Source organism: Beta vulgaris, chromosome 6 (genome assembly GCF_026745355.1).
Source record: "Beta vulgaris subsp. vulgaris cultivar EL10 chromosome 6, EL10.2, whole genome shotgun sequence".
Taxonomy (NCBI): Eukaryota; Viridiplantae; Streptophyta; class Magnoliopsida; order Caryophyllales; family Amaranthaceae; genus Beta; species Beta vulgaris.
Window position 1 is genome coordinate 2,980,642 of NC_079207.1, and position 72,089 is coordinate 3,052,730.

Genomic DNA, 72,089 nt, shown 5'->3' on the forward strand with positions numbered 1-72,089 from the left:
TGTTAGTTGTTGCAGTAGCGTTTAGCTGTTGAGGTAGCTATCAATCGTGTTGTGACTCTAAGTTAATGTTATTTTGATTCTATAATATGAATGTGTATGGCATATGGTTGAGAAAGGATTAAATAAATGAAGACTTTGAAGAAATGAAGAATCAAGATTGAAGTCCAAGTTTATATTCCTAAGTTTAGTTACTTTATGCAAAGTGTAATGTACTTGAACTAGGTGATATATTATGTGCCAAATATAGAAATATAAAATTAGTAAATTATTATTTTCTTAGAGTTAAGGAAATAAATAATTTTGTTAATTTTGTATTTCTATATAAAAGGAAATTGAAATTCGAAAAGCAAGTTTATTAAAAATGATAAAGTATTAATAAAAACATCTAATAAAAGAATTTTCATTAAAAAGTGTTTTTAGTAAAAAAAACCGAGTTAAAAAAATGTTTTTATAAATATAAGATTTTTCGAGGGAAAAAATTAAATGTTTTTATAAAATATAAGATTTTCGAAAATTGTTTTTAAGAAAAAATAATTTGAGATAATAAAAGAGTATGAGATAAAAAGAAAATCTATTGGTTGTTAAAGATATAGATAAACATGAATTTAAGGAAAACTTATCTTTTTAGAATCAAAGATAAAGATGAAAAAGGATAAAATTTATTTTCTAAAAAGAAAAGGTTTATCCCTTAAATTAGGGAGTAAAAGATAAATATATTTTGAAACGATTTTCGACCAGGCCATGTACTATAAAAGGGTTTTAGAATTCACTTTCATAACTCACGTTTTCAGAGAGAAAAATCGAAAATATTAAGAGCTGAAAACAATTTCCTAAGGCACGGAGTATAACACTGTTCGAGTCAATTTAAGTAACTACTCAACGATTGTAATTGTCCTCGAAATTGCTTGAATAAGAAGCACATAGTTGAGGATCTATTTCTTTCTGTAATCTTACAATCATAGAGAGTGTCAACACTTAGAGTTAAGTGTTGGGGGTCACTACTAGGTTAGTAGTGAGGGAATTCTTATTGTATCAAGAGGTTGATATTTTAGGATTTAAAGAAATAAAAGAGTTTTTGTTTCTTGTGGACGTAGATCTCAGAGGTGAGATTAAACCACGTTATATCTTGAGTATGAGTATTGATTTAATATAGTTTTAGTTTTAATTTTCGCAAAAACTCAAAACAGAAATTTACGAGCGTTTCACACAGTGTCTGGCACTGTGCCATAACCTAGGTTTTGCGAAAATCGATTAGATTTCGTCACTCAATTCAACCTCCCCCTTCTTGAGTGTCACCTTGTGTTTCAACAAATAGTCAACTAGTAGCTGTCAACGATTAACGTTCAGAGTAGCTGTTTGAAATATAAGTGTTTGACAAAAGTACCTATCAGAATTGCAAAAACCAAAAAGGACATGCATTTACTTATAGAATTAAATATAAAAATTTGATTAATTAGTTTAATAATGAAACTCAATGATTAATTTTCAATGAAACTTACATATAAGGAGTATACAACTTTTACTACTCAAACAAACGTACAAGTTTAAGATAGTCTTTCACCCTTGCAAAATGGTCATCATTTACAAAACATACTTCCTCCGTTTTTTTTAGTTGTTATGTATTGACTTTTTACACTATTCATCTTATGTATTTTGACTGTCTTTGGTTATTATTTCATAATAAAGAACATAGTCAAGTGGGATCTTGTTGGATTCGTCTCAATATATACTTTCTAAATATCAACATTTTATAATTTTTAATTTATGTACAATTAGAGATATTAAAGGTATACATGGTGCGTTGATAAACATGTTGAGGAGAAATAAAACAATTAAAAAATCAGGAGAAGTATATATACATAGTCGAATGTATGTATGATGTCATATTTGAACCATTAGTATATTTCATACACTTCTATAAAAAAAAGAGTATATATAATATTCTATGTATATTTTGTAATAGTATACTTATTTTGTACGCCTAAATATTCTCTATCAAAAAGCACAACATAAATCAATTTTTGAAATATATATGTAAACTGAACATTTTAATAACACTAATAATCATAGAAAAAGGCATATAACTTGTTCATAATAGCTAGATTAACTTAGATACTTGTGAAATCTGGATCATAAAATATTATTAAACTTTAGCTAGCTTTTTTGTAAAATAAAACAATTAACAAAAAACTTCCAAGTATAAAAGCATTTTAGACAATACTATTATAGATTTATTGATTAAAAAAGAAAAAGAGTTGATCAAAAGCATTATGAATGCAATAGCAGCAAACGTCAGCTTATGTGCTTCAAACATTAGCTATCGTAACGTTTCACAAAACCTACCCATAATCCACCCTAATCTCTACCCGCTACCATAATAGCTACCTTGATAACGCTCCTAATTTTCCTTAAGTAGCTTTTTGACTTGTCCAACTTCTACCAGCTACCTAAAATACTAATGCCAAACAGGGCCTGACCTAGAACTTTTTTGACCTAAGAATTAACATTTCGAATATAATTTATACTCCTTCCGTCTAGTTTTGTTTTCCCCATTGAGACGATGATTTCATATTTTTTATTTTGTTTGGGAGGAGTTAATAAGAGAGTAATGTGATGGGACCAAATGCAATGACTGATGGGTGTGAGAATTATGTTGGAGTCTATGACTATGTAGTATAGAGCAGACCCAATAGGATATACTAGAAAAGAAATCGGAACAAATATTTAAGAATGGAGGAAGTATTTATCGCCGAACATCCTTTATAATAAAATTCATGAATGATAGGTGTGACAATTGAGTAGTATGAATATGGATACGACACTGGCCGAGCTTATCCATATGACTATATCTATCTAAAATTTATATACTCACAACATACTTAACCAGGCCATCACTTACGGTATGTATAAATTTAAATGAGCAAACTTTCGATCCACCACCTAAATAGATATCCATCACCCACTAAATCTATTCATCAATCCTCTGTAACCTGCAGGCTGCACTATAGTAGCCCATTAAAAGTTGCCACAACTCCAATAAAAACAAAATTATCTATATTGCAAGTAAGAACATGTCAATCGTACAAGTTAAAACCTATATCATAGCAACAATATAGATACAAAATGCCAAAAAAATATTCTATAATGAAAATTCAAAATACAAGATATAGTTCAACTAAAGACTTTAATAGTATATTGGTTCAAAAAAAAACTTTAATAGTATATTTTTAGTTGTTCGCTTGAAGCATAACGAATTTTGTTGATAAGTATTCCTTTTTCCAAAAGTTATTGGTATTTTGTAGACACTCGCTCGTGCCTTGCACGGGGCATGAAATGCCATACGAATGTCGTTTAGAGCCTAGCTAGTGAAGTGCCAAACGAGCCAAGGGAAGACAAAAGTGGGAAACGAAGGAAAGTCTAAGGCACCCCGCAACTGCTATGAAGGTTCGGGACGAAAAAAGTCACCGATCCCAGGGAAGTCGAAAATGGCTCAGAAATGATAGAAAGTATGGATTATATTAGTCCATGACTCCAGGCGCCCACGGGGAGTGGGCACCGACTCCCATGGGGTGCACCTCAAGGCCGTGGGAGACCATTGGAAGGCACAGTCGTACCTTGGTAGGGGCTTGAAATGTCATCCGAAACATATCTTCGTTTCCTCCATGGAGAAAACGGAAATTCACTTTGTTACCATGGTAACGAAGTGCTTCGTTTCCACGAAGGAGGAAACCAAAAAAAGTTTGTTTCCTCAACCGAGGAAACGGAACAGATCTCTGTTTCCTTGGTGGAGGAAACGAAAAAAATAAATGTGGTCGTTCATTGGTGGTGGGAAAAAGAAATTTAAAGACCAACCACATTACGTTCTGATGATGCTGGCGACGTTGACGGTTCTTTGCCGGACATTGTCACAGTGGTGGTTGGCGATTCTTCGCCGGACGTTGTCACAGTGGTGGTTGACCGCCGGTGGTAGGGCAAGTAAGAAATGGGTTAGAAAGTAAGAGTGAGTGAAAGTGGATGAGAAGTGAGAGAGTAAGAGTGGAGTGAAAGGGGAGGGGTATGGTAGGGATTTAAAGAGAAAAATACGGGAGATTTTTAGTAAATACGGGTGGCAAATAGTACTAGAGGTATCTTTTTAATATTTACTCTTTAACTTTTTACACTTGCCAATATAAATGTTTACACATTAATATCTTTAAATTTCCATTTGTAAAAATTATCAAAAAAAGGTTGATATTTCAGAAGTACATATTAAGAGAAATAAAAAAAGATCTCACATGACTATATTTTTTCTTACCTATTAATCACAAATGAAATTGAACGTAAAATTGTCAATAGTGTCAAAACTAAAAAATGTAACTATTTTTTTTAAAAAATGTAGGTAGTAAAAACTATATCTCTTGCAAGGAGGGAAAAAAATTGGGTATTCCTCCTTATAAATGGTGAGACTCGATTCTAGAATTTTTATAATAAGAGGTTATGCCAAGACCACTAGGCCATCACTTGCTGCTCAAGATAAGTGTAGTATACAAACTTGAGATTGAATCGTATACATCATTACACTCTTCCCTTTTTTTGAAATGTGTTATAAAGCCCACTACACACCAAACGGGGGAAAGGCCCAATTTTACTCCATAGTCCGTTTAAATCATGGGAGCCCTAAAATAAACACAGCTCATTAATCATTAGCTTAACTTACAACACTATCCCTCTTATTCTCGTCAAAAAAAAAAAAAAAAAAAAAAAAAAAAAAATCACTATCCCTCTTATTTTCAAAATTGGCGGTTCTTACTTCTCAGTCACAAGTTCAAAACTAGGTATTCGCCTTCTCCCTCTCAATCTCGTTAATTTTCGTCTTTCAATTTCTGCAAAATTCGATCATCATATCTGCAATTTTGTTCGTAATTATCAGATAAGTAATTTTCCAGTTTCTAAAAATTTGTTTTTAAATTCTTTTTGTTGTATATGTGTTAGCATAGTTTGATGAATGTTATGTTGAAATCTGCATAGATTGATGAATGTTAGTTTGATTGTTGACGGTCATCAATCTTTTAATCGATATAATCTTACAGAATTACCTAATTTGATATCTGAAAAAGCAAAAATCAAATGTCAAAATTCAATTGATGATGCAATTCATGCGAAATTATCGTATATTGATGAGTGATGAATTGATGAGTGATATTATCAAGAATTATTAATTCTGCAAAATTGAGAAATTCGTTGAAATTCATTTTAGTTTAAACTTGAAGTTTCTTGATGAATTCCTTGTCTACATTGTTCAATTCCATACTTATCCATTTTTTCCATTGATTTTTTTGTTAACATTTCTAATTATGTCTATTTATCATACTATAGGGATTGCTTATTTATGATATTTCGGACTCGGGAGGTTGAAGCAGTATGTTGCGCCGAAGTCTGTATTTGCTAAGGAAATATAGTTGGATCCGAAGGTACTACTTGCTATTTTCTTTTCATAAGTAATTGCGGAAATTATATTCAGTATTTCGAATAGGAAGAACAGAAAGAAATTGAACAACTCTTCAGTAATTACTATTTACAGTTCTAAATGTGTGATACTTTTTAACACTAAGATCATATGGTTGTGAAAAACAGAAGTTGTTCGAGTTTATATTCCATCACATCAGTAGATTTTTTTGACATAATTCTGTAGAAATTTATACTCTACACTCTACAGCTTAACTCCCCAAATATTTATTGAACTGACTTTATGTTGTAGACAAAGCTCACCTATCTAGGCAAATTATCAGCAAAAATGTAAACCATACAGAGATTTCTTGGTCTAGATTTTGAACTGAACTGAGTGTGTAATTCTTATATTCTTCCTTGTACCAATTCTGTCGAGTTCCACAAAAACAAAGGAAACATCCTAAGAAGATGTGTTTGTGTAATTTTTCACATACACTTTGTGAAGAGAGGAGATACGTAACCTCGAAATACTCGAAATTTGTGTCTTTAGGTCATGAAAGGGGTAGACCCTGTATATAGATTTAGTGTATCTAGTTGTGAATTGGTTCGTGGTATATGCTATATTAATAGATGATTCTCATTTTTGGAGTAACAAAACTAGACAAGTACATTATCAGTCATACCAGAACATACCCCACTCCAAGCCTCTATCTATATTTGTTTGTATGTGTTGTGAAATTAGTAACATCCAAAATCAACACTAGCTATACATGAAGATGTTGCAATGCTTCATAGAAGTTGTAAGGAGAGGAGAGGAGAGACGTATCCTCTAGAAACCTTTAAATTGTTCTCTTTTCTTTTAATCGTTTATATTTTGAACTTTTTGCGTTATTCACATTTTTTCTGTAAATGGTAAAAGTTTGCGTTATTAAAAAAAAAACGGAGATTGTACCATGTGTCATAGTGATAAACCACTTAATTTGCCTTTAATTGTTGAATTTTCAGCCTAGTGAGCCTAATTAGGTCATCTCCCAAATCCCAACCATGAAAGAAAAATAAGGTGGAGCTTGGTACATGGTACAAGGTGCAGTTAATACATTTTTGGATTAGTTTAATTTAAATTAGGATGATCAATATGATCCGTTTCCATTTTACATATCAAAAGTTTAATAAATGTACCACTTCAGGTTACACTGTCCAGGCCCATAGCCCATGATACATCTTTTACAGATGAGAAGTCAGGAATAAACTATCCAACTTTTTAGTACAAACAATAAGCATCAATGCATCATTCTTATCTTTTCCAAAGGATGAGGAGTTAGCTCATGTGGTAGAGCACTCCCCTCTGATCCTTGAGGTCAGGGGTTCGATCCTTACCCCCAGCATTATGTTGGGGTATTTCCTTAGCATGCTTTACCAGCCAATGTGCTGGTAGTTCCTACAAGGCTAGTAGCCTTGGTAGGGGTTAGCCCTTGGGCTGACTTAATTTCCTAAAAAAAAAAAAAAAAAAAAAAAAATTCTTATCTTTTCCAGATGAGAAGTCAGGAATAAACTATTGGGCCAGTCAAGTCAAAGAATTAGAATATACAACTATCTTGAGTTAACTACCTAGTAAGGACCTAAAGTATGAGAGTTTTTTCCAACAAGGACCTCAACAATTTTTTTGATCTACTAAGGACCTCATATCTACTATGGTTACATTTTCCATCCAATATTATTAACTTTGTTTTCTTTTTGTTTTAAAAAATTGAAATGGCCCCACCAACTCAATTATTCTTTATCTCTTTCCATATTCCTCTTAATTTGACTTTAACTTTTTTTTCCATAAAACTATGAGTATTTTTATCAGATTGGTACTTTAAGATACATTATTTAATCACATGAACATATTTTAAAAAATTATCACATGTGTGTATTTTCAAAGATTTTCTTTAATCATATGAGTATTTCTTAAAATTTGGACTACTTATAAGTATTTAATAAATCTTCATTGACCATATAAAGCCTTTAGCTAATGTTATATATTCACCTCTATTTACAACTTATATATTCTTAGAGTAATTGTCTCAGAATAACTCTAAAGAATCGATAATTATATCTCTCTCAATTCTTTACCCTTTGGTAATTACTGCGAGAAGTTATATTTTAAAATACTCATTTGGTAATTACTAATCAGACCCTACACAACCGTCCAACCCTTTGTCTCTCTCTTAAAATATATCATGTTTGTGTAGGTCGTAGCTCTCATCCACCATCTTTACAAATTCAAAATTTATCCTAAAAGTTAAAATTCTTTTCCTCTTTAGCCTAATTTTTTCCATTGAGAGTGCAAATTTTTAAATGTATCCTCTCGCAATGTGGGCATTTTTAAAAAATGGTGATACTGGTATAACAGTATTTTTCAAAATTTTTTTTTTTTTTTGAAAAGATACAAGTAAAGTTTAGGGAACTCTTCTTTCAAGAGTATACCCTAAACTATCTAAAGTAACTAAATAATTGAAAAACATATCGGACTGAACATCAACTAATTGAGATGGGTTTTGGAGATGGTGCCCAATCTTTGAGAGGTAATCCGCAACCCGGTTGGCTTCCCGATAGACGTGAACAATTGTAACCTTCCGGAATGAAGACAAAAGTTGAATGTATCTTAAAGTACTAATTTGACAAAAATACTCATAGTTTTATGAAAAAAGAGTTAACGTCAAATTAGGAGGAAGATGGAGAGCGATAAAGAATAATTGAGTTGGTGGGGTCTTTTTAATTTTTTAAACAAAACATAAACAAAGTTAATAAAATTGGATGGAAAATGTAACCTATTGGATGAAAAATGTAACCATGGTTAATTTGAGGTCCTTAGTAGATCAAAAAAATTGTTGAGGTCCTTGTTAGAAAAAATTCGCATAGTTTAAGTCCTTATTGGGTAGTTAACTCCAACTATCTTCACATATGTATGAAACTTGAAAAATAGTAAAGTGCAAAAGTTATATCCTAATTAGAACAAGCCTACCAAATGCAAACAAATCGCTATGTCCCAAATTAAACATGTCATTCAGTTGATGTTGCTAACAATACTTGATTATTTTATGGCGCTTTTTTTTTAATTTTTTTTTTTAACATCCCTGCACCATGCTTGATATTGTTGAGTTCTTCTAAAAAAAAAAAAAAAGTTTCAGCTCGCGACATAACTTGTTTAATATTCCTTCTATTTCATAAAGTTCTTCCCTCTTTTCATTTAAGCCTGCCATCAGATTTTTTTGTGTTTTAAGTATATTTTCGCGAAGGAAATTCGCCACACTAATAGAGTTCTTCCCTCCTTTTGTGCTTAATACTATACTTATTCTTCAAGTATAGTAATCTCTCTGTCTCTCCTATGCAGTAAATACATGCGCATTAATCTCACTTTTTTTATATTTTCCTTGATAATTGGAGTCACACTAATAAGAAAGATTATGAAGGATGGATGGCGTACCTGAGAGGATTAACTTGGCAAAATGAGTTAACTTCATATAATTCAGGGCCGTCCATTAATCACTGAATGTCGACATTACACAATAGAAAAATGTATAATATTAACTGATAATCTGGAAATTAATATAATACTCAAAAGTATGTTAGTAGAGAGTTGTCTGTTGTGCTTGTAATCTGAACTCAGTGACAAGAAAAACGACAATCAATAACAGGTTGGTATTATGTTATAGGTATATTCTCGTTAGCACGGAATTTGGGAAATGTACCCTACTTTTTCTGAGATTTGGCAGATTTTATGTGGATTATTTTTGCTGTACTGCATATTCTCAGTTCTCACTCTGAAATTATTGATCATATATTAAAATGAGAAACTTGCATTTGTTAGCATGCATTATATTAAACGATCAATTGCCTGATAGCCCTGATTTGCGTGAAAGTTTTATCCATGTAGTTTTTTTAATGTTTAAATGGGGTATCAATAAACTTCCATTATACAATATACCCCAAGAATGTGAAAACATCTAGAGAGGCCAAAAAGCTTACCTTTGGTGCAGCCCTTTCACCTTAATTAATACTTCATTGAGGCTATTTATTTTGAACGAACTCAAAAGCTGAGAAGCAAAAGGTGTGCAGAGTCTTAGGACATAAACAGTAATGCACAAGTATCACTACTGGTATTTGCAGCCTTTTTAATATACTACACTAGAAGTTGCTAATTTTATTTGTTGAGGAATGAGGCTAAATGGAGAACTGTTTGCCCATAGAGTATGAGAGGAAGGCAATCAATTAACTTCTATCTCGTTAGTTCATCACATTAGTTGCTCTATATTATTCACCATTAAACATGTTAGTTGCCCTTTTTTTTTGTGAAATACGGAAATTAATTAAGCGTTAATGGCTAAAAATCTTAGTACAAACTCGTCCCATAAGTTTAAAATATAACTAGGTGGGGTGTGGATAAGCCTACTAGTTACATTAACATTTAAATTATCCTTCCTTTCTTTGCTAGCTTATCAACAACTTGGTTGAGCTTCCTTGAGGAAAATTGGACCTTCATCCCTTGGAAGCATTGGCTTTGAACCCTGCATAGCATAGTTGCCCATTTACTTTTATGTTTTCTTCACTTTTGAGCTTATGGATCTCATAGTTTGTAAGATGGAACTACCATGTTTGCATTTTATTCCTTTAAAGGATAAAAAAGTTTGAGAAGTCGTGCCATTTTCAGATGGAATATATATATATATATATTTTTTGGTAAGAAGAAGTGGATTGGACCCTGTTCGGGTCTTGAAGGGCCGGGTACTTGAGAGTAAGGGAGAAGGGTAAGGGAAATCCCTACCCTCAAAGTACCTCTAGTGGGGATTGAACCCTCAACCTTGAGGTTGGAAGGGTGCTTTCCTTACCACTAGACCGAGTACTACTTGGCTTTTCAGATGGAGTATGGTTCTTCATCAGAATGTAAAAAGTTTAGCCTATGCTAAAACTGAAAATAATACATCTTTTATAAGTAAAGTACATTATTATACATTCATAATTTGATGTGGGTATATGTCAAGTTCAGTTCATACAAAAGTAAAAATGCATTCTCTTCATCTAATTTTTCTTAACTTATCTAAACTACACTTATTTGAAAATAAGTAGAACTTATTACACCTAAATTAATTTTTGTAAGGTAAATAAAACGCACTCCAAATTAAAATTATAATTTGCGTGACTCATCTTTCAAGCACCATTTAGGAATTGGGCCGGGTAAAAACAATGCTCTACAAGACTACAACCAATAGCTTAGCTTGTAACTAACACTTTTATATTTTAATCTAATTTCTATTTCCAAAAAAAAAAAAAAAGGGCTTGGGAGGCAAACCCCGCAAATTGGTATCCAAGACACCTAATAGAGATTAGATATGCCTCCAATGTCATATCATTAATTATAGAAAGAATAGGTATTGATGACTTTGTGCATTACTTATAGAAAGAATAGGTAGTATGGAGACATTTATCATATTCAGTTCTATTTTGGATTGTACAATTATATGATAAACTAGTTATTAGGTCCGGGCTATGTCTCGGGTAAGAAAAATCTTCAGTTATTAATATAATAATTTACAATAATAACACTAAATACAACTTAGCCTAGTGGTTAAGACTTTAGTATATGTAGTTGAGGTCTTGGGATCAAACCCTATAGTCTATACTATACAATTTCTAATTTTTTTTATTGACATAGATTATTACCTGAACTAAAACTTCCTAGGGGGAGCGCCACATGACACAGTTTCTTATTTATGCACGCCTTTTAATATATTTGTATAGATTCATGTTCATAGTGAACAAAAATTGTATTAAAGGGTGGAGAAGGAATTCTTACCAAACATCAAGGTGAATTTTAAAAATGCCGAAAATAGTTTCAAAACATAAAGTAATACTCCTTTAGTGAAGCCGAAAAACAATGCTAAGATATCCATAAATCAAGATTTGAGCTTAGGGCTTTGTTCCATATGATATCAGTATAAAATATACTGGAGTGTGAATTTAAAACTAATTAGTAACTACATAATGTTATCTACACTATAAACATATTAATCTTTCAAACAGACAATCAGAATTATATTTGGATGCTGGATCTTTTTTCAATTTTTATTAGTCTGTATCATCTGACATGGATTAAGAAAAACCTTGTTATTACTGCACATCTGCTTTTACTTTTTTGATAAATCTCTTTGTTTGGATAATTAAACCTTTTCAAACCTCTTTGATTAACATATACGAGTAGTAGTATTCTTGAGTTCTTTTTTGTACTTTACTATTTCCAAGGCTGACGCTGGGTAACTTTCCTCGAATTTCGGTCTTCAAGATTAAATTGTAGCTCATCTTCTGGAAGCGAAGTGGAAGATGATCATGCTCTATCTATTCTAGACAACTTGGTTTTTAAATTAGTCAAACCACCTACCAAGTATATATTAGTAAATTTATAATTATGTAAATACTTATTAATCACTCAGAAAATAAAGCCACCAGGGTGCAAGGTACTCTCATGCTTTGGTAAAGAGATTTATCTTCAATAAGATTTAATATAATCAGAAATTAGGCTTAGAACGTAAATTTTACCCGGTTGATATTGCTCAAACTCTACCTTATAAAAGTTATTTTACAACTCTAGAGGATTCAAACACGGTTTATCAAATTATCATAGACACTAACTTGACACTGTTAGAAGAATATACCTCAAAATTTAGACCGTTACTTAATCAGCGAAAAAATGCTAGAATAAACAATTGGAAATATCACGTCTCTATATGAGAAAGTTTATGGAAATTAGACATGTTATTAGTATTAGCTATAGTGCGACGTGATCTGGTTCTAGGTTTTTTCTCTTAACTTATGGTGAGTTGGTGACCATTGTGCTACTAACCGTCTAATTAAGGCTGTCAAGTCTGAAATGCTTTTGTATCAAGTTGGTGCTATATGGGATAAAGTTCGTGCGGTAGAGAGAAATTCTCGTTAGATCTTATTATTAATCAATATATTTGAATAAATGCCTAATCATTTAACATTATATAGAACCAATAATAATGTTTTTGTCGAGTGGTTAAGATTGAACTGTTGAGAATGATAGGTCACAGGTTCGAATCACTCTTCTTCTTTGTGCTGCATCTAAGGCTTAAATAATTTAAAGGAGACCCACGTCTTAGCTAAATATGATTCTTAAGCTGTGAACTTTACCCGATTTGGAATGTCATATTGGAGTTGTGGCTAGAATGTAACCATCAGTAATTATCTTTGTTTGTTGCATCAACTACAACAATAAAGACATAAACCAAAATACGGTTCTAGTTTAACTAAAATATCAACGTGATATTTAATTAAGGGCGGGGGGTTATGATTCTTCGTCATAGTTACAGTTTTACGTACATATTTCAGCCAGAAAATGTTGTTATGTCTACTAAAATGATTTGGAGATTTTGGCTTATTAGAAAATGTTGGTGTATGAATTTACTCCATTTTCTTAGATATAAATATTGGTCTGTATCCTTTCTGGCTCTTGCCAAATTTTTATATTAGAAGGTATGAGATCAGGTATTGGTTAAATAAACAACAATAAAAGTTACAATACATTGCGTATGCAAAAAAAAAAAATAGTACAAAAAAAATCTTAAGAACTGAAATGTAAAATAGAATTCTTTATAAGCTAATCAACATACATAAAATTTGATTGGTTAGACAAAAAATGTTTAATTACCGTACGTGTGATCTATACCAATTGCTTTCTTTTCTGATATTCATTGGATTGCTACTCCTAAAGTTTATTGTTCATATTGGTTTAGAAAGGACACAATCCATTTAATTTTACAACCTAGCAATTAATTCATTGTATTTCATAGTATTTGATCCATATATCATCCAATAATTCAGTGTAGCTAAGATGATCATCACCATGCTTTGTGGGATGCAGCTGTAGCTTTGTGTCTGAAACATGTACTTTAGTTTTCCATTCATTTTTAATTCCCATCTTCATTAATTTACTTACTTTCTCTTGTTTGTATTTGAATCTAAAATCATCATGCATTTTTAGGTAACCTTTTAGTGCTATCTTTTGCTACTTCTTTTTGCTGGAAGTGTCCTCTTTTTGGATGAATTGATTGGCTTATAAGATGACCTAATTAAAATTTTGGCTTATAATAACAGAAACAAGAGGTTGTTTTGTTCAAAGATAGCATGAGTTTAATGGGAAGTATTTGATTCATCTTGGAGCAAACGCCGATGATGATAGCATAGGAGCAAGGAAATTAAAGAAGCTGATCCTGTTCAACAGTTGAAGGCTTTAATCAAGGGTAATAATTTAGCACTCGCATATGCCTACTTGCTTTAGTTTTGCTTCCTTTGTCTCTGTGTGACTTCTGCAACTGTTTTCCTTTTTTTAGTCATATATACATGGCTTATCTTTTGAGATGATGAATCTATATCAGAAATGGGTGAAAATGGTTTTTTTGGGGTATTCCCTTTTTACATAAGGGATGATTTGGAATATAACTTTTGAATTTATTATTGTGACTAGATTTAATATTTTTTGGTAATTATTTCATAGACTGTGTATTGTTGATAATTGACATATATATAGATGTGTTTCACAATTTCTACTTTACTACTTATGTAGAGGGTAATTTGTTGAGAAAACCCTTTGTGATGGTTAATCATGACTCGTTTCAACATACCCGCAATTACTTGATAAAGTATATTTGTTAGTATTGCTAGGTGGTTATAATTTAAAGAGGCTTTAGAATTATTCTAGGATTATAATTTAAAACCTAAAATTATTATAAATCATTAGACTTCTATAATCCTATTTATTTATGACCACCATATTTTTTTTTTAGTACCGATAACATATACTTTTGTTTTTTCTGAGGGAAACCGATAACATATACTTCCTTTGTTATTTAGTTAACGTGCTTTAGGCACAATTGCTAATGTTTTACTTAAAATTTTAACATCTCCCATTTTCAAATAGCAAAAATCACAAAAAGTTTATATTTTTTTACGAATATACATTGAAACAAATCTAATAAGTCTTGCGTAATTATGATTTTTCTTAAGTACATATCTTAAAAGCCAGTTAAAATAATGTATATAAATAGTATTAAAGTCAAATTGTGTCAACTAAAAAACGGGTGAGTTATAAAACCTTTTAGGATTCATAATTTAGTAGGGGTAGTTTTGGAAAATACTTTTTTTTTTTTGTGATTGTTATCCTCAATATACCGCAGTTAATTCATAAATTGTATCTGTTACGTTGTTACAACAGCGATCAATTTTTCTCAGTTTGTTTTTTTGTGTGCTTTCTAAAAAATATTTTTGTATTTCTTTTGACTAAAGAAGTGCTAAACATCTAACTTTTTCTTTCCTTTGAAAGAAAGTCTTACAATCTAATGCAAATAATTGTGTGCTTGGTAGATGGATCCAAAACGTTAGAATGTCAATGGAGTGAAAATGAGTGATGCTGATTAAAAGTATATTAATAATAGTCAGTAGAGCCTGGCCTAGATAATAGATATGACAAGGTGATTAGAGAATTGGCCTTGTTGTTCGAGCCGTACTTTTCGACAAAATTGACAAAATTTAACCAGTGTTTTCAAAGTATGTCAACTGTGCATATATTTTAAATTCATTGTTTCTGGCTCCCCCACAGAAAAAAATATAGATACAAAAGTCAAGGAACAATAATCAAGCTCATCTAATTTGTAACTACTGCTGGTGAGATAGTCATCTTTATCAAATCGTACCATTTTGGACTCTGGGAATCACTAAATTTAATCTGCTTTCATGAATATAATGTTATTTCATGAAGAAAATCCTTGAAAAACTTAATTATTTGTTGAAAGTGCACATGCATGTTGCTTTGAGATAAAGATTAAGTGAGATTGTTTGGTGGGTTCAATGATTTGCAAATTTTATCTCAGTTATTTAAGATGGTTTTGCTGGCCATAAATCTTTGAGCTCTACCCTTATATTACTCCCTTAAACTGATGACCTAACTGGGTGTTCGATCAGTGATGTGGGGATGACGTTGTATAGGTGTGGGGATGACACATGTAAAAAAAAAACAGCGTACTATTTAGTTCCTTTGTCTATACACCTTGTGAATAGTGAAAATGTGAAATTATGAGTGATTAAATCATCGTGGTGCCAAAATTTCCACGGGCAGTAATTGATGTATAAAAGTACTTGCTCTGACTAGTTTATAAATATCATATTGGGTTAGGTATGGTCCAAAGCACGACATAATATATGAGCACGAAGCTGAGTAACATACGATATTGTGCATCTTGAGTTGTATTTGGCGTCCTTTTTCTTAATAGGAAAGCATAACACGAGACACAAACTCCAACATCAAAAAAAAATCGGAAATTCAAAACCATCATGCCTAGGCACGAAGGGTGCATGGCACCACCTATTACGAGGAGATCGTGGGTCGTGGCACCTCCGGGCCTTAATTTTGAGTGTGGCCCGATCAGCACGAACAAGGCCGAGTGGCATCAATAACTTTTAGTGGTTTTTGTATATGTTAGCATCAGCCAATGATAACCAAAGCGTGAATATGAAGCAATCCTGACTTCTTTAAGACTAAAGACCTTGAAATTCTAGCCCTATCCACTATATTAATCGCCTATCTCTTTTGCAGATAACGACTAAGAAACCATGGAATTGAGACTTTTCAAGTAATTCTGGTTTTAGCCACCGCAAAAAACATAGGCTTGAAGAGTCAGTAGGTTTAGTAAAAGCACCGATTTTGAACTGTTAGATTATGATAGTTCTTGCGAAAGAAGTAACCAGGACATATAAGGCACGGCATGTAAGTCTGGAATAGTTAGGTAAACATCTGTATCTTATTTTTAGGTTTCTCGTGTTGAAGTTTGAACTGCGTACGTACAAATAGTAAAGTGATACTCCTAATATCAAATAATGGTTTCTTAGTCTCTTTTCCCAAAGCTTAACAAAGGCCATTACAATTGACTGAGCACATCCTTAGATTTCATCGGGGCAACTAAGAGACTTAGTCAATCTTTTTAATTTCTATCATAGTGCTTGATTATGTTGTCTCTTGTCTTTTTGACTTGTATTACTGGAGTTAATTATAGACATTTCAATCAATTATAAACCCTACCCCCGCGCTGCACCATGGGGCTAGGCGTCATATACATACATGTCATGCATGATACACATCTGGTGCATTGTACTTCCTCCGTTTCGTTTTAAATGCAACAAAAAAATACTTTATATCTCACAAATAATACCCCTTTGTTGTATTTAAAATGAAATGGAGCAAATATAAACCATGTTCCATCAACCTAAATTATATGAAAGTCGAATACGTAAAAGGTCTTTGTAATTTGGGGTTACCGAATTCTGTTGTTCATAATCCATCCGTTGTACACAACTTTTGTGTCATTTTACATACTAATAGTTAGGTCACATACTCACAGGCAATACTATAAATCGGATCAAAAAAAAAAAAAACAGGCAATACTATAATGAGGTTATCTCAGCTCAACAAGGACTATACAATTCACATCTCTTTAACTTAATGGAGGGACGATCCTCAAAAAGAAAAAACTTATGGGGGAGATTCTTGGCGGAAAAATATTTCCTCCACAAATAGTTACGATATTTCATGTTTGAACTTGCCGATGCATGATTTCAAACATTAATATATTTTTAATCATCAAATAAGTAAATATAATAAAATAATATTGAAAAAATATACCGGCAGACAAATGTAACAAGATTCTATATGACTATTTTTCTAACATATCAATCACCAAAGACGATCAAAGTGTACGATGTAAATAGTAAACACTATACAAACGGTGCAACTATATATTTTCTAAACGTAGGAAGTATGGGATTAACTTCACTTGCTCCTGTTGTTGCCTTGCTAGCCAGTAGGCCAGGCCACCCTAGTTGGAACTACTTACAGCCTGAAAATGACTTTTGTATGAAAAACTTAAGGAGCCCAATGATCTATGAGCAATAATAACTTATGGATGGAATTGGGAGTCATTGAATAAGGACTAAAAGATTATAGCAACTTTTTTACGTAATGTTTAAAACTATCTAACCTTATGTTGGAGGAAAAACAACAATTTGATGCTACTCTATTGTATGATTCACATGCAACTTTTTAGAAGCAACCGTTGTCTGATCCAGAAGATAGAATATACAGTATTAAGTACGACTGAATTATAGGACGAAGTTCTGAAAAGAACTGAATTCTGAGTTCTGACTGATGAATGTACAGTGAGCCATGGACAGTCACTTATATTTAGAACACATCATCAACAAACCTTAGAAATATGTTGAGAACACATTAAAAGTTTGTATTTTCCGTTACTATGAAATGCTCTATTAACGACATCTGTGACTAGTAATCCTGTATGTATGGTTTGTAACGTTGTATTGTTTCAGGTACTAAAGTAGTGGGAATGTTAATGTAATTTTACATTTTTATATGTCTGGGTTTTAAATTTTAGATGTGGTCTCAGTTGTGATAAATTACTACCACAAGCAATGCGGATGGGTTTGTGGTTGTTGCGGCCTAATATCACATCATTTACAGTAAACTCAAATGCAATTTCAAAGGTGATCTTGATGTGGTGATTTGGCCTGAATTTCAGTTGCTATTTTACAGATTCTAATCAAACATACCAGACAAGTCATCCCGAAGTTCGAACGGAAGAATATTGTGCTAGAGATTATTAACAGGAAGGAGGATATGATCCTGCTAAATTGGCATTATAAAGACTGAGAAGTTCCTCAAATAGTATCAATTACTGGTTTATATTATCATTATAATCTCCTTGGTTTAAGCAACAAGCAAGCGCCAACATAAAATATACAAAATAAAGATCATACAATCTGGCATTATTCATTTACTACTAGATTTGTTTATCAAGCATTAACATAATATCTGATTATCCAACCATTGCTTATATGACACTGACTGATAAAATATTACATGTCCATTAAATTAGTGGAAAATGATTGCAGGAATGAATCAAAATATTGCACTGAATAGCTGCCGTGGCTGCTGGAAGACATAGAGACAGGAAGATAACAATAAAAGAATGCAGCCATTTTTTGATGCTGAAATTGCAAGAGTTGAGCAAGGTGTGTCCAAAACAAAGCACCTTTCCAACTTTTCTACTGCTTTTCCTTGCAGCAGTGTTCAGAATATTTTGTTGCAAATACATTTAACCCATTTGATCTGTTACCAAGTAAAGTAGCTGATATATCTTATACAGTATGTTATTCTATGAGACATGAGAGAAGTTATGAAACCAAGGTGGATGAACTTTCAATAGTTTTGCACTATCATCTGTACTTAAAAGAGGCCTAACTTCCAGCAGAACTTATGCACTGATTAAATGTTGGAGCTATGTTCTCAAAACATAGGTACTCGTGTCAGATTCGGGCATGTGTCTCAGTGTTACATTTAACTTCATTTGATAACTTCCCATGTTTTTTCTTAACGATACCTATGTCAGAGTGTCAAGGATCTAACATGTATGGGTACCGTATTAAAAGCAAAGTTGAATTAACTTAGAGTCCAAAACTAGAGATTAAAAGGATGGAGTTGCAAATCTACTTGATAAAATGAATAAATAAATAAAACCACATGATATATCAATAAATTTTGCCACGGACATTATCCAAATTCAGGCACCAAAATATTCCTCAGGTACAAATTTAATAATTTACACCAAACCAAGCTTACTCATATTATTGCTATCCTAAAAACAACGGACTCTACAGAGCCTGGAGCACTCCATTCTGATAAGCGTCGAAACTAGATACAGGTGTGTTAACTATAGAGTTTATGTCTCCCCAGCTGCTACTTCCTGCAGAATTGCTAGTAGTGCTACTATTGCCTACATCAATACCACCTGAGTAGCTCTCATTTCCATCAATACTTTGCTGGTTACTGAAGTATACTTCAAGTTCCCCAGCAAAATTTTCCTGTCCTTGATTATGCATTCTCATACCAGGAACATCATATTGATCTGTGTTTAACCATTGTGTAAAATTCATGTTCGCTGTCGAATTCATGGCTAATGCTTGAACTTCAGACTTGTCCACAACATAAAGCTGGTCTTGTGTGGGATACTGGAAATTGTTGAGTTGAGCATCATCATAGAGTTGTCCCTCAATTTTCATCATTAATCTTGTGTATTGTTCTTGATTTCCGAGATGATGAACATCATGATTTGGATGTATCATGGGGATTGATAATGTTTGATGTTCTGACCAGTAAGGCAGTTGATTCATAGTCTGATTAACCAGATAAGTTTCACTCTCCCTCTCCCTCTTTATCTCCTGCTCGAGAAGACGAGAAACTGCCTGCTCTTTCCTTTGCTTAACCATCAGCTTCTTCTTCAGCCTTGTGTTCCAGTAGTTCTTGATATCATTGTCTGTCCTTCCAGGTAATTGTGCAGCAATGATAGACCATCTGTATATTTACATAATAATATAATCAGCATACATATCTTATAAATCATAAAACTAAACAAGAAACTTTCTGATTGGTTGAAATACTTATGACAGCAGTCACAGCACCACATCACCCTTAGATATGTAGAAGGAAAAAACAATATTTCTTTCCCAAAAATAACTGGACTGTCGCAAGGGTGGAAGGACGACCTCACAACCACTAGACCAACCTTTATCCTCCAACCCTGATCCTTACATAGGGCTTGCTAAGTTGCTAAGGTCCTTGTATTTTTACTTTCTTTATTGTAATGAAAGGGGTGGATAATAAGTTACCTGCTCCCAATACTGACATACAGGCTGCAGATGATGTTTTCTTCCTCTTCAGTGAACCCTCCATGCTTAATATTTGGTCGGAGGTAATTCAACCAACGAAGACGACAACTCTTACCACATCTCTTAAGGCCTAAACCAAGCAAGAACAAGTTGAAAAATCCAGGTTAGTACTAATCCAAGAAGAAAAAAAAAAAAACAAGTTTACTGATATATAACTTGTAGAAAATATATAATTTATAGTTGATCATAATATATTTTGTTACCTATTTTCTGCGGTAGCGCGATCCAATTACCTCCAGTCCCCTTTGCCTCAATATAAGACTTGAGCTTTGCATCTTCCTCAGGTGACCAAGGACCTTTCTTTACATTGGCCTTGTCACAACAAGGAGCTCTTCCCATGTTAGTTGTAGTGGATAATAGTGTTTTTTGTTGTTTGATGTTGTTTAGTGTAGGAGTTTGTGCAAACTTGTTGTTTTAGGTAATAGATTTTGATGATACTTGAGTCGTACAATTATGTGAAGATGAGTTTATATAATGGTAAGTGTAGGAAGCTAAGACAATAATAGCTGGAGAAAAGAGGGAGAAATGGAACAAGTCATTGGATTTCAAAAAAGAGGATTGGAAAAAAAGGATCTAACTTTATGAATATAATATTGGATAATTTTGAAATGCTTGGAAAGTAGATCAGAGTTTTCCTCATTGTCTTTCCTAGTCTAGAATCTAATATATCATATTTTTTGCTTCTTTTCTTCTTTCTTTATCTCTTCCACATTATGGCACTAATTATTAATGCTCATAATACAATTAGAGGGCCTATCTACTAGAAACAATGTGAAATCAGAAGAAGACAAATAGACCTTAAGATATGCTCATGAATCATTCTATCTTTGTCTCTAAAAGATGTTTTTAATTTGCAAGAATAAGTCAAATCAGACTCATTTTTCTAAAATTTAAAGATTATTTGTTTAGCTATGATGTGGGGTGTGAACAATAAAGGAGTACAGTATATCCTTTCTATGTCAAGATGAAACTTATTTATATTGAGGTTAAAAGGTTTCTTATTTCTCTCCATTGGATCATCTAGAATTACTGTATTTGTATTCAGAAGATTAGTAATATTATTAATTTTACTTTTTACCAATATTTTTTTATATAAGAAATTAACATATCAAAATTTAATGTTTGACCTCAAGAAGTGTAGATGTCTTACAAGTTGACCTTCTCGGTAACGTGAAGGCTCATGCGTGTCGATGTCGATTGATGGTGCTACCTGGTTGATCCTGCTAGTAGTCATATGATTGTCTCAAAGATTAAGCCATGCATGTATAAGTCTAAACTAATATAGACTAAGAAACTACGAATGACTCATTAAATCATTTATGGTTTAACATAAGAAGTGTAAATGTATAATCTATTGGAGAAGGTAAATCTCAATTTACACAAGATATAGAGTAACCTTCTCATGTGACTTATATTAACATATATGATGTCGTGTTTTCTTTGTTTCTTAATAGTTGCAACACATTGACTTTTATGTTTGATAATATACAACTTTGACTATTTATATCTTTAATCATCTACTAATAAATAAAACAAAAAGTTAATAGTTTAAAATATACATAGTAGATGAATCCATCAATATTTTACATAATAACAATATAAGTAAAATTATATGATTAATGTTTGTTTATGAGTAGTGCAAAAGTCAAATTATCGCAACTATTGAGAAGTAAGGGAAGAAATTATTGAGTAGTCACTAAAGAAAAATATCGAATGCTTGAAGTTTAGAAAATATAATGTGTCATTACAAAATAAAAGAACAAATTTGTGTCTTAATTTACTAGGAAATACGAGTGCTTTAATACTTTTCTACAGTGCAAGATTACTGTCTAAATATATATATATATATTGCATCACTTGGAAGTGGCAAAAGAGAAATATTATATCTATACAATGGGTAATAAATCCACATATTGATAAAAATTTTACAATCTTGCATTTTTGAGTTGAATAAACTAACTTTTCTTAAAAATAATTCAATCATATTTTACGTTTTTTTAAGAGAAATTTCATTAATTGATCAAGGTCAAACTATATCTACACTAAATATTAAAGAAAAACAAGTATAATTAGACAAAATCAAACCAAATTTGTTTTCGAAAAAATTACAATTCCTCTAAAATCAACAATAATTGTCCAAATAGAGACTTTTTTTTTTTGTTGACATCCCAAAAAAAATAAAGTTTAAACGGCTCTTATCTAATCAAGGGATCCTCTCAAAAAAAAAAAAAAAAATCAAGGGATAGACATAAACTAAAATAGAACCGATTTATGGTTACGACAGTAAATATTTTGTGTTGATTATAAACTACACTTACAGCATTTATTTGCGAGGTCAAGATGGGAAAGTTTTGTAATTATAAGTGATAGACTTAGGGCCTGTTCTCTTCGGCATAAAACAGCTGAACTGAACTGAACTGAACTGAACTGAACTTATCAAAGCTGAACTGAACTGAACTGAACTTATCGGAGCTGAACTGAACTGAACTGAACTTATCAGAGCTGAACTGAACTGAACTGAACTGAACTGAACTGAACTGAACTGAACTGAACTGAATTGAATTAAATTGAATTATATTACATTGAAATAAATTGAATGTAATAAATATATAAATAATATTTTAAACAATAATAATATGAATATTAAATAATAATTATAATGATAAGTAATAATAATGAATAATAAATAGTAGTATTTTGAATACCTTTAAATGATAGTTATAAAAATAATATTAATAATCATAAATTAATAATAATAATAATTAATGATAGTAATGATAATTAATAATAATTATTTTATATTATTTGTATTAATATATTAATACTTGACGATGATATATAATAACAATAATATCTAAGAAGTAAATTAATATTACTATTTTAATAATTAGATTTAATAATTTAAAAATATTTAGTAATAAAAATAATGATTGGGTTAAATTACGTCATAAACCGTCTTGACGCGATTTGATTGGTTTATGGGCTAAAAAAAGTGGGTTTATTTGTGCTTTGACCTAAACCATGTTCCTCCTAATAATTTTAGTAATAATAATTAGTAAAGCTATAATAAAAAAATATATAGAAACAACAACAACAATAATAATAATAATAATAATAATACTTAATAGTAATGATATATATTTAAATAATAATAATAATAATAGTAATTAGTAAAATAAATTATACCAACATAATAATAATAATATTTAACAAAATGGTTATAAAAGAATAGAGCTGAACTGAACTGAACTGAACTGAACTGATCTGAACTGAACTGAACTGAACTTATTGGAGCTGAACTGAACTGAACTGAACTTATTGGAGCTGAACTGAACTGAACTGAACTTATTAGAGCTGAACTGAACTGAACTGAACTGAACTGAACTGAAAATAAGCTGGGGAGAACAGGCCCTTAATTAGGTCCGTAAATTTTGAACCTTTCGTACATAGAAGGCTGGGCGGCAATGTTTTCAGTTTTGACTTTGATTTTTTGCAATTTGCATTGAATGATCAGAAGTTTGGGCAACATTTAGGCCTGTTCTCCCCAGCTTATTTTCAGTTCAGTTCAGTTCAGTTCAGTTCAGTTCAGCTCTAATAAGTTCAGTTCAGTTCAGCTCCAATAAGTTCAGTTCAGTTCAGCTCCAATAAGTTCAGTTCAGTTCAGTTCAGATCAGTTCAGTTCAGTTCAGTTCAGCTCTATTCTTTTATAACCATTTTGTTAAATATTATTATTATTATGTTGTATAATTTATTTTACTAATTACTATTATATATTATTATTATTATTATTATTATTATTATAAATATTATCATTACTATTAAGTATTATTATTATTATTATTGTTTCTATATATTTTTTTTATTGTAGCTTTACTAATTATTATTACTATTATTATTAGGAGGAACATGGTTTAGGTCAAAGCACAAATAAACCCACTTTTTTTAGCCCATAAACCAATCAAATCGCGTCAAGACGGTTTATTGTATAATTTTCGCGGTCCAACCAATCATTATTTTTATTACTAATTATTTTTATTATTAAATATAATTATTAAAATAGTAATATTAATTTACTTCTTAGATATTATTGTTATTATATATCATCGTCAAGTATTAATATATTAATACAAATAATATAAAATAATTATTATTAATTATCATTACTATCATTAATTATTATTATTATTAATTTATGATTATTAATATTATTTATTTATAACTATCATTTAAAAATATTCAAAATACAACTATTATTATTATTCATTATTATTACTTATCATTATAATTATTATTTAATATTCATATTATTATTGTTTAAAATATTATTTATATATTTATTACATTCAATTTATTTCAATGTAATATAATTCAATTCAATTCAATTCAATTCAGTTCAGTTCAGTTCAGTTCAGTTCAGTTCAGTTTCAGCTCTGATAAGTTCAGTTCAGTTCAGTTCAGCTCCGATAAGTTCAGTTCAGTTCAGTTCAGCTTTGATAAGTTCAGTTCAGTTCAGTTCAGTTCAGCTGTTTTATGCCGAAGAGAACAGGCCCTTAGGCTATGTTCAGTTCACTTTATTTTTGCTTATTTCAGATTTAATCAGATCAGATCAGAAAAAATAAGTTCAGATCAGTTCAGATCATGCTTATATTTAAAAAATCATTATATCTTTCATTATATATTAGTAAAAATTATAATAATTGAATATTAATAAAGTACTCATTGAAACGAATCAAACAAGACCCCACATAACTATATTTTTTCTTATATATTGAGAAAAATCTAAAAGATAAGATCTTGTTATCAGATCAGTTCAGATCAGATCAGATCAGATCAGAAAAAATAAGTTCAGATAAGAAAATTTCAGGTGAACTAAACATAGCCTTAATGTTTGATTTTTACTTCTATAATAAGTTACTATTACCATCCTCTTTTTCTTCTAGTCAAGAATAGGATAGCGTTCTTACAATTTATAATACTAGCCGCATAAGCACGCGATACGTGCGTCGACAATATTATGTACGAATAGGCATATATTTTTATAATCTAAAATTATTTTGGTGGTAATTTAAATTATTGAGGTTTTTTTTAGATGTTATTATCTTCTTGAACAAAAAGTGACCTATTCTAAACTGTTAAAAAATTTTGGTCAAGATTTAATAATTCTTTGTCAGCGGCTTTAGTATAATTCTTTAGCGATTGTAGATGTTAATAAACCATATTGTTTAAACTTTGTAAATACAAAGTATTATGTTGTCAGGATATATCACTAACTTTTTTTTAATTGAAGATTCTAATTAATTTTGTGAATTGATTGTGTCAATCTAGTCAAGTTATTAATGGTGATTGCATATTCCATTTTTGACTTATTCCATATGGCAAGTTGCATTAATTCTCATTTTTAAATTTATTATAAAAAATGTTGTTTTAGATTTTAAGAGGGTATTTTAGTCATTTCAAATGGGGACACCACACCTCCTCTCTTGGCTTATATAATAGAGATATTCTACGAATGTTGTCTTGGTCTAATAGTTAAGATTGAGGTGCTGTGAACGATAGGTCACAGGTTCGAATTCCCCTTCCTTTCTTTGTACATTGTTTTGCCTTCATGGCTCATACGGATAAAAAAAACATATTGTAGCTAATGAAAAACTTTGTAAGCTGTTTTTAGCATTAGTTGGAGAGGGTATTGATGAAAATTTTCTTATATTGTGCAAAAAGTTGATAGTAGTAATATATAGAATAGCAAATAAAAAGAATACTCTTCCACTCTTTGTTAAGTTTTTATAGTCTATTTCTTATAGCTTTCCATAATTAAGAATTTATCATAAATTTATTAAAATACTTCAATTATTTATCACACATGTCTTGCTCTATATTGACATCCACCACTCCATTTCAGTGCAAGTTATTTGAATTTGTGAATATATACTTTCTTTCATGAAAATGTGCTAATATTATATATAAAACTACATACAAGGCTAACAAGAAGCATTACATATAGTTTTTCATGAAATGGAATAAATTTGGAAACAATCACTCGTCAATTAGTGTTATTTAAAGCTTTTTTTTCATTATAAAAGTAACTCATTAAATAAAAAATCATTCGATATCTATAGAGAAAATTTAAAAAAAACTAATAAATACATTATATAATCAACCAAATTAAACTTTCCTTCATTTGAAACTTACTTATCGTTTAATATTTCCACTCTAAACTTCTTATAATTATATCATTATTTTTTACAAAATCCAAAAGGGTAAAATAATGGACAATGTTTTTCTCCCAAACCTATCACCTAAACAATATAATGAATATTTTTAATAAGGAAAAAAAAATTAATTAGCCCCTTAAATAGGACCATAACCTAAATATAATGAATATATAAGACACCAAGTACTTTATCTTACTTATGGACTATGGTACGTTGAAGAAACTCCTTGAATATTTGACATTTTGATGAATTCATATCCCCACCCCCACACACATACCAGCACTGAAACTTTTTCAAGTTATTCATATCCCTCCTAAGTCCTATCTTACTCTAAACATTGCATGCTTGGCTAAAATTGGTTAACATCCTACTTTACTGAATTTCTGTAAACACCAAGTACAATGCACATCATTTCGCAGATTCTTGCTGTAAAGCTAACACATTTTTCATGATTGCACCATCATTAGTCATTACTACCTTTTTGCGAGCAATCAAATGGTTTTTTTTAAGTAGGGTAGGTCCCATGGCTACTTTGATTGGCTAATATTGTCAACCTTTGGTTGTTTTCTATATTATTTAGAAAGCAAAATAGAAAGACAGATTCACAAACCACACCTCTTCATCAAATCTTCAATTTCTTTTGTTTTCTTTCTCTAAAATATATAAATGGTGCAGTTCTATATATGGTAACCTCTTTTTTTTCTATAAGGGGAGAATACAAAGTTATGTTTGATTAGATGGCCAAACCTAAAGCATAATTTCCAATAAGAAGATTAAAAAAAACATCTTCAATGAAGGAAAAGCAATAGGTAAAAATTGAGAAGAGAGACCCTTGTTAATTAGCTATGATCTTTGCAATTTCTCGCTTTCAGGAAGTAGGGAAGTAGTGAAGTGCTGAAATATGTCTCCAAACTTCCTTAGCTCGAATTCATGAGTAACATAGTAATCCTAACTCCAAATTGGAGGTGAGAATGTACTCCTATGTACTACTTCAAGAATAAGGAATAGACATGTATGATGTATTAATACAAGAGTTTGTCTTGTAAGAGACCGTCTACTCTTAAATTAAAATTAGGCAATGGCAAGCCTAATATTAGAAAGAGAATAAGCCCAATAGTGACTAGGTTAATTTTTTTTGGTGACTAGTTTAATCAATTTAGTAACTAGGACTACTTTTATGTTAAAATTAGACCGTCTCTTTTAATAATTTTTGTTAATACGAAATCAATAATGTTATCCCTTTTGTAAAAAAAATAAAAATAAAAAAACACCGTCATCATATGATATAGTTTAAAAATACTTGACACACTTCATTTAGCTCGTTTATCAATGCATGTATTCAACAATTAATATGTATTTGTAATTTCCTATAAGTAAAAGTTGTAAAAATTTGATATCTTAAAAATATATGTATGTAGAGACGAATCTAATAAAATCCTACATAACTATACTTTCCTTACATAGAAATCACAACATATTGCCAAAGGAGAGTGCGGAAATAGTACAAAAGTCAAACCGTGTCATGTATATTAAAACGGAAGAAGATCATAACAGTTAGTGTTATACTCTTTAAAAAATTAAGTTGGTCTTGTAAGAGACCGCCTACTTTTAATTTAAAATTAGGTAACGGCCCAATTCCAATATTAAGAAAAGAAAGAACCGCCTTTCTAAATATTATTGTGACCAATTCAATTTATTTAGTATAGTCACCAGTTTAATTCATTCAGTATTCTATCCTTAATTCTATTTAATGACTAGCTTGATTCATTTAGTAATCACATCCTTTAATCTGTTTATTGTCTAGTTTAATCAATTTAATGACTAGTTCCATCCATCTGATAAGATTGTCGGCTTATTTTTTAAAATTGTCTGTTGTAGGTCAATATTCAAAGGGAAACAAAAGTATTAAGAAGAAGAGAAGGAACGACTAGGTTGCCAAGGTTGGTGCGAGATGTCTAGGGAGGGATTGTGTTCGGTTAGAGTGAGATAGAATGGGCTTGTTATAAGAAAGTAGGCTTGGGTTTGTCCAACTTATGTTAAAATTAGACCGCCTATTATAATAACTTGTGTAAAAAGTTATACTGTTTTCGTTTTTATTATTAAGTTATCACATCTTAACTTTTGCATTATACACATGAACCATTTGACATTTTTAGCCTAAATATAAAATAAAAACAAATTATTATGTGAGATGTTGGAATTTGGTCTTAATATATATGTTTTTCCTAATATCAACTTTTATGAAAGTCATAGTGAACAGTTAAATAAAAACATAAACAATATTTATCATTTATTATACCATGCAGTCGCCTCACACAAAAGTATGAAGGACAAGGGAAAAAAGAGGAAAACTTGATATGCAACCCTCATGGCTCCATATGGAGTATATAAGAAGATACACATGTCCTGTCAATAAACAAAAAAAGATGCAGGTAAACATATACTGCAATAACTAAACAATAATAATACCAATTGAGTGATCTTGTCATAAATTTCTAAATTATTACAGTTTTAGAAAATGTATTTGACATCCCCTTAAAAATAAGGGTTAATATTTCGAACTTCTATACATCCCCCGACCCGACAATACTGAAAATCGTTTCAAAAAAAGTTGAAATTACATTTATAACTTTTTCTTCTTTTTTTTTCTTAAATCGCCACCACCATCCCCCTCCTACCAAGCTGCCACCACTACCACTCACCTCCTGCCAGGCTGCCACCACCACCACCCACCTCTGGCCAGGCTGCCACGACATCACCTTTTCTTTTTTGATGAAGTTTCCACCTGGAATCACTGTATAGGTTCAAATTGACACTTACTAGAGGATTGCATATTATAAAATCGTAAAAAAAATAAATAGTTTGTCATAGGATACTAAGACTAATAGGGTGGAAAACGTCTAGAGCTTTCACTTCATGGTGGGTGACCAAATGACTAACGACATGAAAGTTACATGCTTCTTCGAGCAACATATTGGCTGATTGAAAAGGTGTATGGACATAAAACACTAATATATTAAATTTATAACTTGGTAGCAGAAGTCTCGCTATAATAAATGGAGCACAACACAGTAAAGCTCAAAGGACAGAAGTGAACATGGAACCTTCTCTAATCTCCCTTGTTCTATGTTAACCAAGGTCAAAAAGAACGAATTACCTTGACTAATCTTTCTCTGATTTAATATTAGCCTAGTAACCGCGAGAGAACGCAATAGAATAGTTTAAGAAAAAGCATATCTTTGGTACGTTGAAAAAATCTACTCCACGTAAAAACTATGGGATCAAGCTGTAAGATTTTCTCAATTTCTTTTTTTTTTCTTAAGTATTTTTTAGTATAATAATTACTTCTTAGTGAATTGGTACGAAGATTTTAACCCTTTCAACCATGACTTAGCTAGGGAGTACAAGTTGCATAATTATTATAGCTAAAACTTGAAGTAAAATAAATAGTTATAGAATCATGCTATCTAGCTAATTTGGTAAAATATCATGTAGGTGTTATCCGAGACTTGAGATCAAATTTTGTCGCTCATTTACACCCAAAAAAATCTTTATAAATGGCTCAAGTTTCTATTTTGTCCTATGTCAACTCTGAGTAACTCATTAAATATATCATAAGTTATATAAATTGGAAGATATATAATTGCCTTATGTGACAAATATGATTAGATCGAATCACATTTGAATTGTTTTTGTGTTTTTGTCGGGTTGTCCGGTATCGAGATGGATAATGTATTCATGAAGCACGAGCAAATACAAGTGAAAAAGAACTAGCAAAGAAGAGGCGAAATTGCCCAATAAGGGGGGCAACGTTATGTGTTGTGTCATTTTATGTTTTACTTGGTTTATGATTGTACCCTAGTATAAATATGTTATTGATTGTTTTTCAAATTTTGAAAATAAATTTTTAGATATACAATGTCTAGTGAACCTTAGATAGAAATTAAAGAGTCTAAAGAAATTTAGAATTCTTCTTGTACCACCATTTTATATTGAACGTCATAGTCAAGTTTGTGATTTTTCTCCCAAAATTCGAGCTTCCACGTAATTCTTGTGTGTATTTTATTACTTATTCTTCTTAATTCTTGTATCTTGATTTCCTCATATAATACTTCGATTGTATAATTTGTTAGTGCATGCCGTTTTTCTAATTCAAGTTTCTCTCAGTAATATTGTGTTTGTGTAATTGTATAGGTTTCGGTTGTATTGTCGTGTAATGTCAAAGATTGGTAACTATATAGATAGTATAGGGCTTTTTTTCTTTAGAGGAAGATAATATAAGACTTACTGGTAGAGCTTATGACTCTTTAGTTACAAGGAATAGCAAAAACCAATCTTTGTTCCTCAATAATTAAATCTTATAGAGGTTTCAATTCAAAGTTTTTGACAATTCATAGTAGTAATCGCCGCCCACTGATAATATAATTACCTAGCTATTAACATCTGAATCTGTCAAAAAATTAAACGTAAAGTATGAACCTCTTTTCTAAACGTTTGATTGTTCTTTACTTCCTCAACATTGAAGCTTGTACCTCGCTACTTTAATATTTCTTTCGTAACAAAATAGATGTTACACTTTGAAAATTTAACTATTCACCTAATACATTAGACCATGCATTTTTAAGTTTTAGATAAAATAAACCATTACTATATAATATGTTGTTGGATTCATCCCAATTTATACTTTCATAATTTTAACTTCTTATCATTTTTACTAATACATAATTAAAGTTATTAATGGTCAAAATACTGGATTGACAAATGTGAAATTCAAAGTGTAACATCTATTTGTCACGGAGGAAGTATTTAAGTTCCTTAACAAAGTTCGAAATTCCAACACTAGTTTTACCATTTTTTACATGGAGCTTATTTACGAGTTCTATAACGAGTTTAGTGGTAATCAACTCAACAATGATGGCCTTATCAAACAAACTCAACAATGATGGCTCATGGAAATTTCTGATCAAATAGTTGAAGTGACGGCTAAGCTCACTATCGTTCCTAATGACTTAGCAAAAAAAAAGGGTATGCATTAAGATTTAAGTGATAAAAAATTAAAAATTACAAAATTTTATACATTAAACAATTCTTTAGTCACGATAATGACCCAAACAATTGGAGAAAAAAGAAGGAAAATAACTCTTGATGAAGGAAACCCACTATCACTTTCCAATTACATCACCAAATTTGACCTCCTATGTATCTGTTTTTCTTGTTTCCATAAGTTAGTGGTGTCAAAACAGGTTAGTAAACAGGTTCTGGGTATACCCACGGCGAACCAGGTCATACCCGGACAGGTCAGGATTCTGATTGTCAGGCCCCGGGTCATGACTGGTCAGGTTTTGTTCAACTGGGTCGAACATATTTGAATCATTAGATTCCCGGGTGCCGAACAGGTCTGAACGTTTCGTTTACAGGTCGATTCATTCTCGGTATAATTGCCCTTTGACATTTTTTAGTCGGGTTTGCGAAGATCGTATTTAGGTTCCATGTGCGGTTGAGTTAAGTGAAATATACTCGGGTTGAATTAGTAATGATCTTACTCATCTTAGTTCGATCATGTGAAACATCGGGTCCATTCGCTGTTGAACGCCAATTCAACCCGGGTAACTCCTGATCGGATCATCTTGATTTTGTTATGTATTTTGTTATTGAATCATATTAATAAAAGTATTAAGATCGATATATATATATATATATATATATATATATATATATATATATATATATATATATATATATATATATATATATATACATATGTGTGTGTGCGATGGAATATAAGGATGACAACGAAAAATAAATAAAAAACTATATATGATTACCGTGATGTTTAATGTAGTCTTTTAGTCAACTCTTATTTATCAACTGCGTAAAACGACTCTAATGAGTAAAGGAGTAGAACGACTATTCATATGTTTTAATATTATATATTATAACCAACGACAATAATAACGAGTATACGACCAATTCCAAACTTTATATAAATGTTATTATTATAAGCATTATGATTGATATATAGTTTGTAAATAGCTATGATGGTAATGAAGAACAATACTACAAATAAACATCAATGAAAATGATAATAGTTAAACATAAGAACATGTAACAAGTAACAACCATAAGTTAAGTAAAATAGTTAATCATAACTTATTAAACAAGTAAAATATAGTTTAATACTAGTATAAGATTAACAACAATAACATTCCCTTGTCTTTATAAGCTATAATATTATTTAAGTTAATTGTTTTTATGTTATACTATAGTTTAATACTAATATAATATTTGTGGTCTTCTCTTAACTTTGTATATATATGTAAATGAATCGTATTAATAAAAGTATTAAGATCAACATATACATACATATGTGTGCGTGCGATTAATATGTGGATAATAACGAAAAACCAATAAAAAACTATATTGATTATCGTGATGTTAGTGTATTCTCTTAGTCAACTCTTATTTCGACTAATCAACTGCGTAAAACCACCCTAATGAGTAAAGGAGTAGAGACGATCTTCATATGTTTTAATATTAATATATAATTCATAACCAACGTCAATAATAACGAGTACAAGATCAGTTCCAAATTTCATATAAAGGATTTATTATTATAGTAATACAAATACGAAGAGGAATAATAGCAATAACAATAACAATAACAATAACAATAACAATAAATAGTATAACAAATGATAATCATACATTCATAGATTTACAACGACGGTTGATATGACTATATGAGGTCTACCGCCTACGTGATATAACGCAGGTTCATATGTTGCACAATACTAATAATAGTAAATTATATCCCTATATCATTACCCCATATAAAAGCTAACTATAACTTATTAAAAGTAACATCAATAAGTTAATTGCTAAAAAGTACTTACTAGTTACTAAATATAGTATTTATGGTATTCTCTTAACTTTGTATATATATATGTGACTATAAAGAAACTATTTTATCAGTAGGCTTAAATGTATTAGGACGATTATAATATTGGAACCATTATAGCGAATACGTGATTGATTATTTGATTATTAACGAGTATGAGGAGCATCGACTCTTAATATGCTCTAATAACTTAACTACGGATAACATAATGAGAATTATATATTAAAACAATATACATCAATTACTAGATTTATATAAAATATAAATGACTCGATTATGGTACGCATTACGATTTGAAATAATATAATAATAAAATCACATGATAACTATAATAATAATAATAATAATAATAATAATAATAATAATAATAATAATAATAATAATACTAATACTAATACTAATACTAATACTAATATAATAATAATAAAATCACAACCGTTAGATCTTGTTGATCTTGTTGATCCAATGGCCGAAAATGGTTCAATCCCCCCTTATTTTCAGAAACCCTAATCTCTCATCTCTTTATCTCACAACCGTTAGATCTAATCCAACGGTTTAAAACAACACTAAAACCACCTATAAAAGCCAAACCCTAAATGAAAACCTAAACCTCTTACCTCTCCTCTCTCAATTCATCAGAAACGGCGCCTCTCTCAAACTCTCTTCTCTCAGTCTCTTCTCTCTCTCACTCTCTAGTCTCTTCTCTCTCTCGATCTCTAGTCTCTTTCTCTATCATTCATCAACTATTCAACTCTCATTTGTTAGTTTTCTCGCCGGATCTCGCTGCTCACTCTATCGTCTTTAAAGAAAATTGCCGGAAAACTTTCTCGCCTGAAAAAGAAAAAGAAAACTTGCCGGAAAATCGTAGACTGTAGAGATCTTGCCGGAAAACATAAAAACTTAAGCCGGTGTTTCTCTCTCATCCTTCTACTATTTTTTCTGAGGTTTGTTTCATTTTCATATTTTTTTATCATTTTTATTTTAGTTAACATGTCTAATTTCTGTTAGGTTTTTCTTTTTGATTTTAGTAAACATGTCTAATTTTTTAATCTATTTTATGTTAGTTAAAATGTCTATTTTTTTTGTATTTATATCAGTATTTATTTTAGTTAAAATGTCTATTTTTTTTGTATTTATATCAGTATTTATTTTAGTTAAAATGTCTAATTCATCAACTCTCATTTGTTAGGTTTCTTGCTGGAACTTGCTCGCTCACTTTAGTCTCTTGCTCTCATCGGAAAACTTGCTTTTTGCCCTTTTTTTCTCTCCTACTGTTTTTCTGAGGTTTGATTCATTCCCATTTTTTTTTCTTTTTTTTATTTTAGTTAACATGTCTACTATCTTTTTTATTTTAGTTAACATGTCTAATTTTTTTATTTTAGTTAACATATCTAATTTTTTGTATAGTATATCAGTTCTTTTTTGATTTCAGAATATTATCTTTTTTATATTATCAGTTTCTAGCATAGTATATCTGTTTCATATTATCAGTTTCTAGTATAGTATATCAGTTCTTTTTTTATTTCTAGCATATTATCTTCTTTTTTATTTCTAGCATATTATCTTTTTTTATATTATCAGTTTCTAGCATAGTATATTGTTTCTATATTATCAGTTTCTAGCATAGTATATCTGTTCTTTTTTATTTCTAGCATATTATCTTTTTTTATATTATCAGTTTCTAGCATAGTATATTGTTTCTATATTATCAGTTTCTAGCATAGTATATCTGTTCTTTTTTTATTTTAGCATATTATCTTTTTTTTATACTATCAGTTTCTAGCATAGTATATCTGTTTCTATATTATCAGTTTCTAGCATAGTATATCAGTTGCTGCTTGTGGGCTGCTGTTGCTGATGCTTGAGTCCTGCGCTTGTGGGCTGCTGCTGCTGCTTGAGTCTGCTGCTGCTTGTGGGCTGCTTGAGTCTGCTGCTGCTTGTGGGCTGCTTGAGTCTGCTGCTGCTGCTGCTTGAGTCTGCTGCTGCTGCTGCTGCTTGAGTCTGCTGCTGCTGTTGCTGCTTGAGTCTGCTGCTGCTGTTGCTTGAGTCCTGCTGCTGCTTGAGTCTGTTGCTTGCTTTGTTAATTCTGCTTGAAGTTTTTTGTAAATTTGTATGATAGTGACATAGATATTCTATTTTGATTTAATTTATAATATTATTTTATCTCGATTCAATTGCCTAATTTCGTTCTTCAATCAAAGTATCAAACAAGCTAAATTCTTAATTATATGTGTGCGCTATAGTTAAATTATAGTATTTTATGGAAGCATTTACATTATGCAAAGCAACAAGTAAATTAATAAGACGATATTAGTAAGTAGTAAGAAACTAATAGTCGAAAAGAGATCAAATAATCATATCTACAGACCACAGTTAAAAAACTGACTTGTAGACAGTTGTAGTATACTTCAAACATTTGGATAACCGAAAAATGATATTTACTAAAATTACATTAAAGGTTTGGATATAAAAAAATGTTAAAATAATGTTGACATTGTGACTTTAATAATATACATCAATATATGTCAAAGTAAAACAATGTACACAAATAATTCAAAAATAAATAAAAACCAATACATGATATTGAAAGTGTAACCTTTAAATAATCAAATTGAATGTAATTTAATTTTTTATTTAATTAATTATTAAATGTAAGCAAAATTTATAAATTAACATATTTAAATAATTTTGTAGATAGAAAAAAAAATTGAATTTTTATAATACTTGTTGATTATGGTCGGGGTTTGTGAAAGCAGGTCTGTCTGAACAGGTCAGGATATAATCTTGCCGGGTGCCGGTCAGGTCTGGGTAATCCCAGGTCAGGTTTCGGTCAGGTCTGGAGACTGACACTCCCAGGTCGAACCAGGTTCAAGTCAGGTCAGAATCAGGTTGACCCAGCGGTCAGATCTGTTTCTGACACCACTACCATAAGTGGGCTCCACTGAAATTTGGACCTGCAATTCCTTACAATTTCGTCCCCTTCATTCATCACCTACTCAACTATACTAAAACATATGCTGATATGCTCCCCTTAAAATGACACCTTTTTTTTTTTTTTTTTGAGGGAACCCCTTAAAATGACACTCAAATAAAACATAAAAACGGGGAAAAAGAAGGTACAAGTTGGTTTCTCATTTTTCTTCAAACAATTTAGCGTCTCACTATATTACACTTGTCATGATGTTGTCCGATTTAAATGGCAATTTCATGTCATTTTAACTATTCTGTTTGTCATAGTCCTAATTTTGTTCCTAGTACTCCAATTTAATAATTTGCTATTGTATTTGTCAATGCTCAAATTAGATATTGTGGATATTTTTTCTCATAGTGGAAAAAAAAGAAAATGTGGGTGTTTTTAATATTACTTCTTACTATTAGAGTTGGTGTGTCGCTTCTGTAAATGATAATGTATTACGATGTAAGTGATTAGTCATTATGATTATGCAAATTTAAAACAAAATACTTCGTCCAAAATTAAAACACGGTCAATTTCATTAACCCAAAAAAATCAAAATACTTCGTCCAAAATTAAAATACGGTCAATTTTAATGACTAAATTTTGCTACCTTGGGGGACCGTGTGCGATTAATGTTACACCTATAAAATGTTATTATATCTAATTACCAAATACACATGTTTAGTTTTGTTTAAATCGATTAAGCTAATGCATGCATTTAATTATTCGGAATCATTTTCTATAACGTGGATGGTCGCCCAATAACTTGTACTGCATCAAATTGTAGCGAGTTTATCCCAAAAAAATGTTGCAAAGATAATTAAGTAATCGTTTCACTATTTTGTTTTTGCAGTCTTGAGGGTCGCGCCGGCCAACAACTCGTAGAAACAAAAGGGGTAAAGATAATACACTATATGTGTTATTTCACTAGGAACAATACAAGACGGGGGTTAATTGTATTTGTAACGTAACTTTTTGCGAAATTGTAAAAGTTAAACTAAGAAACAAGGTAAAGTAATACAAGGGATTTTTACGAGGAAAAACTTCTTGGTCCCAACAAGAAGAAACAACCTCGCCCGTTAAGGATTTTAAATTCAACACTTTCACTCATTAGGCCAAACAACTTTGTTACAACCTGATTTTACTCACGCGCCACACCTTAAGTTCCTAAACTCAAGTTCCAAATAGTTGTTCCTCTCAACTTTACTTGAAGCTTTCTCATTTTAACTTGTTTTAATCAAATCTTCTCTCTTACAGAACTTCACTAAAGTCCTTTTTACCCCAAAACCAAAATTACAATGATCAATAATAGCTTAGTGGAATGGAGTAAGTAGACAAAGAACAAATGACTTTTATGAGAGAATGAAGGCACTGACACTCTACTTAAATAAACTCACTAAATCACTTGGTGAGACACAAATTTTAACTTAATTAGACACTAGTATTTATAGCAGTGATTGCTTAGAAGGTGGGATTAAAACATGAGTTAGTGGTAAAAACATTATCCCATGATGTTCCTCAACTAGAGGAACACATTCCTTTTTTTACACACATGATCTCCATGATCTCTGTTAAACGTGGGAGATAAAAATGTTATCGCTTCCTTAATTTTAGCAACTACTTAAGCAGTAAATCAAAAACCTGATTTAATTAAAAAAATATTTTAATTAATGAAACCGGCATAAAATTCCTTTTACCAAAATATTATCTTTAAAAATAATTTCCTAAAAACTGAAAAGGATTTTTATTATCTTATAAAAATAAAATCTTTTCTTTAAAAAGATATTCCTTAAATTCAGATTTTTACTTAAATAAAAATGGTTAGTAGAATCTAAGCATAAATCACTCAAGCGACATTATTAACCGTTATACTACTTCATCTTAAGTCTAACTTCCTCTTAATAATTAGTTCCTTTAACTTAATATGACAATGTCACCTCGTCTGTTACAAAGGAACATATCTGTTCATTCTCATTCTAAATTGCCACCGTTCCTTACCAATTCTTACTCGTTCCTTTATATTAAAACTAGAAACATAAAGCCTTGTTTTGGTCTTTTGTTCCAACGCTTCTCCAGTTCAATTCCTTGAGCATCTTCACTTAGTCTTTAAAATCCAAACTTGATTTCTTCGTTCTTTGACTTAGTAGTCTTTTTGCTCCTTTCATTGATACCTTGTAAAATACATTCACTTATTAACAACTTGTTAATTATTAGTTCAATATTTAGTTTGTATTTTTGTTCCTTTATCATCATCATCAAAACTAGAATTCAACACAATAAATTAGTTTATAGCAAATGGCAACTGTATTTGACTGTACCTGTATACAATTATTATACTGTTAACTCAACAAACAAATTTTTGTGCAAAAGTAATTCAAGAGTAAATGAGAAATATATTTAATGTTCATATATACTACGTTTTTCGTTCATTTTTTGTTCTTCTAACATATCTTTATTTTGTCACAATCTTCAAAAACAGATTATTATTCCTCTTAATTTGAAGCCTCAGCGGTGTCGATTTTCCTATATAGAGTGCTAGACATGAGGCTTGACCAGGGCACGACTTCTTAATTTTGTTCTGCTTTTACATGCTGAAATTTGTGTCTCAATTCTCATGCATATCTCTTTCAAACAATATGCGGCCTAAACTGCGTGCTGAAATTTGTGTCTCATGCCTATGACTCTTCCAAAAAATATGAGTCGCATGCATGCATAACTCTTTCAAACAATAATTTAAACTTCATTACTTTGTAATGTTTTCTTATGCCGAAATTTGTCTCGCACCATGCTCTCACAAGCAATATGCAACCTACAAGTTGCATAACTTGCATGGTTAAGCCCGATTTTCAATTCAGTTTCTTTCTGTAGTTCAATTTCTCTCAATTCAGTTCAAATTTTCTCAGTCCAAAAGACCGGGATCTTAGGCTCTACCTATGACTTGGCTCACACAGGCTTGCGCCTTGTCATGCTTACCTTGTGATGCCCAACTTGTGTTTTGCTTTTTCCGTGTTTTTTTCTTCTCGTAATTTAGGACGATTTGACCTATTGACATTATTAAATATGAAGAACAAAAGGGTGTACATTTGATTATGTAATGTGAGTGACTTCTCGTACTGGTATATATCGTTCCCATAGCTTTTTGACAATGTCTGTTAAAATATACACAGTACATAACAACTTTTCCCTCAAAGTGTTGTACTAGATGTCAGTAATATAAAGCCTGGAGGAAGTAAGTTGGTTTCAGGTATGAATACAAGAACAAGAATAAGAGATCAAAGAGCGTGACTTTTGTGTTGATGTGTTCTCAAACTTCAAGTTGCTTGGTCAAAATCGCCCATTTCTGCCTGTCTTTAGTTGTACTTTGCTGTAGTTTCATGACTTGATCTTCTCTCCCGACCCCTTTCTTTTTTTGGTATATTCATGTTAACAGAAAGATAGTAATTTCTTGTGTGATTAATTTTTCTGAGTTAAAAAAAAATTAAACAATTGGATTTTTTTTCAATGCAATAAGCTGGGAAGAATGACATCATTGACATGCAGAAATAAGTCATCAATTGGTTGGTCATCTCACTAAGGTAATGTTGCCTTGTATACTTTTGTTTTGGCTATATAGCTTGGGCTTGTAGTTGTTTGGTTAGAGATTGTTAAGGCTTGAAAATGGATTGAGGTAATGGCCTCTATTTTAATATTTTTGGTTGGGTTGTTAACTTATTTCACTTCTTTACTAGTCCAGTTATGATTTCACTCATTCGAAACTCTCCTCCTACCTGAGGAAACAAAATATATTACCTTCCTCAAACACTTCACCCCACTCTATACCTTTCTCAGTCTCTCTCTCCCCTATCCATTCGTTTCTCTCTCTCCTCCGTTCTGACCTCTCTATCATTTGTTCATCTCTCACTCTCTCCTCCGTTCATACCTCTCTCTCCTCCATGTCTTCAAAACAAATCCAAAAAAAAGGGTTTATGGATCTGTTGAATTAATCTTGATTTTGTTGATCCCTTGAAAAATTAATTAGTGTTATAAAGATGAATAGCTGACAAATTTTAGGTAACAAATTCAAAATTACGCTGAAACAAATTGAGATTTAATATAAGATTTATCTTTCCCCCATTTTCAACACTAGAAATTTCTATGTGTATATTTGAAACCAGATTAAGTTTCAGATTTGTTTAGTTGGGGGTATTTATGTTGTTATTCTGATTTTGATTTTTTGTGCTTGAATTGGATTGATTTGTTCAGTTTAGAGTATGTAAGTAGCGGTACGTTCAGTTTAGATTTGTTTAGAGTATTTACAATTATAGTTTTTTAATGAAATTAGTGTTCAACAAAGTATATTTTAATTTAATTTTTTATGAAATTGTTTGAGATTATAGTTTTTTTACATATTTTACGTTGATTTATAATAAAGTGAATCCATCCAAAATGTAATACATGAACCAAACAATGAGAAAGGGAGTCATTAGAGAAATGATTATAATTCTGAGTTAAAACAATCTAATGTTAAAGGTAACAAATTCCATTGTCATTCACCCCTTATTTTCATTGCTTAGTTCGAATCAAACGACCCTTCAATGTATTATTGTGTCGGATTTTGATAATTTTGTTTGGATAATTATATTATTGTTCATCAATGTTAGTTACATCTAAGAATGACTTTGCAATTATTGCAGCTAATAACATCACATCTGCAAGACTGCAACTCTATATAATACTTCCTTCGTTCTTTTTCTATTGCAACAATTGGGTTTTCACACTATTCATCCACCACCCTTTCACTATCTATTGTGTAAATCACACAAGAAATAATATAGTCATATGTGGTGTTGTTATATTCGTCTCGATATAACTTTCAAAATATCAAATATTAATAATATTTCCTAAAAAGTGATAATACTTAAAATCATGCATTTGCAAGCGTGAAAATTCAATTATTGCAAGTGAAAAAGAACGCACGAAGTATATTAGATCTTCGTTGGGTGTATGGTACATATTACGTAGTCATAGATAGGCACACATTTTTGTTATATACTCCCCTATATCAAAATATAGTACTTATTTATTTGAAAATATTTTGAGAATAAAGTACTTTGAGTGTCCAATAATATAGTGTTTGTTTTTATTTGAAAATATTTTTTCCTAATACACCCTCATTGCAATAAAGTAATTACTTTTTTGTCCCTATTTTATCATATAGAAAATTGTATCCATATATATTTAATGTTATTGAATGAAATATGGTATCTTTGACCCTTTTCTTCAAATTTTCTCTTTCCTCAATCTCCCTTATTCACTCTCATTGGTTATACATATTTCATTATTTTTTTATTTAAATAGACAAAAGCTTTTATGTTCCTCTTAGATTCTACTTACCTTAATTTCGACAACTAGTGTAGAATTAACTCCTCGGTGGTATGTGTCATCATCTGTGTGACCCCAATGGCAACACTATAATGTGGTGTACACTTTCAATTTTGGGACGTCCCCAATCAATCACGTCTACCACAAAGGAGATTTGGCAGCATATTGATAGCAATGTAGGATCTCTTGTATTTGTGTAATATATATAGAAATTAGAAACTATACTAATTAATTAGGAGTAAATTAAATAATTGTGCCAGAAAAAAGGTACTAATTTATACACAAATCTAAAATGATAAGGTGATTAATCATGTTCATTGTAGATCAATTAGGTAAGGGAGAAAGAAGATGGAAGTTAGGGGTTCAATTTATGATCAAATAAGGTTTGGCCTGGTGATAAAAGTCACTCCACCTATTACCAATTGATTTTAGAATGAAACCCTATAATCCTTGTACGTGGTCAAATTCTCTACTGGTGTAGGTTTGTATTAGGCACAATAAAATTTACTCCCTCCGTTTCATTTTAATCTACACACTTATACTTTTCACGCATGCCAATGTAAAACTTTGAGGACATATATCTTTAATTTTGTATTTGTAAAAATTATAAAAAGTACATATTAATAAAATACATACTAATACGAATCTAACAAGATCCCACATGACTATGTTTTTATTCACGTATAAATCACAAATGAGGGTCAAAGTGCAATTTGTGAATAGTGTAAAATATCAAAGTGTGTAGATTAATATGAAACGGAGGGGGTATTAACTTGTGACTTTAAGATAATGAGATCGATCAAATCTCACGAGCTAGGAACTTCTTTACGGTTAATGCCATGTGTTTCTTTGACATCGTTGAGTCTGAACTGTAAAATTGAATGGATATGCCTGAGATATTTTATATCAGTTCAGTAAAATCCTTTTCCTTACCTACCTAAAAAGGAGTTGGTTCATTATCTTTCCTTTCACCTTGCACTTTGCAGCCTACTTATAACGACTGAATAGTGATATGTAGACACACGCATCTGATTTGAGTCCTGATTAATTAGCATTTGCAACGCATTATATTGTAATTGTCTTATTGATTTAGTTATGTGTATTTGGTGCATTTGTCTCTTTGTTGACCTCCATCTGTTGAACAAAATTCTCAGAACATTTGCTAAGATTTATGTCATACGACCCTTAGTTTTCTTGAATCACGTAGGCCCGAAAAGGTTTATAATGAAGAGCATGCAATGTACTAGCTACACCGTAAGTACGTCAGATAATAGGGAGAATGACATTTTGACGCTTACATTTGTACCTTAATCCTGTATTCTTTTTGTTTGTTAGTCCTATTAAGTCCTTTAAATCTAACCTTGAGGTCTGTCTTGCTTATTGATGTATCTTTGTTTGATGTAACGTCATATATAAACTACAAAAATAACAAAATACTTCAATAGCCACCTTTTTGTATTTTTTGCATAAATGTTTTATGTGAAATTGTGAATGTCATGCATGGTTGTGGCCACGTTATGTGTTTTCCATTTAATTAAAGTATGCTGTGATATTCCCTTAAAAGAAAGTTTGTTGTGATAGATCTATTCAGTTTCTCGTACAATCTCGGGATCCTATATTAAAGTAAATTTTGAAACCCTGAGGAGCAAAAAAAACGTAATTATATAAATATCAAAATAATTTTCTTACATTTAATATTATTTTTTTCCAAACATAATTCAACATATACTACATACAAAGTCTACTTGAAATTTGCAATCCTTCTAGAACCTTTGAAGAAAATTGTCAACCAACTCTTCATAATCAATTTTCTCCAAAATTATACATTATTACAAATAAACGTATTCAACATAATGACAGAAAAAAAATATCACATGACTAACAAAAAAACTTTATGCCACACTAATACATTACCAGTAATCATATACCCAGAAACTAAAGAATAAAATTTTAAATAAGCATGAATTACTATCAAATATTACCCAATAATTAATAAATGAAAATCGAAATATGATAATTGAATAATTCACAGCTCTTGAAAATAATCAGAAAATAGTAATAAAAATAACAAACTTTCATATTATCAAAAAAAAAAAAACTAAATAACAAAAAATTTAGAATTTATAATTTCCTTTCGACTATTAGGAGAAGCCAAAAACATAGAACATAGTCAATTTCATAGAGTTGTCCTTCATGTGAATATGACCATTGATTGAGTAAGATGGTTGCTTATGGTTGAATAATTAAATTACTTCCTATTTATAATTTGAAAATCAAAGAGAAGGAATGTGAAACATAAACTAATCTCACAACTTTTTTTTTCCTCTTTGGAAATTGGGGATTGTAGTTGTAACCAAGAACGAGAGAAGAATTGTAAAATTTGGGAGTCTAGTGTCTGGAGAATAGGAAGAAACGAAGTAGACGAGGTGTCATTAATGAGTTTTGGAAATTCGAAGGGAGCAACGGGCAACCTCTATAGACGTGAAACCCAACTAATTAAAGGAATTAGATTTTTTTTTACTCTAGGCAAACAATATACAATTGGGCCCTTATATTAGGAGGCCAGTCCAATTGCTCACCCTACATAGAATTTTAGCCGGGTCTGGATCTAATAATATTGTTGGGGAGGGGGGGGGAGGAGTAACCTAATTTGTACTAATTATTCAAAATTTATATATTGGATAGATGGGTTTATTATTTTATGTATCCTTCGGTACTAAGAACATATCATATTACTTTCTAGGTATTCCTTTCATCCTAATTGTAGTCTTTCAAAAATAATTCCCTTTGTGGATTTCAAGTATGAGAAATCATATTGGGAAGAAAAGTGTAATAGATATATATTATTATTATTAATTTGGACAAAATAGCATTATTACCCATATTATTATTATAATCAGAATTTTGTAACAACAACTATAAATAGTAACAATATCAATATAGTGTCCCTAAACTTACAATCCTAGATACACCTGAACGATATGATCATTAGTTCGTAGTAGTGGAAGGTGACAAACTAACAAGTAACAACAATGAAAATATGCAATTTCATGATTTCTAAAAGTGTAGAAAAAGTCTAATTATTCCTAATCGATTTAGTTTCAAAAAATTAATTCCTCCATATATACTTATAAAATTTAATTAGTAGATCAAATATATCATCTTAGTTCAAAAAAAATAACTAATTCATGCTACTTATAAAATCTAGTTACAGTATTTCATCAGACCTTGTTTGCGTGACGTCGAGCTTAGCTAATTGAGTAAATTGCCGTTGCTTTCACAGAGTTGCCATGTCCCAGAAAAGTGGTGTGATTGAAGAAAAAAGGTGAAGGATTGAAAGTTGAGCCAAATATCAAAATCTACTTTTTCTAGTTTTCACTCCTCAAAAAGCAAAGTCAGCTAACGCGGTTCTTTCCTCACTGCTTTTTTTTTGGTTCTTTAGGGCAAAACTTTAATGTGTCAAACAAGAAGACAATTCCCCCAAAAGTCTTCGTATTATCAAGGCATTATTATGGTTTAATTAAATATTTCATTAACAGTAATTCCACTTTGGAAGTTTCTTTACATCCCAATTTCATTATCCAAATCACTGTCTAACTTTATTTGGATTCCACATTTTGTTGGTTCGTCTTATTTTTGACAGCTTGTAATTGTAATTGAAGACCAAACTTGATCTTTATTTTTTGGTATTAATTCATTTCTGTATAAAGATGGCAAGGGAGAAAAGTTAGAAATGGTATGTGTTCACTTCAGATGTTTTTGTTTAATCAGGTGTTTTTAGTTTCAAATAATTTTTCTACACGCGGTGGTTGATGGGTTGTTAGTGATTTTTGATGGATTTTAACGCACGGTGGTTCATGTGTATAGAAAGAGAATATTTTGAGAGTATAGAAGTGTTTAAAAAGAGTGAGATCACTGAAGAAATAACTCAAACGGCCCCAACTAAGACTTATAGTCGGAACACCCCAAAGTACGGACCTGGGTGTAATCCGTACCATAATGAAGTCGGTAACCGAAATTCTCACGAGATATAAGTCGAGTGCTAGATATTGGGTAGTCATAGAAGTGTTTTCCTTGATTGTGGTTGAACTTTCAAATAGTTTGTACTTTCTGCAGGCAGTTGATATTGATACTATACCCTACCATTATCTAAATTGGTATTTGATTTCGTCTTGAAACTTGAAGATGAAGCTGAGCTCATTGTTGTTATTGCGGATTTCACTCTTTCAGAAATTAGGGTTCATTTGGGAAGAAAGAGATTTGGGGAGTAAGAGGGAATTTAGGGAAGAAAGTCTTTGTCTTCAGTTGAGAAAGGAGAAAATGAAGGTACATGCCTTTTTTTGTTTAAGTAAAAAAATTAGGGTTAAAAAGGAAGAAAATAAGAAAGGGGCGGAATCTGGTGAGAATTTCGGACAACGAACTCATTCGTAGTACGGACTGCACCTAGGTCTATACTTTGAAGTGTTCTGGCTATAAGCCGTAGTTGGGGCTGTTTGGTGTAACCGAACGATAGTTCAGGCTATTAAGGCCAAATTTGCCATTATTAAAAGTTCATCTACTTTATCATCTTTTTTCATCCATGTTATCTACATTTTATATTTTAACCCAATTTCTAGTTTATCTCTCTCATTTATCAATTCTCTTTCATACTTTTGGACGTCTTCTTTAATTCTCAAAGTGAACTGAACTAAAAACAAACGAAATAATTACATGATTACATCACTCCGATCCTTACCACTAGCCTAGACCTAAGGGATAAGACCTAAGTGGTAAGACTAAATCTATGATGTGTTGAATGTTGACAGCTATACTAATTAGCAATTACCTCAATACTTTACTATTAGGCCCAATCCATAGTAACATTAGATCTATACTACTTATGTTAAATGTTACTAGTGGTAATAGTTGCACACTCGAAATTTGTAAAATCATATTAAGGCTAAAAAATTGAATAATCTCATTAGGTTATCATAATATATAGTACAAATTCTTTTAGAAATTCTACAATAAAAGGAATCCTACTATACATACAATACACCTCTTTAGAAGCTATCTCTTCTATTCATACATAATTACATATCCTCAACAAAGTTGATATGGAGGATGAGGACAATTTCTACTTAGTAATGCAATAATCTCAAATTTGACTTCCGTGTACTCTAGTCTCAAAGGAAAATGAGTTGAAACTTTTGTTACTTCAGCGTTGTGAAGTACAAGCCCAAACCTTTGGCCCAATGCGAAGCATTAATCTTATGGGCTACTTGTCGGGCACTTGAAAAACCTTTGTGGCTCATCAGATTGGGCTACATTTCCGCTTTGGATAAGGTTTTACCATTACATATGAAGCCCAACATGCTAATCTTTAAAATTTCCCAAGCCCATAACCTTTGTGGTTCAAGTGTTCAACTTATGGGAGTTTCTTAACATTGGAAAAGTAGTTTCGGAGCCCCTGCAGGCTGCAGGCTGCAGGTGTCGTGTGGAGAAATTGATAGAATGCAGTATATAGATATAAAACTAGTTTCTTTTGCCGGGCGATGCCTCGGGTCAGTTACAATAAACAAATATGTTATTATTTTTTATTTCATATTTTGTTCTGCTACTTTTTGTAATTTTTAATTTGTCCATTAAGAAATTGAAAAATTCACGTCACGACGTGATAAGTAAAAAAAAAAAAAATTGAGTTTGAAAATAATACCTTAAAAAGAATTGTGGTAAGAGAATATGACATCAAATTCTCTTGGAAGTTACGTAATAAGATTGTTAAAGATGTACTCTCTCCGTTTTTTTCAATTCGTACATTTTTCCTTAAATGGTTGTTTTTTTAAAATTTCTACATTTTTCTTATTTGGCCCACCATAAATTGATACTTTTATATTTTGTTTTCTCTTTTTCGACCCAAAAATACTACTTTTCACGTTTTCTCATTATTTTACATTAAATGGATCAAAAAATACACTCCAATTTGAAAGTGACATGGCATAAATGGTTGTGCATACAACAATGTAGCAATAAAAAAACGGAGGGAGTATATACTTGTTAAGTCTTTTTTTTTTTTTTTTGAATAGTAAAATTAATTCATAAATAAAAAGTCATACGACATCTACATAAGCAATCGAATCAAACAAATACATAAGTTGAATCAAACAAAAATTTCCTTCATAAAAACTACGATCGTCAAACAAATCTTGCAATGTGGAACATCTCCCGCTTATATCGCTGGAAAATACAGCCTTGTTGGAGAGACAATCTAACGATCCCTTGTAGTCGAGAGGATGATTTCCGTCGGATTCATCTAACCGTATTCGAAAAATTGATAACCTTTGAGATCCCGCATAATTCTTCACCAACAAAATAATTTCACGGCAATCCATTAGATCTAGTATCCCGGATTGTAACCTGTAGAAATTCCCCCTCTAAAAGAGGAGAAAAACCCTGTCTTTCGAAGGAGGTCGAAAAACCTTGTCTTTCGAAGGAGATCGAAAAACCTTTTCTTACGAAGTAGATCGAAAACCCTGTCTTTCGAGGGAGAAATTGTTATTGGAAACCTAAAAACAAATAAAAAACCAAAGGTGGGGGCTTTCCAACGGTAAAAACCGATGGAAGCCCCTTTGAAAATCAACAATGGAGGCTAGGGTTTTTGAAAGTAGAGAGGAGAGAGGGGAGAGAGAAAAAAAGGGTATCAAATTCTTTACTTGTTAAGTCTTTTTAGTTAACTACAATTATTACAAGACTTTATCATATTTTATTTCAAATATTAAACAACAAAGTCATAGTGTATTGATGGTTAAGCGCTTACTTTTCATTTCAAAGGTCACGTGTTCGATTCCTTTCGCTAACACATTTTTTTAAGAGTGAGGAGTATACATGAACATAAAGCATTTGCACTAGAAATTTGAGGAGAGTGCCACGTGGCACATAAACGTTCTTTCGCACGCCTTTTAATATATTAGTATAGACTAATTTTTAGGTCCGGATTATGTCCCGGATATTTATATTTTTTATCTATTAGTAATTTAATTTTAAAATGATTACACCATATATCACTTGATGTAGTGGTAAATGTATCTTAATTCTTATTAATAGGTCATTTGTTCCTTTGAACTTCATCTCCTGATTCTTATTCTCGAACAACAACAATAAGTTTTGATTAGCATCAAGAATAATTTATAACACTAAACCATTCATTACGAAGTAGAGGACTCTAATGATCATGGTGAATTTCGAAAAGAGAGATGGAGCAAGGAGATGACTACAAAAAAGAAATCAAATAAGAAAAATAAACATTATGGCTAAAAGTAGGCATTAAATGTCACATTACTAATTACAACACATATCTATAATTTTGTGGAAACTGAAATCACTAAAATATGTTAGATTAGATGGTAAATCTTTGGAAATCCTTACTTACGGTTAGGGGTTTGAGCCCAGGTTTCAGCATATATATATTTTTTTAAATATTGATCACCTGACTTATTGTTGGTTAAGACACGTGGCGAAATTCTAGTGGCAGATTAAAGGTGTCACGTGGCACATAGATGTGTCAAACACGCCTTTTAATATATTTACTAGTATTTGGGTCCGGGCATTGCCTCGGGTTGGTATTGTGTTTTCGAACTTGATATGCATTTTTTTGCATTCCCACAATAATATACTTCCTCCGTCCCAAAATATAGTTCTCATTTCCATTTTGGGTGTCCCAAAATATAGTTTCCATATGTAGTTCCACATTTTTCCGTAATTTGTCTAAAAAAAACTGTGTCCCATCATTTATTTGCTTCTTGAATTTTGTTTTTTCCTTTGTTTATTCAACCAATTAAATGTTAAAACTAATGTTCTTTCATCAATATACTCCATTCTCTTTCCTAAATTCATCATTTCCCATACATCATTTATTTAAATAAACAAAAAATCTTTACTATCCCTCTTACTCTCTTAGATTCTACTTGCATAAATTACCGTGAAAAAAGGAAAATGGGAACTATATTTTGTGACGGAGGGAGTATTAAGAAAAACACAACATTTAAAAGGTTCAAATATAATAATGTGAACACTTAAAGCATGATTAAAAGTTGGTTGAGATGATAATTGTGTTATGTATAATAGCAAGAGGTCACAGGTTCAAATCTTGTTGCAAACTAATTTTACTCTTATTAATTGACATGACTTATGTACACATTGTACAATTCTAATGGTGTTCGTAATCTTCGTATATTCTCGAACTGTTCTAGTATTAGAGTAGGTGAACATCTTGGCTTATTGTTAGTCAGAAATAAGAGGAAGGACCCATTATTATGAACACGGGCTCAGGGTGTGAACATTTGGTTGGAGTATGAGGCCCAATACTATTGATTTCATATAGGGATACTCTTCTTGAATCTTGACTCAAGAAAACGGAGATAGACATCAAGTAAAACATAAATCTAATCTAAAGTCCTAGTCGAAGTGGAATTATGTATTGAGTCCGTACTAGAACACGCATCTTTGGTTGTATTTATTTTGTAATTATGGAAAATATGGGCTACGTGACTAACAATTAACTAGGAAACAATGAAATTACCCTAATGACCCTACGAAAACAAGATTAGCAAGAGAAATCATAAACCAACGTTAAGCTTAAGCCAATTTCCTAATTCGACTCTTAATACGTTTATGTATTTGATTCGGTTTAGATTACCTCATCATTAATAAATAGGCAAACCCCACTAATAGTTTTTTCACTTTTCTCCATCCTAACCAAATCATATTATTCAGTGTCTGCTAAAAAAATATCCCCTACAACCGTTGTAAATCCTATCAAAATTTTCACGTACGAACTCGAAGATGAACACCCAAACAGCTTCCAACGAGCCAATCCTGTGCGCCAATGGATGCGGCTTCTTTGGAACAGCAGCGACGATGAATCTATGCTCAAAGTGTTACAAAGACCACGTCGTGAACGTGAAGAAGGATTCTGATATAGATGAGTTGGAGGAGGAGATGAGCTTAATTTCATTAGAAGGGAAAGAAAAAGAGATATATATTATGGACTACATTGAGGCTGAGAAAAAGGAGAGTGATATACCCAAGTGTTGGTTCTGTAGGAAGAAGCTTGGATTGGTGTCATTTAGCTGTAAATGTCGGAGAAATTTCTGTAAGTCTCATAGGTACCCTGAAGATCATCAGTGCAACTATAATTATAAGGTTCTTGGAAGACTTGCAATTGCTAAGGATAACCCTCGTGTTGGAGCTGAGAAGTTGCACAAGATCTGATGCTTTTGTTTTAGAGACATGAAAATTTACAGATTCTTTCTTTTTTTTTGTGTAATTTTTAGTTTCTTTTTTGTTTAATAAGATGTGATTTTCCTTTGAGTTCTTTTGTTATCGATGGAAATTAGCAATATTAATTCATGCTTTGTAGGTATCAATGGCTAAAGAGTAATTTTTACTATTAATATCTGTTTATTACTTTATTATTAATATCTTTAATTATTCATTGATAATGATCACAAAAAGTTATTCAAAAAATATACTTCGTATTTTGAGATTAACTAATAATATTGTACGTAATAACAGTTTTTATATATTACCAAAAGAAAATCGGTGTATCTTATAAAGTGCATATATGTATACTTAGCACTACATACACGATACACACCAAGTAGTACTTGTTCTAGTGGTAGAGGCACTTTGAGGGTTGGGATTCCACTTACCCTTTCCCCTTACTCCCAAGTGCCTGACCCATTAAGACCCGAGCAATATCCGAGCCACTTCTTCGTTCTTACCCAAGAAAAAAACTACGTACATACACGATGCACCAAGCTAAGTTTATGACATGTCAAATTAAAATTAAGTGTGATGAAGTTAGATAGATTAAGATACAAATTCTTATTTTTTCTTCGAGATGTAGATATTGGAGTATTGTTGTTCAATCACTTGTATTTTGAGATATAATTATCAAGTTGTTTGTAGGCCTGGCAAAAGTCGACCCAACCTGACAACCTGACCCGAACCCGACCCAAAATTAGCGGGTTTGGGTTGAGATTTTCACCCCGAAATATTAAATGGGTCGACCTGAACCCGACCTGAAAGTTAAATGGGTCAGGTTCAGGTCGAATTTTCAGACCTGAAAATGACCCGCTTGACCTGATTTGTAAATGGGTCAAAATCAGGTCGGGTCAACCCGTATAACCTAACCCGAATAATTAAACTAAAAATTAATTTGTCTAGCCCAAAGAATTTGGGCCCAAAAAATATGAACTATCTAAAACTAATATCAGCCAAAAAAACGACGCTAACCCTAAAAAAATGAACATCCACTCTCTGATATCTCTCTCTCACACACAGAGTCTCAGTCTAAGACTCTAAGTTCCTAAACGGCTATCCCTAAATTTCTCTCTCACTCTCTCTCTCTCTCTCTCTCTCTCACTTTCTTCTTTGCTGCCGGCGCCGACGCTCGTCTTCCACCGCAACAATTCGCTGCTCCGATCCGTCGTCTTCGTTGGTCTTCGGTTTTCTTCGTCTTCTTCGTTGGTTTTCTTCGTCTTCTTCAACATTCAGGTATTCTTTTTTGTCAATTTTTATTTCTTTTTTTCTTTCTTTTTTTTCTGCTATTTTTTAAGCTATTTTTTTCGTTTTTTTTCTGCTATTTCATTTCGTTTTTTATGCTATTTTTACTTCATATTTTTCTGCCATTTTATTTTATTACGTTTTTTTTTTGCTATTTCATTTCGTTTTTTATGCTATTGTATTTCGTTTATTTTTTCTTCTATTTTATTTCGTTTTTTCTGCTAATTCATTTAGTTTTTTTTATGCTATTTTTATTTCATTTTTTTTTCTGCCATTTTATTTTATTACGTTTTGTTTTTTTCTGCTATCTCCTTTCGTTTTTATGCTATTTTATTCGTTTTATTTTTCTTCTATTTCATTTCGTTTTTTATGCCATTTTATTTCATTTTTTATGCTATTTTATTTCATTTTTCTTTCTGTTTTTTCATTTTGTTTTTTATGCTATTTTTTTCCTGCTATTTCATCTCGTTTTCTATGCTATTTTATTTCATTTTTTTCTGCCATTTTATTTCGTTTTTTCTGCTATGTTAAATGTTCTGTATTTTTTTTTATTCTTCTGTTTTCTTATTTGTTAAATGTTCTGTTTTTTTATTCTTCCGTTTTCCTATCTTTTCTACTATATTTATTTATTTGTTTACTTTGGTTTCCAGCTTAATATGGTTGGTGAAGACTTTAAGGAGCAAATTGAGCTCTCATCAGAGGCAGAGGAGGAGATTTGTAGCAAAAATGGATCCACAAATTAATCTCTTCTTATTTGCTTTGTTTTTTAATCTGAATTTTTTAAATGTGTAGCGTTTGTTTGAGTTGTGGTCTTGATAACTTGTGAACTTGTGTAACTCTAAAGCATTAAGGATTTGGTTTGTAATATTTTTAAGTATGAACTTGTGTAACTCTAAATCTGAATTATATGTGTTGTACTATTATTGCCAAGTATGAACTTCGTTAGCTAAGTCTATTGAAATTTCATTGAACTATGCAATTGTTTTGAATGTAAAAAAAATCAGGTTATATGGGTTGGGTCAACCTGAAAAAATCGGGTCAAACAGGTTCAGGTTGACCCATTTGCAACCCGTTTTTAAAAAATTCAGGTCAAACAGATCAGGTCAGGTTGACCCGATAATTTTCAGATCAGGTTAGGGTTGGTAATATTGACCCGAAAATATAAAACAGATCAGGTTCAGGTTAGGGGTTCTTAACCCGATTTTTCTTGACCCGAACACAAACCCGACCCAACCCGACCCGATTGACAGGCCTAGTTGTTTGGTTCCTTTCTGCACTTACACTACTTGCCTCTTTAAGTCAAAATGTTTAAAGTGAATATGAGAAGAGTAAAAAAAAAAAAAAAAAAACTTGTGATTTTTAACATTTGGACTTTTAAGAGTATAACCGAAGTATTTTTTTTTTTTTTGAAGGGAATAACCAAAGCATCTTGAAAGAAACTTTTATTGTTAAAATATCACCTTTTTTTTTAATACTAAGGGTGAGTTTATCCCTCAGACCCAAACCCAACCTTCAGACTGTGCCACATCATCTTTCCACTAATTTTTATCTACTTTTTATTCTTCAGACTCACTCCAGACTCATTCCAGTTTTACACTTTATCCCTCAGACTCACTCCAAACTCTCTACCAAAAGTTGAACATATTAGACTCACCAAAGTCTGCGCTGAGACTCGGTGCTCCAGACTATCGATATTCTTGCTCTAAGGGCCCAATTTATGAGATTAGAACAGGGCTTCCGAAATATTTAAGACGCTGGTGCTTCCTAATTGGTACAACATATTTAATCCAACCTTTTTACTTCCTACATGTACGATTAGAAATAGCAAAGTTGCAATTCTTAGTATCCAACTCCAATGCACTTTCAGTTTTAGCTCCACTTCCAATTAGAATCAATTTAGCAGTTTCCACCATTTGGACATACTAACTTTGCACCCTAGCCAATTTTCTGCAGGCTTTTTTGTGAAGCTTCTCATCACATTTCCTAAATTCAACTGCCCTCTCCAGAAATCTAAAGCAACTCCACTAGTTACTTGGAAGTCCTAACTTGTAATTTTTCAAAAGTTAGAGCTAGTAGCTTTATTGTTGGAGACAAATTTAGCTTGTTGCTTTGTGAAGCCAAGTAGCTCCACAAAGCTACTTGCTTTGTCAATTTTTTGTGGGCCCCACTTTTACTTTTCTCTTTCATATTTTACTTTCCAATACACTTTCTCTATATTGTTGATATGGTGATGACATTGTAGCTTGGGAATGTTGTAGTTTGAAAATATGATGTGGCATACAAAGCTACAACTACTTGTAGCTTGCCATTGTGGGTGCTCTAATATGCCTCCGCTTAGATTTGAATTGTACTAGAAAAAAATACCAATTTCAAGAGCCTCTTGTTTGACTTTTAAAATTATACCATTTCTCTCTTCTCTAACCTTTCGATATTAAGGAATTTTGCTTGATAAAATGTTCTGAAACACAACTTGATATATAAACTTCCTGGTAATTTATATTGATAACTTTTTAAAAATTCTCGAATTTATACTAACTTTCATGAAATTAAACAAATAACATGAATCTAAGTAAATTGCTTAAGAATCAAGGGAGGCGCTGAGCACGTGCGACACCAAAAATTTAGGTCCCCGTATACTATTTTTATATTAATAGAGGTTGACTCATCGTATAAAACATTTTTCATTGTTTGTGTTGGAATCATATATCATATATGCACCGACCTTATTGGAGAGATATGATAGATATGTAACTCGATAGTAAGCTAGTCCAAATATCTCTCCTGATCATCAAATTACGGTTTTAGTTCACTTTAACAACTCCTCATTTAAGTAATCAAGCAATAATTTTAATACTCCCCCTAGGTGTAGATGAGCCCACTAGTAGATTTTGTCCTTTGGGCACTAACTCGCAAGGATTTGCTTTGGTGCAAGACTGAAGTCCGACTCAATATAGGTTTCATTTTCCTCGGCTTGCAATAATAACCAAGATCTTTGGCATGTTCTCCCCTCCTTGAAAGATCATGCGTCCCAATTCACTAAACTTTTCAAGGTGGCTAAGATTTTGGCTATCGCACATACAAATTTGAGCAGAATGAAGCCTTCTTTATTAAGAGGAGGTGGGCCCCTAGATCTCATAGAGGCCTTTTGGGTGGGATTTCGGTCTTGCACCAAGGCAAATTCTTGCGGGTTAGGGCACAAAGAAGACAATATTTACTAGTGGGTTCCTGCACACCTAAGGATATTACAGATGATATAAGAGCTAAGGCTCTTTTAGATGTCATGTACCCCTATTTAGAGGAGGGGGAATGTGCCTAAGATTTCAGCTATCCCACATCGAAAGTTGAGGAAAAATAGACCTTTTCTATTAAGAGGTAAGCAAATTTTTGCGAGTTAGGACGCAAAGAGGACTATATCTACGTACTAGTGGACTCCTGCACACCGAAGGATGTTACAGATGATATCTACGAGTGGGCTCCTATAGACCTAGGTTTGTTAAAATAACAAACTAACTCATAGGATAATGATAAAACCATAAAGTTATTTACGATTAGGATATATAATGTAATATAAGATTCTAATACATGGCTATTCAGTAATTCAACTAATGCAGATATAAACTCTTGTCTAGATGCAAATAACTTAAAAACACGAGAATCTTTATAGTAAACCTGGGTGTACCATGAGGTGTACCATGCTCATGGTACACCCAAGGCTATTTTCGCCAAATGAGCAAAATGGGCAAATAAACAAAATGAGCAAATGAGCAAATGAGTAAAATGAGTAGATGAGTAAGTATTTCTTTTCATTTAAGAAAATGAGCAAACTTGGTGCAAATGAGCAGTTACGAAAATGAACTAATTACAGGTGAGCAAAAAAGAAAATGAAGAAAGAGATGAAATGAATAGAAAAAAAAACTAGAGCAAGTATGAGAGTTGACTAAGCAGCAATAATCATCCAACACAAATTATAATATGTATATGAGCACATAATTTTCAATCATTCTAAATAAGCATAGATGCATTGACTCATTTGAACATTAGAATTCAAAATTATTGCAGAATACATTTGCTCATTCCTACAATGATAATTCAAAATCAGCACCCATAATTTTGTTCATGTCCTAATCATATTAAACAACCAAAAACATCTTGTTTATGCAATACGAATAACTGAGGGGAAATGAGATAAACAACAACAAAACAAATGAGCAAAAACATAATCAGATCTGGGTCGTGGGTCTTCATCATCGTCGTGGATGGGTTGTGGGTCTCTTCAGTCGCCTCATCATCATCAACTCGAGTCCGCGTCATCATCATCTCATCATTCATCTCGTGAATTTCAGATCTCCATTGTTGTGTTTGGAAGGTTTGGAAGGAGGAGAGAGAAGAATTGAAAATCAGATTTTTCTGGTGAGCAAGAATTGAGAGAAATGAGCAAGAAAGAAGAATTGGATTCAGATTTTTGCTTTTTGCTTTTTGTCATTTATTGTCCCGAAATTACTAGCGTGTCCCTCAACTTACAAGTAATTACAGAATTGCCTCTGGGTGTACCATGTGTGGACTTTAAAAACACAACTTATTCAAAAGTGCCTTTGATTTTATAATCACTCGAAAATAAATAAAAAATATGAAACTCGAACAATCAAACAAACAAAAAGGAGCGAATTATCATAATTTCCCTGCTCAATGATAATATCATGCTTCTCCAACTTCTGCTTGTTAACCTAAATCAAAAACAATATTTTAACGAGAAGAAATTTGAACAAGAAAAATCTGAAAAACAAGGAGAAGATTTTTAGCTTTGCAATAATAAATTTAAGAAACAAAAAAAAGGAAAAAATCACTGAATTTGAACTTAAAGATTGTGAATCATTCTTCCTCTTTGCCAGCTTGAGGTAGGAATTACAAATTTCTTCTTCCTTCTATGTCTTTGCATTTGAATTTGAGTTCATGCGTTTTGAAATGAAGGTGAGGTACTGAGGTTTATATTACTATGACATCTGCATAGAACGCAAAAAATTACTTTTTTCTACTATTTCTACTCTAATAAATTAATATGACATCTGTTTATATTAGTTGCAATTTTACTTTATTTATATGATTACCTTTTTTTTCTTTTTATGTTATAAAACACAACATGTGCATATGTATTAAGTGAGATTTTAGTCAATTTATACTAATATATCAAGATCGTCTTGTACAATTCAAGGGTCCTTTGCTAAATTAGATTATAAAGATTGTAAATTTTTGATAGATAGGAACAGACGAAAGAGTCATTAATGGGGTCTTTTCAGAGAATAGGAAAAGACGAAACAAAACAATTGATAGAAATTAACCTCTTTGAATTTGCATTCAACACTACACTCGATCAATTTGAAAGAAACAACCTATAATTAAATTTAGTATTTTTTTTAAAAAACTTTACGCAGACAACTATATAATTTATATTTTGGGAGCCATGTACAGTTGCTCACCTTACCCATGGCCTTAGCCACATCTGTAACATATACTTTTTAAAATATCAATATTTTACAATTTTTTCTTACACAAAATTTTAAATATTATAAAATAAAATCTATACTAATATATTAAAAGGCGTGCGTAAACCAGAAACGGTGCCACGTGGCGCTCTCCCTAGGGAGTTTTAGATCAAATTGATCCCGTGACATCATGTTCATGTACTAAAGTTTTAACCACTAGACTGTCCCAAACTCACAACTCACAACCGCGATGTCAACAAAAAAATTAGAAATTAAAATGACCGTTGTAGAGTAGACGCTCTTAATAACCGCGTTACACAGACTGTCGCAAACTCACAACTCACAAACAACTCACAACTTAAACCACCGCCTCATACTCATAACTCATAACTCTCATAACTCATAAATCTAAATCACCCTTCATCAAGAATTTGCTCTCTGCGATTTTGCAAAACCCTAATGAAAAATCCCCCATTCATTTTCTCCTTAAATTCATGCTTTAGAATATATTCGGCGACAAATCAAAATTTCGCTCCTTTTCCAACCATTCTGAATTTAGGATGGAATGTGAAGTTCTAGAATTCGATTTCTAGGGTTCCACATTCCGTAATTGAATTCGTATAATTCAAATGAGTGGTAATCGATTTCGGAATTTTGAGTTATCACCTTTTCAAGATAGAATATTGTGGATTTTTATGAATTTCATTGAAGGTTGTTCAAAGCCAAGGTACGTTCTCTCTGGATTGCATAATAAAAGCGTCATTTTTTGGTTGTTCTCTATGCATTTTTTTTAGGGACCAATTGTTCGTCGAGTTTTATGATTTATTAGGGTTGTTGTCGTGAATGAGATTTGTGAGACTTGTTCATGAGAACTTTGTTGACGAGCTAACATTATTGGAAAAAATGGGAATTTGGATCTGATTATGTTCTTTCATATTAGTATTGTTATCTGATTGACTAGGGAAGTTATTAGTGATATTCGAGGAGGGAAAATGGTGTTTATTTCAAAATTTAATAGTGGGTCTGTGGGTATGCGAAGCACCAAATAAATATGGTTTTTGGTAGGATGAAGCGAGCAAGAGTGTCATGTTTAATTGAAATTCTTCGTGCAACCTGATTTTGGAAATTACTTGCAGTTATTCTAATATTAGTATTCACATTGATGTTAATAATACTTAGTGTTCCCTTAATAAATGGGTATCAAATTTTTCCTTTCTGGATGTTTTGTGTTTATCCCAACACTCTTTGTTTTTACTGTTCTCTCGCTCGTTTTATATTGTTTTTTTAAATTGCATGTAATAATTATTTATAATCTTTGTTTTTGGCAATCGTATGATCTGTCTTTATTTCCATTATGTACCAAGGATTTATTAGACTTACTATGGCTTCTGGTAATAACTATCTCTAATAACTAATTTTAATCTGTGTTAACTATGATCTCTAATAGGATGAAGGGAGTGAAAAGAGACCCTGATTTGGGAAACTAAATGACAGTTGTTCTCTATGTTAATATTAGTATTCACATTGACTATAATAATACTTACTATCCCTTTCTTATATTGGTATCAAAACATTCTTTTTTGGATGTTCTAAAAGAAACTATATATCTTTTTTTTCATATTTTCTCTCTTGGTCAGCCTAATGTTTTGTGTTTACTTAACACTTAGTGAGGTTCGTAGGATACTGAATTTTGTATATTCGTGCATCTTGTTGAGAATTGTGTATGACAATGCATGTAGTGAGATAGTTTTGTTTTTGTATAATCCTCCCTACTTTGGATGCTATTGTGCAATTTCATAGGCCTTTTCTTATATCTTAGATTTTTGTTATGCTCTTTAATGGATCAAGATAAAGCAAGCTTTTTGTCAAATGTCTATATGGGCAAATAGTTGACAACAAATGTGAAATCAGAGTTGACAATTATGAAAGTAGCTGAATTGAGTTGTGTCCTTGCCCCCTATGGATTTGACAAAATATGAGGAAATGATTTGAATTAGTCACATACTAGATAGGTTCATAAGCTTATGAGGTTCGAGGTTATCTAGCGATGTGTATATCACGTGATTTGTCGAGGACGATGCTCCTATCCAGGTTTGTAGATTTCCAAGGTGCACTGTAAAATATGTTACAATTTTTTTGAGGAGTGAGGTGTTGTTGAGTTTGTGGCTGCTGTCGTGAATGAGTTTGTGAAACCTATTTATGAGAATTCTGTTGACTAGCCAACTTTAGTGAGGAAAATCGGAAAGGTGACTTGAGTAATGGATATAAGTGTCATCGTTGCTATGGTGGATTTGGGATCCGATTGACTAGGGATATTATTTATGATATAGTTTGAGGCTGGAATATAGTGTTGAGCAGAAGAAGAATAGTGGGCATGGTGATCATCCAGTAACCTTGGTGTCGTGTACGATTATGTGAGTGAAAGTGAGTCTTATTTAAATAAACAATACACGCACCTCATCGGGGAATTACTTGATGCTATTCAATTAACGATAATGAAGGTGAATGTTGTCTTAAACTAGGGTCAAATTTATTTTTCGATTGTTTTAAAGAAACATTACACTTTTTGCGATGCTAAGTTTAAAGCTGATTGATAATCAAAGCCTTAGGTAGGTAGCATGGGATGTGATTTTTGAGGCGTGTGAGGATTTGAATGCCTCCTGTAGACTAGCTTGCTTATGGTGGTCCATAAGATGCTGGGGTATATTCCTTTTGGATATGAGGAAAGTTGATTTGATGTCAAATAGATAAAAAGCTTCTGTTGAGGCAGTAAAGTCTTGCTCAAAGTGAAGTGATGTTATTATTATCTGCATCATGTCAGACTTTGGGAATTGGTATTATGAAACAATTGAAATGATCATAGTATTGAAGCTTTTATATCATATGGCCTTGTTGTTGATGTTTATACGGTAGTGTTAGTTGTTTATGACAATTGTGAATTACTGCATAGAACAATTTTTGAAATTAGTGGAAATGAGTTGTGTCCAACTAGTTTCTGATTCTAACGAAGTGAGGGGAAAAGCTTTGAATTAATTGTTTACTACTTTGGTAAAAATAGGTGACATAAGGAATAAGGCGTTTATGTAATGTCTATATCATGTGATGTGTCAAGGAATGCACCCATTAAGGTATAAGTGGATTAATATATTCGGGGTTTATTGTAAACGTGTTAAAAAAATTTATGAATTGATGGGTTGTTGAGTATTGTGATTTATCATGGTTGTTGCGTGAATGGAAGTTGTGAGAAATTTCAATGGGAGATATGTCGGGATTCTAACTTTATTGATGGAAATCATAATTGTGACTAAAAGTATATTTGGATTTAATTGTCATTGTTGCGTTCTGGTCTTAGAAACTGATTGACCACGGATTTTATTAATGGTACGTAGCATGAGGTTCGAATATTGTGTTGAGAACAAAGAACAGTTGTGGGCTAGTGATCATCCAAATGACCATGGTCGGTATTGTGGATCAGATTCGTGTGACTTATTCATGAGAGTTTTGTTGACAATTGGGGAGAAATGTTAAATTGGATCATATTGTCATTGTTGCGTATTGATTTGTCATCTGATGACAATCGATGCTATTTAATAGGAGGAGGCTGGAAAATCACCAAAAAGTGCTATTGTGTAAGGGAGCACCAAATAACAATGATTTCTTTTATGATGAAGTGAGTGAGAGAGAGACTTGTTTAGATGAAATTATACATGAACCTTTCATGGGAAATTCCTCGCAGGTTTTCTTAGTAACATTAGAGATTAGAACAAAGATTCAGGAGAGAAAAAGATAGTGGGTGGGTGGGTATATCTTTGTTATTGTAATAAGTTATGTAAAACTAAATCACAACTCTTTTTTTTTCCTATACTAGACTTATTTTTAAGCTAAAAAATAATTAGAGTCGTATGTAGTTACCATGTGATGTATAATTTTCAGGTTTTAGCAGATGTGAGTGCTTGTTGTAGTGGAGCTGGGTTACGTTTGGCTTATTGGATTCTGAGTTTTGCATATCATATGGGTTTTCAGTAAATTTGACTTGATATGAGCGTTGAATTGATGAAAAGATTCCCTTGAAACACTATGGTCATGCCTAAAGTGGTTGAAGTAATTGTTTATTTCTGTGTAGGCTCGTGTGCTTCTTGTCTATATTAGGATCGTGCAATATGGACATTTTGCTCACAACATTTGGGAAATTAATACTTGTAACATATATGAATCAACCTCGCAATCGAGTGGAAATGCTTTCGAATTAATGGTGTACCACTTGGGGTAATAAAACAGGCGAGACGAGGTTTTGAGGCTATTTTTGGGATGTGTATATCTTGTGATTTCGCAATGAGGGGGCTACTATAAAGGTATAAGTACACTGATGTTTTTGGGGTTTATTGTGAACATGTGTAGCATTTTGGAAACGATGGGCTGTGGAGTTTTGTGTTATACTCTGTTGAGTTGTGTGAATAAGATTTATGTAGAGAGATTTTGTCAAGCTAAAATTATTTGGGAAAAATGGTGATTTCAATTAAATTGTGATTGTTACGTAATGGTCTTTTGATCTTATTGACGAGGGATCTTATTAGTGATGAGTCAAGGCTGAAAATAACAGGAAACACTTTGTATACCAGTTGGGAAAAAAATTAGGTGATGTTTCATATCATGTGATGTGTCAAAGAAGGTGCTCGGATCACGGTGTTAGTGGAATAATTTTTCTGGGTTTTTGTAAAGAGCTTTACTATCTAGGTGTGATGGTTTATTGAATTTTTCATTAATTATGTTTGGTGTCGTGAATGAGATATGTGGGACTTACTCATGAGAGATCAGTTTATAATGTGATTAATGGTTTCTTTAATGATGAAGTGATTGAAATAGAGAAATTGTTTAGATGAAATTATACATGGTCTTGTTTTGGGAAATTACGTGTATGTTTCTTAATAATCTTAGTATTTGAGATGGAATAAAGAATTAGAAGAGCTAGAAAGTGTGAGGATGTTTGTTTTAGGTGATGTTTATATCATATGATGTGCCAAAGAAGGTGCTCCTAGCAAGGTATTAGTGGAGCAATGTTTAAGGGTTTATTGTAAAGAGCTTTACTATTTGCGGTGTGAGGGGTTGTTGAATTTTTTGTGTATTATGCTTGGTATCGTGAATGAGATTTGTCTGACTTATTCATGAGAGATCTGTTTATAATGTTAACAATTGATTCTTTAATGATGAAGTGAGTGAAAGAGAGTATTGTTCAGATGAAATTATACTTGCTCTTGTTTTGGGAAATAACATGTAGGTATTCTAATGATGGTAACATTTGGGACTAGAACAAAGAATCTGAAGAGATAGGAAGTGTGAGGGTGACCTTTTTTTTTTCCTTTTATCTTAGCTAATCATGTTGTAATAAACTGAAAGTTTATTGCTGTCAACTTATATTTGCTTAACTATGAAAGTTAAAAACAATCAACGCCTTAGGTAGGTACCACAAGTGCATGAATTCTTAGTAGGGGTATATTGAATGCTTGTTATCGTCTAGCTCACATAGGGTTGTTTATACTATGCTGAACTTTGTATATTCTTGTGGGTCTTTGGCGAATGTGATTTACTGTGAGCTGCCGAAGACAAACAACTTCCCTTGAAAGAGTTTGGTTTTTCCTAAAGGGGTCGGTGTTATTGTTTATTTTGGTTTAGTCTTCTCTGCTTCCTATTGACTTTAGGATTGCTGTCAACTTATATTTGCTTAACTATGATTATACTTAAAGATAGAAAAATAATCAATGCGTTAGGTAGGTACCACGAGATGTATGAATTCTTGGTAGGGGTGTATGTTAATGCCTGTTATCGTCTAGCTCACCGAGGGTCGTTTATACTATTCTGAACTTTGTATATTCTTGTGGGTCTTTGGCGAATGTGATTTACTGTGAGCTGTTGAAGGACAACAACTTCCCTTGAAAGAGTTCGGTTTGCCTAAAGGGGTGGGAGTTATTGTTTATTTTGGTTTAGTCTTCTGTGCTTCCTATTGACTTTGGGATCATGTGCTATAGTTATTATTTATTGTGAAATTAGCTGAACTGAGTTGTGTCCTTGCCCCCTACGGATTTGGCGAAATATGAGGAAATGATTTGAATTGGTCACATAATAGATAGGGTCATAAGCTTGAGTTTCGAGCTTATCTAGCTGATGTATATATCATGTGATCTGTTCAGGATGATGCTCCTATCAAGATTTGTAGATTTCCAAGTTTCACCATAAATATGTTACAATTTTTTTTGAGGAGTGAGTTGTTGAGTTTTGTGGTTGCTGTCGTAAATGAGTTTGTGAAACCTATTTATGAGAAATCTGTTCTAGCCAACTTTAGTGAGGAAAATCGAAAAGGTGACTTGAGTGTTTTGGGATATAAGTGTCATTGTTGCTATGGTGGATTTGAGATCCGATTGACTAGGGATATTATCTATGATATAGTTTGAGGCTGGAATATAGTGTTGAGCAGAAGAAGAATAGTGGGCATGGTGATCATCCAGTAACCTTGGTGCCGTGTACGATTATGTGAGTGAAAGTGAGTCTTATTTAGAATAAACAATACACGCACCTCATCTGGGGAATTACTTGATGCTATTCAATTAACGATAATGGGGAATTACTATACACCCACCTCATCCGGGGAATTACTTGGGATAAAAAACAAGTGACATAACATTTGAGGTTATTTAGGTGATGTGTCAAGAAGGTGCATTGGATTAATTATAAGTTGAGTTATGTTCCCTGAGTTTATGGTAAACATGTTTAGTATCGAGGACCAATTGGTTGTTAAGTTCTATGATTTATTATGGTTTGTATCGTGAATGAGATATGTGAGACTGTTCATGAGAACTCTGTTTACAAGGTAACATTATTTGGAGAAATGGGAATTTCGATTTGATTATCTTATTTCAATTGGAAGTGTTATCTGATGACTAGGGAAGTTATAAATGATAATCGATTCTGGAAAATGGTTTCATTTTGAAGTCTAATAGTGGGTATGACGAGCACTAAATAATTATGGTTTCTGATAGGATGGAATGAGTGAAAGAGAGTCTTGCTTAATTGAAATTCTAAGCGCAACCTGATTTGGGAAATTACTTGCAGTAGTTCTCTACTGAAATAATAATACTTATTGTTTCTTTCCAAAATTGGCATCAAGATTTTCCTTTTTGCATGTTTTAATAGAAATTATGCACTTCGTCTTTGTTAATCTTTTCTATGGGTCACATAAACTTAATGTTTTGTTTTTTCCCAACACTTACTGAGGTTCGTACAATGTGAGCTTTGAATATTTCGTGCGTCTTTAGAGAATTGTGTATGGCAATGCTTGCAGTGGCCGAAGAGATACCTTTGTTTATTCATAGTCCTTCGTACTTTGTATTGACTTTGGAATAGTTTATTACAAAACCAGTGAATCTATGCTATTGTACCAAGCTGTCATCATGCGGTCATTCTACTTGGTTGTGAATATATTGATGATCTAACTGAGTGTCGGCAATCTATATCTTATTTGTTTGTGTCTCTATCTTAGTCAAACGAATTGGAGTGACCTTGTACTCTTATCTTGGTTATACATTTGGGATTACCAGTTTTAAGAATATGGAGGGTTGTCTAAATTGATATATAGGTGTAGTGGGTTCTGGAGACTGGAAATTGTGCTGACAAAAAAATAATAGTGGGACAGTATGCTGATTCCTCATGTGGCTATCTTTGTAAATATATAAGTTTATAGGCTTTTTAATCTTAAATTTTTTAACTTGTTTAAAGGATTAGGATAAAGCAAATTTTATTCAGATGTTTCTATTGGCAAATAGTTGACAACAAATGTGAAATTAGAGTTGACAACATTGTGATATTAGTGAATTGAGTTGTGTCCTTGTCCCTCACGGATTTGGCGAAATATGAAGAAATGATTTGGATTCGGCGAAATAGGGTCATAAGCTTATGAAATTTGAGGCTTTCTAGCTGATGTGTGTATCATTTGTTCTGTCCACGATGATGCTTCTACCAAGGTAAATTTGAATTTCTGAGGTTCACTGTAAATATGTTACAATTTTTTTCAGGAGGGAGGTGGTGTTGTGTTTTGCGGCTGCTGTAACGAATGAGATTGTGGAATTTTTTTAAGAGAAATCTGTTGACAAGCTAATTCTAGTGAGGAAATTGGAAATGGTGTCTGTGAGTGTATTAGGATTTAATTGTCATCGTTGCTTTGGTGGATTTGTGATCCGATTGACCAGATTAATGATATAGCTTCAAGCTGGAATATAGTGTTGAGTAGAAGAACAGCTGGAATATAACCTTGGTGTCGTGAACGATGAAGTGAGTGCTGAGTCTTATTTAGATTAAATTAAACGCGCACATGATCTCGGAACTATTTGGTATTCAATTAACGATAATGAAGGTCAAAGTTGTTTTAAATTAGGTCAAACTTTCTTTTTTGGTTGTTTTAAAGAAAACATTACACTTTAAGATAAACTCATTCTTTCTTTCCCTAGAAAACTGTTTTTTTTGTGCTCGTCACAACATATTGTCTTCCCTTTTTTGTCTTCTGTTCCCCTTTTTCTAAAAATACATGTATTAGTTGTTTTTGTATTTATTTGTTTGTTATATTTTATCTTCTATATCTATACTTTAAGGATGTAGAAAGATTTTTATTTGAAATAAAAATATTGAAGGAATAGATTGTACGTCCCAATACAATGCTAACATTAGAGATTGCAACAAAGATTAAAGCAAAATAGAAATTGGGTGGTAACCTCTGAATATTCTTGTTGACTTAACTTACTTTTGCGATGTTAGTCTTAAATTTAAAGCTGATTAATAATCAAAGCCTTAGGTAGGTATCATGGGATGTGAATTTTTGAGGCGTGTGAATGCCTGTTGTTGACTAGCTTACTTAGGGTGGTTTGTAAGATGACGAGGTTTGTATATTCTTTTGGATATGTGAGAATTTGATTTGATGTGAGCATTGAATGGATAAAAAGCTTCAGTTGAGGCAGTAAAGTCTTGCTGGAAGTGAAGTTATGCTATTATTCTCTGCATCATATCAGATTTTGGGAAATGGTATTATGAAACAATTGAAATGATGCTAGTATTGAAGCTTTTTCATCATATAGCCTTCTTGTCGGATGTTTATATGGGCCGATTACTTGCTGATGAGAACTGTGAATTAGTGAAGAGAACAATCTTTGGAATTAGTGGAAATGAGTTGTGTTCAGCTAGTTTCTGATTCTAGCGAAGTGAGGGGAAAGGCTTTGAATTAATTGTTCAGTACTTTGGTAAAAATAGGTGACATAAGGATTAAGGCGTTTATGTAATGTCTATATCATGTGATGTGTCAAGTAATGCTCTCATCAAGGTATAGGTGGATTAATGTTTTCAGGGTTTATTGTAAACATATTAAAAACTTTTTAGGAAGTGATGGGTTGTTGAGTTTTGTGATTTATTATGGTTGTATCGTGAATGAAAGTTGTGAGACATTTCAATGGGAGATATGTTGGGGTTTTCCAACTTTATTGATGAAAATCGAAATTGTGAGTAAAAGTATATCTGGATTAAATTGTCATTTTTGCGTTCTGGACTTGGAAACTAATTGACCAAGATATTATTAATGATAATATGAGGTTGGAGTATTGGGTTGAGAACAAAGAACAGTTGTGGGCTGGTGATCATCCGGTGACCATGGTTGGTATCGTGGATGAGATTCGTATGACTTGTACATGAGAGTTTTGTTGACAATTGGGGAGAAATGGAAAATTGGATTGTATTGTCGTATGTTGTGTATTGATTTGTGATCTGATGACAAACAATGCTATTTAATGGGACAAGGCTGGAAAATGATGTTCAGGCCAAAAGTGTTATTGTGTAAGGGAGTACCCAATGACAATGTTTTTTTTTATGATGAAGTGAGAGGGAAAGAGAGTTGTTTAGATGTAATTATTCATGCACGTAACATGGGAAATTCCTTGCAGGTTTTCTTAGTAACAACAGATATTGGAATATAGATTCAGGAGATAGAGAGATAGTGGGTGGATGGGTTCATTTTTTTTTGTTGCACTAAGTTATGTTATACTAAACCGCAAATCTTTTTTATTGCTATACTATACGTTTTTTAAAGCTCAAAAATAATAAAGAGCTGTAGTTAGTTACTATGTGATGTATAATTTTCAGGTGTGAGCAGATGTGAGTGCTTGTTGTAGTCGAGCTCAATTCCAGGTTTTTAGTATATTCATGTGGGTTTTTAGTGAATGCGACTTGATGTGAGCGTGGAATTGATGGAAAGATTCCCTTGAAGCTCTATGGTCATGCCTAAAGTGGCTGAAGTAATTGTTTATTTCTGTGTAGTCTCATCTGCTTCCTGTTTATTTTAGGATCATGTATTTTTGGCATATTGCTGACGACATTTGGGAAACCATTACTTACAAAATTTAAGAATTAGTGGAATCGAGTTGTCTCCCCTCGGTTTCTAGCAATTGAGTGGAAATGCTTTCGGATTAATGGTGTACCACTTGGGGTAAAATAACAGACGAGACAAGGTTTTGAGACTATTTTTGCGATGTGTATATCTTGTGATGTCGCAATGAGTGTACTACTATCAAGGTATAAGTAGAGTACTGTTTTTTGGGTTTATTCTAACATGCTTAGCATTTCGGAAATGATGGGTTGTCGAGCTTTGTGACTTACTCTGTTGAGTTTTATGAAAAAGATTTGTGTCTTTTCCATGAGAAATATTTTGTCGAGCTAAAATTATTTGGAAAAAATGGTGTTTTCAATTAAATTGTCATTGTTACGTATTAGTTTTTTGATTATTGATGAGTCAAGGCCGAAAGTAACAGGAAACGCTTTGTATACTACTTGGAAAAAAAAACTGGTGGCTTAAAGTTTGAGGCTGTTTAGGTGATGTGTGTATCATGCGATGTGTCAAAGAGGGTGCTCCTATTACGGTATTAGTGGAGTAATGTTTCAGGGTTTATTGTGAAGAGCTATATTGTGAAGAGCTATACTATCTGGGTTGTGATGGTTTGTTGAATTGTTGATTTATTATGCTTGGTGTCGTGAATGAGATTGTGTGACTTACTCATGAGAGATCTGTTATAATGTGAAGAATGGTTTCTTTAATGATGAAGTAAGTGAAAGAGAGTATTGTTTAAATAAAATCATACATCGTCTTGTTTTAGGAAATTACTTGTAGGCATCTTAAGAGTGTTAGCATTTGAGGCTGTAACTAAGAATCAGAAGAGCTAGAAAGTGTAGATAGTATCGTTTAAATAAAATAATACATGGTCTTGTTTTAGGATTTTTTTTTGTATGTATCGTAATAATGTTAGCATTTGAGACTGGAACAAAGAATCAGAAGAGCTATAAAGTGTGAGGATGGCTGTTTAAGATGATGTGTATATCATATGACTTGTCAAAGAAGGTGCTCCTATCAAGGTGTTAGTGGTAATGTTTCTGGGTTTATCGTAAACAACTTTACTATTTGCGGTGTAATGGTTGTTGAATTTTCAATGTATTATGCTTGGTATCGTGAATGAGATTCGTCTGACTTATTCATGAGAGATTTGTTTATGTTGTTAACATTGGTTCTTTACTGATAGAGTGAGTGAAAGAGAGTACTGTTTAAATGAAATTATACATTTGTTTTGGGAAGTTACATGTAGGTATTTTAATAATGGTAACATTTGGTACTAGAACAAAGAATCTGAAGAGATAGGAAGTGTGAGGGTGACCTTTTTTTCCCTTTTATCTTAGTTAATCATGCTGTAATAAACTGAAAGTTTATCGCTGTCAACTTTTATTTGCTTAACTATGAATCTATGATTGTACGTAAAATTGGAAAAAAAATCAATGTCTTATATAGGTATTTATCCCAACATTTACTAAAGTTCGTACAATGTGAGCTTTGTGTTTCTTGCATCTTTGGAGAATTGTGTATGGCAATGCTTGCTGTAGGAGGTGATAGTTTTGTTTGTGTATAATCGTCGTCGCTACTTCATATGGACTTTGGAATAATTTATTATGAAGCTAGTGAATCTATGCTATTGTAACAAGCTGTCATCATGTAGTCATTCTAGTTGGTTGTGAATTTATTTGATGATCTAACCCAGTGTCGGGCAATCTATATCTCCTTTGTTTATGTCTCTATCTCTAGGAAAACGAATTGGAGTGACCTTGTACTCTTATCTTAGTTATAAATTTGGGATGCCCAATTTTTATGAATATGGAGGGTTGTCTACATTGATGTGTAGGTGTAGTGGGTTTTGGAGATTGGAAATGGTGCCGATAACTAAGAATAGTGATAGAGTATGCTGATGCCTCATGTGGCTATCTTTGTAGATATTTAAGATTTATAGGCTTTTTCTTATATCTTAAAATTTTTAATGTTTTTTAATGGATTAGGATAAAGTAAATTTTATATCAGATGTTTATGTTGGCAAATAGTTAAAAACAAATGTGAAATTAGAGTTAACAACAATTGTGAAGTTAGCTGAATTCAGTTTGTATCCTTGTCCCTCACGGATTTGGTGAAATATGAGGGACTCGTATACTTCCACAGGGTCATAAGCTTATGAAGTTCGAGGCTTTCTAGTTGATGTGCATATCATGTGATCCGTCGAGGTGATGCTCCTTTCAAGGTAAATGTGGATTTCTAAGGTTCAATGTAAATATGTTACAATTTTTTTGTGGAGCGAGGTTTTGCGTCTGCTGTCGCGAATGAGATTGTGAAATCTAGTTATGAGAAATCTGTTAACAAGTAACTCTAGTGAGGAAAATGGAAATGGTGTCTTTGAGTGTATTTGGATATAATTGTCATTGTTGTTTTGGTGGATTTGTGATCCAATTGACCACATATATTATTAATGATATAGTTTGAGGCTGGAATATAGTGTGGAGTAGAAGTAGAACAGTGGGCATAGTGGTCATCCAATAACTTTGGTGTCATGAACGATGAAGTGAGTGAAAGTGAGTCTTATTTAGTTGAAACTATACGCGCACCTGATGTGGGGAATTACTTGATGGTATTTAACTAACGATAATGAAGGTTGATGCAGTTGTCTTAAATTAGGGTAAAATGTTCTTTTCCGATTGTTTTAAAGAAACATTATAGTTTAAGATAAACTTGTTCTTTCTTTCTTTCCCCATAAAATTGTTTTTTTGGTGTGCATCACAACATTATGTCTTCCCTTTTTGTCTTACGCTTCCCTGTTTCTAATGGTACATGTAATAGTTGTTTTTATACTTATTTATTATATTTTTATCTTCATATCTTTAATTTACGGGTATAGAATAAATTTTTGTTTGAAATAAAATTATCGAAGGAATAGATTGTCCGTCCTAATACAATGCTCACAATAGAGATTCCAACAAAGATTAAAGCGAAATAGAAATTGGGAGGGTAACCTGTGAATATTCTTGCTGACTTAACTTACTTTTGCGATGTTAGTCTCAACTTTAAAGATGATAAATAATCAAAGCCTTAGGTAGGTACCATGGGATGTGAATTTTTGAGGCGTGTGAGGATCTGAATGCTTGCCATAGACTAGATGCTGAGTTTTGTATATTCTTTTGGATATGTGGGAATTTGATTTGATGTGAGCGTTAAATGGATAGAAAGCTTACGTTTAGGGAGTAATGATCTTGCTGGAAGTGAAGTGGTGCACTACTAATCTCTGCCATCATATCAGACTTTGGGAATTGGTATTATGAAACAAGTGAAATGATGATAATATTGAAGATGTTCATCAATATAGCCTTTTTGTGGATGTTTATATGGGCTTATTGCTTGTTGACGACAACACTGAATTAGTATAGAGAACAATGTTTGAAATTAGTGGAAATGAGTTGTGTCCTCCTAGTTTCCTACTCTAGCGAAGTGAGGGGAAAGGCTTTAAATTAATTGTTTACTACTTGGGTAAAAATAAGTGACATAAGGATTAAGGCGTTTTTGGTGATGTCTATATCATGCGATGTGTCAAGGAATGCTCACATCAAGGTATAGGTGGATTAATGTTTTCAGGGCTTGTTGTAAACATGTTACAATTTTTTTTTATTGTACTAAGTTATGTTATAATAAAGCGCAACTCTTTTCTTTTTTCTATACTACACTTATTTTTAAGCTCAAAAATAATTAGAGCCGTAGTTAGTTACCATGTGATGTATAAAATTCAGATGTGAGCAGATGTGAGTGCTTGTTGTAGTCGAGCTCAATTTCAGGTGGTTTGTAGGATGTTGAGTTTTGTTTATTCATGTGGGTTGTCAGTGAATGTGACTTTGATGTGAGCGTTGAATTGATGGACAGATTCCCTTGAAGCACTATGGTCATCCCTAAAGTGCCTGAAGTAATTGTTTATTTTCGTTTAGTC

General features: G+C 32.0%; 2 protein-coding genes and 2 long non-coding RNA genes across 4 annotated transcripts in view; 3 read left to right on the forward strand and 1 right to left on the reverse strand.

Annotated features, from left to right (window-relative positions):
• The first annotated feature begins 5,358 nt into the window (after nucleotides 1-5,358).
• LOC109135257 (uncharacterized) lies at nucleotides 5,359-28,615 on the forward strand. The gene is made up of 4 exons (XR_002040094.2): nucleotides 5,359-5,450; nucleotides 13,582-13,727; nucleotides 18,083-20,377; nucleotides 28,365-28,615. It is a non-coding gene; the product is annotated as an uncharacterized LOC109135257 (long non-coding RNA).
• On the reverse strand, nucleotides 19,057-20,961 carry LOC104894996 (transcription factor RAX3). Its single transcript, XM_010681391.4, has 3 exons — nucleotides 20,478-20,961; nucleotides 20,215-20,344; nucleotides 19,057-19,900 (listed from the first exon to the last, which is right to left on the reverse strand). The coding sequence occupies exons 1-3, from the start codon at nucleotides 20,611-20,613 to the stop codon at nucleotides 19,201-19,203; spliced, it is 966 nt and encodes a 321-aa protein (XP_010679693.1). The 5' UTR covers nucleotides 20,614-20,961; the 3' UTR covers nucleotides 19,057-19,200.
• Nucleotides 28,616-50,521: 21,906 nt separating the features above from the next.
• LOC104885372 (zinc finger A20 and AN1 domain-containing stress-associated protein 6-like) lies at nucleotides 50,522-51,487 on the forward strand. The gene has a single exon (XM_010670064.2). The coding sequence runs from the start codon at nucleotides 50,522-50,524 to the stop codon at nucleotides 50,948-50,950; it is 429 nt and encodes a 142-aa protein (XP_010668366.1). The 3' UTR covers nucleotides 50,951-51,487.
• Nucleotides 51,488-58,000: 6,513 nt separating this feature from the next.
• LOC125498265 (uncharacterized) overlaps nucleotides 58,001-72,089 on the forward strand; it is a 21,857-nt gene continuing 7,768 nt past the window's right edge. The window contains exon 1 of the long non-coding RNA XR_007275133.2: nucleotides 58,001-58,453. This is a non-coding gene — a long non-coding RNA (uncharacterized LOC125498265). The remainder of the gene's footprint in view (nucleotides 58,454-72,089) is intronic.

Coding starts and splice junctions, on each gene's coding strand:
- LOC104894996 (XM_010681391.4), bottom strand. CDS start 20,613: ATGGGAAGAGCTCCTTGTTGTGACAAGGCCAATGTAAAGAAAGGTCCT. Junction 20,345..20,477: donor CGCGCTACCGCAGAAAATAG/GTAACAAAATAT, acceptor TGCTTGGTTTAG/GCCTTAAGAGATGTGGTAAG. Junction 19,901..20,214: donor TATGTCAGTATTGGGAGCAG/GTAACTTATTAT, acceptor GTAAATATACAG/ATGGTCTATCATTGCTGCAC.
- LOC104885372 (XM_010670064.2), top strand. CDS start 50,522: ATGAACACCCAAACAGCTTCCAACGAGCCAATCCTGTGCGCCAATGGA.